This window comes from Hetaerina americana, unplaced genomic scaffold, assembly GCF_022747635.1.
Source record: "Hetaerina americana unplaced genomic scaffold, ioHetAmer1.1.p SCAF_38, whole genome shotgun sequence".
Classification (NCBI taxonomy): domain Eukaryota; kingdom Metazoa; phylum Arthropoda; class Insecta; order Odonata; family Calopterygidae; genus Hetaerina; species Hetaerina americana.
The window spans coordinates 146,683-218,771 of record NW_027286963.1 but is presented as its reverse complement, the minus strand read 5'-3'; the positions used below and the strand labels follow the sequence as shown (position 1 = coordinate 218,771).

At 36.1% G+C, this 72,089-nt stretch overlaps 4 protein-coding genes across 10 annotated transcripts in view; 3 read left to right on the top strand and 1 right to left on the bottom strand.

The window, feature by feature from the left end:
* The window catches only part of Pop2 (CCR4-NOT transcription complex subunit Pop2), an 18,316-nt gene extending 11,135 nt beyond the window's left edge, over positions 1-7,181 (top strand). For both annotated transcript variants that reach the window (XM_071589479.1, XM_071589478.1), the window contains 4 exons: positions 2,387-2,548; positions 4,041-4,155; positions 4,306-4,446; positions 6,410-7,181. In XM_071589479.1, the coding sequence (XP_071445580.1) occupies positions 2,387-2,548; positions 4,041-4,155; positions 4,306-4,446; positions 6,410-6,529 (538 nt within the window). In that variant the 3' untranslated portion in view covers positions 6,530-7,181. The remainder of the gene's footprint in view (positions 1-2,386; positions 2,549-4,040; positions 4,156-4,305; positions 4,447-6,409) is intronic.
* Positions 7,182-12,694: 5,513 nt separating this feature from the next.
* On the top strand, positions 12,695-36,450 carry LOC139691596 (platelet binding protein GspB-like). 4 transcript variants are annotated; one of them, XM_071589494.1, is made up of 8 exons: positions 12,695-13,215; positions 13,530-15,985; positions 16,938-17,983; positions 27,819-28,077; positions 29,399-30,216; positions 31,069-31,720; positions 34,983-35,132; positions 35,988-36,450. In XM_071589494.1, the coding sequence occupies exons 1-6, from the start codon at positions 12,771-12,773 to the stop codon at positions 31,238-31,240; spliced, it is 5,196 nt and encodes a 1,731-aa protein (XP_071445595.1). In that variant the 5' UTR covers positions 12,695-12,770; the 3' UTR covers positions 31,241-31,720; positions 34,983-35,132; positions 35,988-36,450. The 4 variants fall into 4 exon arrangements, with proteins under 4 accessions (XP_071445595.1, XP_071445597.1, XP_071445596.1 ...); XM_071589496.1 differs by having other exon boundaries at positions 12,695-13,179; positions 34,983-36,450; XM_071589495.1 differs by having other exon boundaries at positions 12,695-13,179; positions 13,515-15,985; positions 34,983-36,450.
* Positions 36,451-38,902: 2,452 nt separating this feature from the next.
* Positions 38,903-48,316, bottom strand: MCTS1 (malignant T-cell-amplified sequence 1 homolog). Its single transcript, XM_071589452.1, has 6 exons — positions 48,148-48,316; positions 47,785-47,937; positions 46,033-46,133; positions 44,785-44,918; positions 41,779-41,846; positions 38,903-39,075 (listed from the first exon to the last, which is right to left on the bottom strand). The coding sequence occupies exons 1-6, from the start codon at positions 48,156-48,158 to the stop codon at positions 38,994-38,996; spliced, it is 549 nt and encodes a 182-aa protein (XP_071445553.1). The 5' UTR covers positions 48,159-48,316; the 3' UTR covers positions 38,903-38,993.
* Positions 48,317-48,341: 25 nt separating this feature from the next.
* On the top strand, positions 48,342-70,789 carry LOC139691572 (WD repeat-containing protein 18-like). Of its 3 annotated transcripts, XM_071589451.1 has the most exons (7): positions 48,353-48,580; positions 54,206-54,293; positions 56,949-57,107; positions 57,217-57,519; positions 59,776-60,430; positions 62,640-62,787; positions 68,868-70,789. In XM_071589451.1, the coding sequence occupies exons 3-7, from the start codon at positions 56,959-56,961 to the stop codon at positions 68,960-68,962; spliced, it is 1,350 nt and encodes a 449-aa protein (XP_071445552.1). In that variant the 5' UTR covers positions 48,353-48,580; positions 54,206-54,293; positions 56,949-56,958; the 3' UTR covers positions 68,963-70,789. The 3 variants fall into 3 exon arrangements, with proteins under 3 accessions (XP_071445551.1, XP_071445552.1, XP_071445550.1); XM_071589450.1 differs by lacking the exons at positions 56,949-57,107; positions 57,217-57,519; positions 59,776-60,430; positions 62,640-62,787; positions 68,868-70,789 and having other exon boundaries at positions 48,342-48,418; positions 54,206-56,206; XM_071589449.1 differs by lacking the exons at positions 56,949-57,107; positions 57,217-57,519; positions 59,776-60,430; positions 62,640-62,787; positions 68,868-70,789 and having other exon boundaries at positions 54,206-56,206.
* The last annotated feature ends 1,300 nt before the right edge of the window (positions 70,790-72,089 follow it).

Here is a 72,089-nt window from a genome sequence, read left to right as displayed (position 1 = left end):
GCAGATGGTGTTTAACAATTTCATGAACAATTGTTCGAGAAACATTGGGAAAATGCTCACAGATGTCATCAATTGTGACGCGCCGATCGTTCCTCACGAATTCGTCAACTGAGCTCACCAGTTGGTCTGTAATGACAGACGGTCTCCCCGAACGCTCATCGTCGTGTGTGTTCCCCCTCCCCATGTTGAAGTTGCGACACCACCGCCGAACAGACGACTCGTCCATTACATTGTCTCCATACACCTCCTTTAATTGGCGATGAATATCACATGGGCGAACGTTTCTTGCATTGAGGAATTTAATCACTGCCCTCACTTCACAACTGGCGGCGTTCTCAATTTTTTTAAACATTGTAAACAATCACAGAAACAACACAGGCAATGCTAGCGTCACGCAACTTGGCTCAGAGAAGGCAGACAAGCCACTGAAGCTATCTGACCTCGTCCAGCGGCTACTCGCGTCGTCAGCACTTCATGCGGCACGAACGGGTACTACTTTCCGGATGACCCTCGTATCATGTAGTATAGGAGTCGTCAAATGCAAAGAAAAGTATAAAATATTGGCACATTTTGATGCAAGGAACATTCTTAAAAAAGGAGCATATATATTAAAGTGTATAATAAAAACGCAATGCATTGTAACTGCTTGTTGTTCAAAAATTCATTCAATGAATAGTAGCAATTCATCAGTAAGAGTTTACTGAGTTTCAATTTGAAATTGCATTATTTATCACTCATTTTCAAAGAGTGTGGTAATGTATTACAAATTCTTACACCCATTACGATCGGGCTTCTAAATAAAATTGCTTATTTATGATAACTTGTGTGGACGTTGTGATGATTTCTATTTGAATAAGAGTGAATATCAAAATGACTCTCCTCCATTAGATGCAGCCGTAGAGAAGTCATTGTTGCACACTTGATCCCATCATGGAAGAGAAAAATCCATTTAATTTTTTCTGCTATTCCTATTTTTAATGCTTCATAGCCGAGGAAAAGAAACTGCATACATATATGTCTAACCACTTTCTCGTTTCAAAACTAGTGTCATTTGTTTTCAATGGTTATTTCTTATGAGAGGAACTCTCATTGCCTGGACTATTACACTTCTGAACTCTATCTTGCTTCTTCCATTTCAAATGTTCTTGATCTTATAATAGCATAACTTTCTCCGCTTGTTGTGGTGTGTTTTTCCCACATCCTATGTGGAAATTATCTTCCTCACATATTTTGTTGACATTTCTTAATTTTTATTAATGTGTATCCTTATGTTACACTTGATTAAATTAAAAATCCTCTGATGAAATTTGTTGTCTCAGGCGTAACTTAATGGAATTTGCATAACATATTTAAATGTAATGAAATAATTGACTTTGTAATTCCACACACTTTATTTTTAAAAAACACGATTTTGACGTTGAACCAGGTTTTGACGTTGAACGTCATCATCAGGTGGTGATCTGATCATCATCACCACCTGATGATGGCATTCAACGTCAAAACCTGGGTCGTGTTTTTTAAAATAAAGTGTGTGGAATTACAAAGTCAATTATTTCATTACATTTCAATATCCTCTGATAAAGGTTAGGAAAAATTGTAGTTGCCTTGCATACATAAAATTGATAAAATTATGAATAAAATTTCTGTTAAATGGAGAAAAAAAGAATGTAAAAAAATGGGTACTGAATTTGAAGTGAATGTAATGCTTGCTATATATTTAAGTACACCAACTATGCAAGGGACTGCATTAGTTGGTACCGATGCAAACTGTAATGTTAGCATACATGTATTAAGTTATTAAGTGTAATGTCAAATCATGTACATCAGCATATCATGTTGTCTGTGCCCCTTCATTCCATCTGAATGATTCTTGATTGAAGTTACTACTTTTTAAATAAATTGTCTATTTATTAAATGAAGAAAGAAACTCTGAACTACTGATTGGAGATTTGATAATATCTTGAAATCGCTTAGGTTAAAAATGGAATTTCAATTGTGAACTGGTGCTTAACTCTCAGGACTCTTGTGAATCAGCCTGTTCATCGAGTATGTCTTGAAGCTGATCACCTTAACAACCAAATAATTATCAAAATAAGAAAACTTAAACGTAAATACCTGTTTAATGGCAGTTAAAATGAATTGAATAATTATAAAAATGTCATTTTCCCTCTCCTAACAAACCTTTTTGTTGCCCCTTTCAATTCTTTGGTATCATTTCTACTTCCATTGTATTCTCCAACTAAGTGTATCTTCAGTGAACAGTTCTTCTCTTATTTAAATTTTACCTGCTGAGTCAATGCTAATTTTCCAGCTTCATTTTGATACTGTGGACTTGTTTTTTTTTTTGACCAAAATACCTTACTATTTCTTTTTTCTGAATCCCTAGGGAAGACATGTATGCACAGGACAGCATTGACCTTCTTCAGAACTCGGGCATTCAGTTTAAGAAGCACGAAGAAGAAGGTATTGATCCCTTGGATTTTGCTGAACTGTTTATGACTTCCGGAATAGTGCTTGTGGATAACATCAAATGGCTATCATTCCACAGGTATGTGTCTTAAGGGCTTGGTGTTCAAAAATTGTGATCAATCTGCCTTAATGTATTCAAATATCTTTCGGACTGAGGGGAGTTGCAATTTATTGAAGGGCTTGGAGAACTTCTAAAGAACCTTATGTAGAGAGCTAGGTGTAGAGCATTGTAACGGTCAATTAGGATCAAGTAGGCAGGGTCTTAAATCTCAATAATTCAGTTATCTCAGTCCTCCGTAGTGTTCACTGTGTGAGTATGAATGATAGTATGCATTTCCATCTCCTTTCCTTCCCCTTCCTCCCAGTCTTGTCATCTTGTTACACCTGCCGTCGTTATTCATTATATCTACCTCATCTTGCAAGGATATTTCTTCAAGGTCTTATTAGTAATGCAAACAATTTAACAAGACAAATTTGTGACCATCAGCAGACTTGTGCACTTTTTGAGGCATAACAACCAGGTTATCGCAAGGAATATGATACCTGTAACAAAAAGTGTTACAATGCAACAAGTTCTGAGTGTAAAAATCATTTGCCTTGACTTATTCGAACCCGAATCCCTCGATGTCCAGCCTCGAGTGCTTTAGCCAGTTTAACAACTGAGGCATCCTCTTAATGCACATTTAGTGGATGAGTCAGTTGAAAGTTACTGTTGCGGCATCTCTCATGGTTTCTTGGAATTTGTTAAAAGTTATAAATTTAATTTTATGGTTTCCATTCAGGAATCTGATGCACTTGATGTAAGACACTTCCTCATACGTTATTTGTTTGAAGAAAGATTAACTTTGCAAATGCCATGAAAAATTTTTTGTTGTACACAACCATGGTTTCTTTTTAAGGCAATGTCATCTCCATGTTACTTGAGACAGTGTCTTACGTCAAGTCCACCAGCAATGCAACCAAGACCATTCTATACCAGAAATTTACTATCAAATACCATTTGGGAATTGTTGAGGCAACTTTTTTGGACAACCCAGTGCTCATCGAGAGCTGCATTAACTGCTAAGATTAGCTCCTGATGTGAAAACAATGATAACCTAGACTTTAATCTTCCCTATTTTTTATGCAACCATGGTGGCATTGATCTGGCAACTGCATGCTACTCTTAATATAGGCTGTAGGGTTGCTTCCGCTTGAGATTTCCACAGTATTATACAAAGGGTGTTGTGAATGAATGGTGGTTACCATCGCCGCATGTATCCAAAACAGAGTATACATGTATGGTATTGCTGAGTTTAATTAATATTCTTGGAACTGCACCCCCTTTTCCTAGCAGCAGAGTTGTCTGATTGGTTCTAAACATAGATGAAGCTCCAGTCCTAAAGATACTTATAAACCCTGGTCATATAATGTTCTCTCGCAGACATATACTCCCATTTCCCCCTTACTTTTAAATATTATATGACACCCAAAAAACGTCATGTAATGCATACTCTTACTCAGAAACCTACTGTTCACAGCACCGATGAATATCCTTAACAGTCCATTAAATATCGTTCTTTATTTTTCAGTGGTTATGATTTCTGCTATCTGTTGAAACTGCTGACGGACCAAAACTTACCACAAGAAGAAAGTGAGTTCTTTGAACTCCTAAAAATGTACTTTCCAACCGTATATGACGTCAAGGTATGTGGGATGCTTGATATTCTGAATTAGAAAATCTTAGTCTTGAATTTTTTGGAATCCATACATATTTTCTTTAGTACCACTCAATATGTAAGGTACACTCAAGTTGAAAACTGTATGAAATTTCTTCTTCTACTCCATCCCTCGTAGTACCTAATGAAGAGCTGTAAGAACTTGAAAGGGGGCCTTCAAGAAGTTGCAGACCAACTGGAGCTCGAGAGAGTGGGCCCACAGCACCAAGCCGGATCGGATTCACTTCTCACAGGAATGGCATTCTTCAAAATGAGAGAGGTATGGTATTCCGTATGAGAGAATTCGTTGGTAATTCATCCATGTTATGTAAAATGGATGTTTAAAGTTCTTGTTTCGCCGCTGGAGGGGTTGATTCAGAGGAATCTGAGATTGTATGTGCATATTACTCAATGGTAAGAAGATGAAACCTCAATTTTCATTGCATTTTTGATAGCACCGGTGGAAAATAATGTAAAATTTAGGTTTATATACTCCGCATGTTCAATGGTAGTTGGAGAAATTGAAAGAGGCATGGGAAGAACTGGATATAGGAATGAAAGTTGGTGGGGAATTCATAAAATCGTTTAGGTTTGCTAATGGCCAAGCTATAGTTAGTGAGTCAGCCAAGGGATTGCAAGCATTGCTGAGTACATTGGAAATTCAGTGCAAGAGATATGGGATGAGAATAAATGTAAATAAAACAAAGCTTATATGGTTTTCCTGAAGGAAAAGGCTAAGTTAAATATCAAAATAGGAGTCATAAACTTGTGAAAGTGGAACAGTTTACCTATCTCGGAAGTGTTTTGCACCAAAATGGTTAAAGTAGCAGGGACGTAGAGAGAAGAATTGTATTAGGCAAAGAAGATTTCACAAGGAGAAGAGAAACGATGATAGAACTTTTGGAAAGGATGTTAAGAAAAGGCTCGTCAGAATATTCGAATAGAGCATAGTTTTGTGTGGCATGGAAAGGTGCTCATTGAAGCAGGAAGATAGAAATAGATTGACGGCTTTTGAAATGTGGTTGTGGAGAAGGATGGATAAGTTGAAGTGGACAAAAATGAAAACAAATGAGGAAGTACTAGTAGTATGGTGGGTGAGGAGAGGGAATTGTTGGGAGAAATCAAAAAAGTAGGAAAGATGAATGAAAAGCAAATTGATTGGCAGTGAGGTGTTGAAGACTGTGATAAAGGGAAAATGTTATGCAAGCAGGGAAGGGGCAAGAATAGGATAGGGTTGTTGGATGGAACTATGGGAAAAAGGAATTGTGCAGAGTTAAAGAGGGGTTTAATGTTGAGTAGGATGCTGGGTTATGTTTTGTTGGGAGAGGCAAGAAAATTGTTACTTTGATTCTTAGGAATAAATTATTTAAGACTCGATAATTACTGTTAGCTAGGTCAAATCATATTTCTTTCATTTTTTATTACGTGGGAACTGGATATAACAAAAGTTCACAATTTTTAATTGAAAATCAATTCACTTGAGTTAACTTAGCAGCATTTAATTATTATGAAAATACTCAAGTCAACTTAAGCAAAAGATGTGTAAAAAAATGGAAATTGAAGGTAAAAATGTGGAGTTTAATTAAATAAATAAAATGGCTGTAGAAACCTGAATGAAGACTGTAGAAGTCACAGTTTTTAAATGGTATATGGGACAGCAAATGTGATGTTCAACCTCTCAGACAGTCACAAACTGAAAATGAGATGAAGGGAGATAATTAAACTAATATATATAAGGATTTTTATAATTATTATTCTCTTAATGTTTGCGATGGTGTCCATTGTATAAGAACTGAATAGGTTGGGCAAAGATTTCTTCATTTTGTGCTATTTAGTTGATGATTGATGTATGTTATCCTAACAAATGTACTGTTTTCAGTTTCACTTAATTTCTGTACTCATTTGTGTTCACTTGATATCATTGGCCACTAATCTATTATTTTGTAGAGGAAAAGGTAAACATGAAGCTCGAGTTTAATTCCTGTGAGGCCACATAGTGATAATGCCTTTATGAAAAATTTCATCTTGACATTATATAGACTGTTTTAAGCATATTTCAGTTAATTAGCCGATGGTATAAGAATATAGTAATGGATATTCAAAAGTTTGGGAATAGCGGATGCCTTTTACTCCAGCTATTGGTCATACTTATTATTATTTATCATACTTATTACTTTCTGTATGAAAATGTGTACATATTTAAATCTTTTTTGTACTCATGTCTCTGTATTTCAAATCTGCAGATGTTCTTTGAAGATAACATTGACGATGCCAAGTATTGTGGTCATCTTTACGGCTTGGGTACCTCATTTGTGGTGAATGGGAATAGCTACCATGACAACGGAGATAATAATTCATCATGATGGCTTGCAGTGTGTGCCAACTGGTGTTTTTTTTTAAAGTTATGGCTCTACCTGATTCCCCACTTTTTTATTTTAATGAGGAAAATATAAACAAATAGACATTGTTTCTGTGAAAGGTCTGAGTTCATTTTCTTGTGCTTGATGGATGCCCACAGGCCTCATGCATCTGTAAATAACCTCTTTTCCTTAATGAGGAGTTTGGGAACATTATCAGAAGGAGACTTTCATAATGGCTATGAAGGACATGGGCAGAACATCGTACTGTAAGTGTTTGGCTGATGATGGCTGAGGAATGAGGATTTTAGAGATGTGGACAGGGAGAGTGGTTTGAGAAAACTTCAAAAGTTGGCAATTCTGAGAGTGATCAAGTGAAGAGTTCTTGTGGTTCTTGGTAGTGCATGGGAAGTGTCTGTATTTATGGTGGTGAAATGGGATAAAGGATCCATGTGATACTGCTCTCCTAGCCTAAGCTCTTCTGCCCTTTTATCCCAACCCTACCCAACATTCCTTTTCCCTCGAAGATTAACTTCCCTTGAATCCTACCCCAAACCAGCATGTATGCCTTTGGCTCCAGGTTTAACATATTGTAATGATTGAGGCAGTTAGTGAAAATTAAAATGATCTGTTTTTATATATAGAGTATATAAAAATATGAATTCTTTGCACTGCCCGTCCCCTCCTATCCCTCTGTCACAACCAAAAATAAATTTTCTTTGCAACCATGTGTAGAGCTTTAATTTTTTTCTTAGATATATTTGTATCATCATCGTGACAAATTGTTATTTTTATATTACATATCAAATTTACCTGGGTTCGATTTTCTGTGTTATGCTGTAACATCGATGAAAATCGTGGTGTATTTCCTGTTTAACCCTAATAAGGATTAACCTTAGTAGTTTTATAAAACCTATCTAAATCAATGAGCTGTGGTGCTGAACTTCACATTTTTGAACTTGCCCAATTGATAAGTTATTTTTATGTGTAGGAACTTATTCAGTTTTGCTCCTTTATTTCATAAATGATGGAGAATGTTAGTTCAAAATACAAATACTTGGATGAGGTAAGGAAATTCATAATAAGACCAATTCTCCTTTCTTTAAAATGATTCTGGAGTTATAACTCATAGCAATATTTCCTAATAAGGCCTACATTTGATTTATCATTCCTCACCTATGACAAGATTAATAAACATCCCCCTGAAATTAACATTTGCTTCATAGAAATCAGATTAGAAAACGTAATTAATTAATTAAATTCTTTCCCTTGGTCAAATAGTTTACAAGTTCTGACTAACATGTTATATCTCAAATGTATCATATGTAAAAGACTTTTAAATCTTCTTTATTCATGAAGTTCCTTCTGCTTGTGCCATGTCATTAGCATGTTAATACTATTGCATATCACAGATACAGAAAAACCAAACCCATCTGGCAATGACAGATACATGCTTCATTATGATTAGTTAACTTTTTGGAGAAAATCATTTGGCCCTGAATAATGGATTAAATGACAACAGATGGAGATATATAATGACTTAATTATTTGGCAGGAACAAATATCATCCATAAGTGTATCAACAATGTGTAAAAGTCTAATGGTTCATCTAATGTCTGTTGATTTTTAATGGATTGTTGTGAATATTTGAGGTGTTTTCACAGAAATTCGGTTAACTTTCCCCCACTTTACCATATGACTTTTAGTCTTTTTGAGGTTGTGCATTTATTTGGGACACTCCTGCCCAGGCCAATTTATAAGATTCGTGAAATTTTGATTGGTTCTTATGTCAATACAACTACAATTCAGCTCAGCATCTGCCACTGCACATTCCTTAGAAGGAATTCATTTGTGCCTCAAGGTTATGTTACAAACTCTGGGTCAAAACTGCAATTCATCGACAATGTTTCCCCAAAAAAATGTTATTACCTTGAAATTTGACAAAGGAGGAATGATAAGGTAAGCTTGATTATGTTTACTCTTCATTTGGTTACAATGCCTTACATTGTTTACTTCAGTACTACTTGTTGTAGTGTCATATTTTTATGCATTATTATTTTTTATATGGGTAATTTTGTTTATTCGTATCAACCCATTATAAAAAAATTCATTTAGAACAGTTGGTTATGTGGCTCTTTGAACCTTCTCATGCTCTTAGAGGGAAATATTTTCCAATGCTATATTTTCATATTTGTACTTCCAAGTGAGAACTTTTTGAAAATAGTCGAATGAAAAAAATATTGTGTTAAAGGAAGCTATTTTTTGTTCATTTCATGGTGGTAGGCTCCATTAAATTATTCCCCACATAGGTGGGAGGCATCGACGTGAGCCAATATTATGCGTGAAATATCCATGGGAAGTATGATAATTTCTAATCACTTTGAAAGATTTTTCAAAGCATATTTGAGAACTGTCCATAATTTAGAAGAGGAAAAAATTTATTAATCCAAATGGCTTGAGTATAATCATAGGTTAGGTCGAAAATCATGAAATAAAGTATAATTCTATTAATGCATTTCGACTGAATTTCGTTTAACTTTTCATCAACTGAAGGGACACCTTTTGACAACTTGAATCATTTTGGCAGCTTATTATATAGTTTCATCACAATAGCATGAAAGATTTTGAACATATTTTTGTTAATTTACTTGGAGATCATTACCAACTTGGATGCCATGAATTTGATAAGCATTATTTTTGTCAAAATTTTTAATTTTTTGTCAAACATATAATAATTAATTGAAAATGTGGGCATACGTATGGTACAGTTAATACACCTAGTTTTTTTACTAATGAATTACAGTGATCTCTATACTTAGTTTTACACTTAAGCCTAATTATCTGTTTTCATTAAAAAGTATCACGCACTTTATTACCCCCTGTAGCTCAGTATTATATTTTACTCGTGTAAAATTGAGTATAGTATAACATTGGCTAAATTTTTGTGTCTACTTCATTCCTTAGTATGGAAAATAAGTACAACTGCTTATTGTCTTACAGATTTGATGCATGCCCCCCATTTGGACTGAAAATTTGTAATTATACCCAGTTATTTTAATTCATTTGTAAATTCAAAATTATTATCGTTAAATTTTAAGAAAATGTCGAGAGTATTATTAAACTAAGGTGTATCTTTTTTGACAATTCAATACCTGACATTTATCAGTACACCATGAGTGCATTTCCTGAGTTGTGTTAATACAATATTTATCCTTGGCTATAATTACATAATGAAAATTATTATCACCTGTATGCATAGCAGTTTTAATTATAGTATTGGGTAAACATGTATTTAAGTCATCTGCAAAGATTAAGAATAGAATCGAACTTGTGACTGAACCTGGGGAAGACACATTTGATACTCCTAAGTTTGCTTTCACAGCATCCTTAGCTATGGAAAAAACTTATTTACTGTTTCTGGTATAAGGATCTAGTGATATATAAGGAACACCTCTCATTCCAATTCTCCAGTATTTATTAATAAGTAGTAGATGGACAAATATGTTAAATGTCATAATAAAATCTAAGAATGCAAACTCCATGTTTTATTGAATGTAAGAATGAATATTTAAAAGAATGTAGACCCCATGCCTTTACAATTTTCATGTGATAAAATTTCAAAAGTTTTAGAAGAGCCTTTTCAAAAACCAAATTGTTGTTTGGACAAGATATATTTAGAAAATTTAGAGATGGCATAAAAGTTGAATTTCCAATGAGACCCATTATTAACTATTGGACATAAATGTGGATGTGTAAAATTCATTAAAACTATCATTAAATGATTTAGTATACAAAGCATTTTATCAACTATATGCCATGAGGAGTTCCCATAAATAGTGAACATTTTCCTTGGAAAAATGCTTCTATATGCAAGAGACTTATCATGCAAGGTCATAGGAACCGAAAAAATTATAATATTGTACAATGGTCAGGTATCATTGTATCAAACACACTTTTATCAACATCAACTGAATGAAAGTTTGTTACTGTGTAATTCTATAATGAATTGTCTATTTGGCACGTGAACCATGGAATATAATGAATAAGCTTAAAAAGTCACTTCCAATGTGTTTTGCTTTGGGCCCTCTGCAGGGTTATAATTAAAGTACTTATTTATAATTAGATACATCACTTCATTAGATGTTTGGATGTGGATTTTATGTGAAAAGTGTCATCAAATAGTTACTTTCCTTTGGTTTGCATGAAACGCTTTTCAATTAAGACGGCATACCATGTAGATACTTCACAAAAATAATGATATATAAGAAAGTTTTTTGTAGAAATCTTTTTGATTGTGTCTCCATGAGAATACTGCTCACATGTGTGGCACATTTAAAAATGCTACTACAGACGGGCTTGCCACTTAGTCTCGAGCATTACTACAATAAATTTTATGGTAGAAGCTATGAAAATAATCTAGTCCTGGAGACTCATAGGCCTTACTTGAAGCAATCATCTGTTTTAAGAGAATTGTAACTACTATCTTGAAGAGCTTCTCGAGTGATGTAGATGCCATTAGTAGCATCAACCCATCACTCAATAGTTCATGTTACCCAGGAAAACAAGCATTGTTTAATAGAAATTTCTAAATTAACTTCTCACTCAGCATTTCATATTTAACAATTTTATTTCTTAAGTTGTGATGTGGTCATATTGCATTCAATAATAAAGCAAACAATGTAAAACAAGAAGGCGATACATATTTATTTATTTATTTATTTATTTATTCAGTATGAGTCCGAAAACAGCACATTTTGGCCTTTACATCGAGCTATTAACAACAATAACAATAGTCACATTTACAAACACCCAAGCCCTAGGTGGAGGAAAACTCACCCAGGCGGGAATCGAACCCGCGACCCTTGGAATGGCAGACGAGGACGTTACCCCGCCGCCACCGGGGTCGGACAAATAGTCTATACAATAATAATATATTTAGTCAATAAGCCAAAATTAAATGTATTTAATGAAAGCATTTTATTTATTTCTATTAACTAAATGAAAACAGAATGTAATTAGTGTTTTATTAAACGTTAAAGTCAAGACCAACCTAAATAATTTTGAATGATTTAAAAAATTAAAATTTGTCACAGTTTAATGAAGGTTAGCCAATTGTTCGGAAGAATGGAAAATCTTCTCCAATGTTTGGAAAAGATTTTATTAAAAAATAAAACGCAATTTCTCCTCATGTGATAGTGATTTGTTTAATTTGAAGCACATAGAAAACCCTTATTCATTGATATTAGAAAATTTAGACCAAGAAATGAAAATATTGCACTTTTCCACTGCATGGAATGACACATTAAAATGTGGATTTTGACTGGGCCATCTTCACTTACAAGATTTCATGATGTCTCTCTGAGCTATAATAATCTTAATATAAAGTGGAGAAGTGAAATATGTAAAGGCTTTCATTTTTTCTTTATGGTTCCCTTCCACCACAATATGGCTAAAACTATGAACTTATTGCGAAATTTTATGTATTCATAATTAGCATTTTATTTTGTCAGCTGATTTGATAGTCCTAAGTTAGACATCTGTTCAATTGCAATTTTAGCAGATGGAAGTTTGATATTTTCACCTATATATTAATACTAAGATGTGAACAACATCTTCATTATCTATGAGAAACATTATCTGTGAGAGATTAGAATCAGCACCATTGAACAAAAACAATCAAAATGTAAACTTGACAGGTCAATGAAAAAGTATGCGAAAACTGACATCAACAGTCAACGTTTTTTGAATTTCCCTCTCTTCGACCTAATTTGAGTATAAAATGGGTTCATCGATACACATCGTAAAACATTCTACTATTTCGGAGGAATATGTGAAATTTCATTTTTTCGAAAAGAATTAGAGCAGTTGGCATTTTGCTCTGTATTTCTGATAAGTTGACTCTCTGGCTTATGCGATGAATATTGAAGATTTTGACAATAGTTTATTCCGAAACAACTGCAATAACATATCTGGAAAAAAGTTAAAGTAACCCTAAGAACTTTTATAATAAAACAGCTGAAAAAATGAATTTAATATTAAAATGCAAAATAAAGTTGCATAAATATCGTCCATCTTTCAATTATATCGATTAAAATGTGCATTTAATTGTTTAATTGACTAAATTAGTATCACAAAATTCCCAAAGTGCCTTACGAGTTGACAAATGAACATCTACACGGGTGATGCCTAGGGTTGTGCGTAATGGATTCTGTATTTTTATAACTATTTTCCGCATTGTTACTTTGGAATGGCTAAGGAAGTGATTGCGCGAGAAACTGTTGGAGCCATAGAAGATGATGGTCCTGAGGAAGGAGAAATCGAAGATGACACTTCGGAAGAAGACAGAACTGAAAAGAAATTTTCCTCTTCCAAATCAACCGACGTTCTTCCTTCTGTTGGAATGAAATACTATCAGCCTTCTAGCTCTTCCAAGAGTGAGTCACATACTGTTAAACCAAAGGTCTATCCCGAAGAGAAAAAACACTCTAACTGGAGAAATCCGAAACGGCGAATTTATTACTCTTACATTGATCACGACAAGCCATCGAGAGATACTTACAGCAGGTTAACTAAGTCGGATCTAAATAGTGATCATCGAGAGATAAATTTTCACGAACTTCTTAAAGACTATAGAACTTCGAAGCATGGCAACGAAGGTAAGCTTTCAGTTACACCAGACACCATATGCTACGGTAAGTAAACGCTTTTTTGTTAAATTTCACATCCTTTTGCCAAATTTCCGTGCGTTATATGAAATTTGATGCCGTAGATTTATTTTCAATCTTCCAACATTTCCAAATTTTCTGCTGCTTTTATCAGATCACTAGCTTGTTGAGTTTAAAGAGAAAATTGGAATTATATTTCATATAATTTTTTTCCTTTGAAATGATTAAATATTTTGCCTGTTTCATTAACAATACCATTTTAAGTTAACATTCTGAAGTTTGATTTTTATCTTGAATTATGCTACTTTATTCAGAACAGAAAATAGATTTTCACATTTCAGGTAATTCCCATGAAAAGGAAAACCGACACTATTCAAAAGAAGCTAGAACAGACCCCCCAAGGAATCGTGAAAGCGGAACAAATGAATCGCCAGAAGATAAATTGAAGAGGAATCGGAAGAGGAAACAACATAGATCTCCTTCTAATGAGCAAAATGACTCCGTTTCGAGTGACACGGAAGAGGTTAGGAAAAAAAGGGACCTGAGAAATGCTAGACAAAAGAAAAACAGAAAAGTTCAACCCCGGAATTGGAACATCAAAGAAAGTGCTGCATTGTTTGCGAAAATAAGGGCGTCGAAACTAAAAGCCGCAGCTGCTTCAGAGCAGCATATATCTCGAGTTGATGGTGTTCAAAGCGATAATGAAAAATCACCCGAAGTGAGCGTACTTGAACTTTCGGATTTGGGAAGTGTAGGATCTAAATCAACGGAAGGAAAATGTACCGAGTCACGGGGGTTCAGCAAAGAAGGACAGGACCAACAGAAAGGGACATGCAAGATCGAATCAAGCAAATCTGTGTGTAGTGCTAGTGATTCGCAAGCTGCTGACAAGAATGAAGACTCCGAATCAAAGGATGAAGAGGATGACGTTAACCAGTTAAGAATGATAGCTTTGCAGTCCGCGATTAGAGCGAAATATTTAGAGAGGAAACGTCGAGGAATCATCGTGAGAAGGCAAGCCAGAAGAATGTCTAACCATGTGCCATCAAAGAAAACCATTACCGATTCAAGTTTTAATTTGGATGACACTGCCGATCTGCTTGAAGCAGCTGTTGAAGAAGCCGTTTCTTCTTCAGCCAGTAAAGAAGCTCCTCCCTCTGCCACCGAAAATTGGCTTCCCACAATGTTTTCCTCACTTTCCGATGTCCCGCTGCCTCCCGATGATCCACCAATTCCATCCGCGGTGGAAGACCTTACACCGGTGGACATGGAGCTGGCGTTGACTGATGAGGAAGAAAATGCCAACCCATATGACAATGATGGAAACAGTTTGCAATCAGAAAACCTAGAATTATTGCATCCAAGAGTTAGATCAAATCGCTCACAGTCAAAAGTGAGAAGCATACCAGTGACTATAGGAAGTCGCGCACAGTCTTCCAAGTCAAGGAAAAGGATGATGAGCAGCACTTTACTTGAAGTGAGGACATGTACTGGTGAAGGGCAAGTTGAAGAGGATCTCAATTCCGGCTTTGTCAGCATGGCAGATGTAAATTTGGACTCCATGATCTTGCTAGATGAAGTGGGGATATGTTCATCTCCTGAGGTTGGTCCTAGGATCGAAGAAGAGCAGGTGCTATCCGAAGCATCTGAAGCAAAATCTGATTTGGTTCAATGTGATAGTAATCAAGCCTGTTTTTCGGGAAGTTTCGATGATGAAGATGAGGAAGTTCTCAGAGCAAAGTTGCTCATTGATATTTCAAGACGACATATCAGTGAAAACATAAATGCAAACACAATAGTGGCGGAAGAAATTAAAGGTAGTGATCTAGAAGTAGCTAATCCATCAGTCAATGAAGTTATCACATTAGATGATGCAACAGAAGAATTAGAAACTTTGATGAGACCTGGTGAGAGAGGTGTGGTTTCTCCTGCTACCAATCTCCAGGCAGGAAGAGGGGTTAAGTTATCCTTAAAGAGAAGTGCTGAGAGAAGTCGTAGAGGCCAGTTGCTAGCTAGGGTGCGTAACCGTCAAGTCGGTATGCCAAGCAATGTGCAATTATCTGTGACTCCGTACGCGAAATCATATCTGTCTAAAATTGCAAGTCGTGGGAAGTACCAGAGAATTAATCAAAACAGAATCGTTGGGGGAAAGAAAAGAATAGATGGTAATCTTCATGTGACTGTTGTAGGAACAGTCAGCAAAGCAAAAACAGTTAGTACAGTCCCCCAGAAACAGGACAGGATAGTAATATGCTTAGGAGATGATTCAGATGAAAGTGACGATGAAAGGCAAAATACATTATCGAAGAAATATTCTCCGGTGAAGAATCCACCTCTGCCTTCTGAGAAATCTTTGGTTAACCCAGTGGAAACATCAGAATTGCTTGCAATATGTAATGAGACCAATTCAGCAGAGCAACCCATATTGGAAAGCCAGTTTCCAGTGGTAGCTAATGTTTCAGCAGACTTTGAGAAGTCAGTGGATCGTTTTTTGAAAGAAGTCAGATCAGGTCAAGAGTCTAGATTGCAAGATGAACCCAGTTCACGAGGACAGCAATCGAAGATGGAGAATATAGCACAGAAGCAGATTAATCTCCCTGGGTCTGGAGTGAAATCTGGAATAAATGTGACTTCCTTGAGGCCGAGGGTGAATTCTAAAGCAAATGTAAAATCTGCTGTGCCTGCATTGAATTTTAAAGCAAGTATGACTCCTGTCACACCGAAAGTAGCTGGAAACATTGTCAAGACCAAACTAGAGAGACAGATTGTAAAAACTGTCAGTGGAGTTACCCCACAGGTAGGTTGTACCTTACAGTTTCTCATGGTTGATATTTTTGGGGGAGTAAATACGTAATGCATTAGTTGGTATGAATTTGAAAGATTTTCCTTTGAGCCATTTTTTATGTCCCAAGAACGCATTTTTTGTGGGAATAAATGATTAATGAAATTTTAAGGGATGACTCGGGAATAAATTGGTGAAGAATGGGGAAAAGGTGTAATACCCATGCAATTGGTCTCTCATGACACCACAAAGGGTACTTGTGGGGCTGCATTCATTATTCCACAGTTTTTACATATAACTCCTTAGTAAAACCTTGCAGGTTTTGTCACTGATGAGATCTAATTTGGCAGAGTGACTTGTGTTTGTTTATCTGGGGATGTCAAATGTTAATTTGATTCAGAATAATCTGTTCTACCTTAGATGAGGGTAAAAAAAAGAAGCTTCGAGCTTCCACATAAAGATATAATATTTCACGACCATGGTTTTGATGCTGCGAATCATCATCAGGTGGTGATGATGCACAGCATCGGAACCATGGTTGTGAAATATTAAATCTTTATTGTGGAAGTGCAAAGTTTCTTTATTTACCCTCATCATGAAGGAATTCCACAAAGTTAAGCCTTAAAAAAATGTTATGTAGCTCTACCTTTGCATACATTGTGCATAAAAAGTTAAGAATTTCATTTTTTTGAATTGTGGTAGTTTGACTGCCGGTAAGAATGCATATATTTGCATCTCTGTGCACTGTAAATACCCATGTCTTTCAATTTTATGCCACTTTTCCTGTGATGTAAGATATTCTCTTATTCATCTATTCGTAAAGTTGATTCAGTTATACGTTACATAATATTGGACATGTTTAAACATTTGACTGAAAGTTCTGCATTTGAATTTACCTTTTGATGATTTTTTATTGTAAGGATTGACATGTGTTACATTTCTAAAGAAAATTTCTTTTTCGTTGCAGGCTGTACGCCATCTTCCTCCCCCCCAACAAGAAGAATATCGCCGTTTAAAAATGCAAATATCTGTATTAGAAGAATTGCGCAAGAAGCGTAAGGCAGCTGCAGCATTAAATGCTGCCGCTAAGTGTGAAAAGGCCATTGAAGGGAAGAAGTGTGATTCAGTTGGTGTTAGTGATGCTCCAAAATTGGTTGTTCAGCAAAGTCAATTGCAGAAATCAAACCCTGCTAATGAGCTTTCTGCTAATGGAGATGCAGGAAAATCTCTAGATTCCAGGAAGGCAACCACACCTATGGCCTCTGCAACCAATACCATGTCAACCAACGATGATGATGACGTTGAAGAAGATGTCAATTTGTTAAGGGAGCAGTTGCTAAAGTCAAGGCTTCATAAAAAGATGAATGCGATGGCTGAGAAGTCAGCATTGAAATCTGATGTTTTACCTGGCACTAAGGAAACTATTGCATGTGGGCCAAGTGTTGCATTAAAAGATGCAGGTTTTAAGTTGCAGGCACAAGAAAATACTCCAACCAGTCTGAATTTCGTGAGCAAATTGTCTTCTGAGAGTGTTGACCAGATGCAGAAGAGTGTGTCAACTTTAAGTAAAGGAATTCCCTGTAGTGATAAGTTGCTGGAGACTGCTTCAAGTAGTGCACCTCATGTGGAGAGGTTGGATCCTCTCAAGAATGATTCCCCTAAGAATATTGCTAGTGTGTCCATGAAATGTAGTAAGGCAGAAGAATCTATTGGAGCGAAGGGCGATGCAGTAGTTCCATGTGCAAGCAAGGCAATGGAATGTCATACAGCGGACAAAGTTCCCTTGGGGGACACTGAAATCACTGCCGAAGTGGTAGGGAAAGTTTTTCCTTTGACGGCGGGTGGTGGGGAAAAAGTTGAAAATAATGGAGGCTTAGGGGGAGGGGGCATTTCTGAGGGGAAGATGGCTGCAACTCAGGCTTCATTTGTTTCCCCCAGGTACAATCTTTTGATGAGCGGTGACTCCAGAGTTACCGAATTGGCAGAATTGGAGCTCCAGTTGCTTTCAGAAAGGTGAGCCATGAAGTTCATTATCAGCATGAATGCATGCCATGTTTTCAGGTGCTTCGATGTGTGTGTATGGTTATCTGAGTAAGATTTGCAGTAGGCATCCATTCAATGGTAACCTTCTTATTTTTTGTAGTAACCAATAATTTTTGTGATAATGGTTCACAGAAATTTGTGTTAAATCCTTTAGTTCCAGAATATATAATTGCTTCTGTGAATGTATGTTTGATTGCTGTTTGTTTTACTTGTACTGTTGAAACTTGATTTGGAGAAAATGGTTAAAGAGGTATGGGAAGAATGGGAGGTGGGAATTAAAGTCAGTGTGGAATTTATTAAATCAATTAGGTTTGCAGGTGATCAAGCTTTAGTTAGCCAGTAAGCAAAGGGGCTACAATTGTAGCTGAGTGCATTTGGAAATCATTGTGATAGATATAGGATGAGAATAGAGGTGAACAAAACAATGGTTATGAGGTTTTTGAGTGGAAGAAAGGCTAAGTTAAACATTAAAATTTGAGGGCAAAAACTAATGTGAGTGGAATAGTTTAATGTCTTGGCAATGCCTTGGACTAAAATGGTCAAAGTATTAGGAACATAAGGGAAAGAGCTGGGTTAGGCAAAGAAGCTCTCTCAAGGAAGAGGGAATCATGGACAGGGATGTTGAGTAAGGATGTTAAGAAAAGACTAATTGACGCTAATGATATGGATTGTGATTTTGCCCTGCTTGGAAACTTGGTCGTTCAAGCAAGATGGTAGGCATGCATTGGCTGCTTTTGAGATGTTATGGAGAGTGGATGAAAAAAGGTAACAAATGAGAAACTGGTAGGCACAGTGAGAGAGGAGATTGTTGGGAGAAATCCTAAGGAGGCAGTAAATACAGATGAAGACCATCATAATTTGCAATGGGATGTTGAAAATTGTGATGCAGGGTAGAAGATTACGCATGTTAGGTAGGGGGAGGAATAGGATATGCATGTTGGACAGTATGAAGGAAGGTAAAACGTATGAATTGAAGAACAGCTTAATGTAGTGTGGGTGTCTGAGTGTCTCTTATTAGCTGAAGCTAAGAATTGTGGTGGTGATAAATTGGTGTCTATCCAATACCTGTCTGAAATGGGAGACTACCAAGAATAGTTGAAACAATTGTTAGAATTAATTAGGCATCCTATAGGGAGGGAGGAGGAGCTTAGACATATTGGTAAAATATGCTGGAGAAGTTATTTTACAAAATGGTTGGTATATTCTAATTTTATTTTTTTTTCTATGTCAGCATAACTCGAGAGAGGTTTATTTTCTAAACTGAGTTGTTAACTGAGCTGTAGATCCTCTTGTTTGTTAGTCAAAATCTAGGTGGGAAAATTAGAAGTACCCCGTATAATATATCTTGTTGAAATGTTTTTGATGGTCCCTCTATATTAAACTGCATAATGGTGGACCTTTAAATCTATATTCTCTGCATTATTTTCTCCTTCAATACATTCTCTGGCTCTATCCCAGTTTTATCTATCCAAAAGGCATTCCTGTATTAATTCATCCTAATGCCTAACATTCCCCTCAACTTTTTTGCGTGTATCACAACCTTCAACACTCCGATAATATCATCTTTCCGTATGACAGATATCAATTATTTTTCTTGCGGCCACTGCTTAGTGTGTGGTTCAGGACTTAACCTTCATTTCCTCTTTCCAAGGCCTTATCATATATGGCTAAACTTAAGTTATAAAACCTCATGGCGACTTTGGATTAGAAAAGCATATCACACAATTTATTCAAACATGTTATTACATATCATTGCATGGTTTGGACAGTGTTTTTTCTTCACATTTTCTTTATGAAGAGATGTGAATTTAAGTTTACTGTAATTGTTTTCATCCTTCTTGAGGATGTTGAAATGTTAAGTGGTAGTGGCAACTACCAATCAGGTAAAATCATGACCAATTGTAATAATTTTGAGTGCTTCATTTGTTATCATAAAATAAAAAAAGATTGTCGTATTCCAATGGATTAAAATCAAGGAAAGAGGTAAAAGCATCGATGTTTTAGACAGATTTAGGCTTGTTGGACATGGAAGGCCATCATGTTCTCCCAGGACAGTAAATCAATGTTACTAGAAACAGGCTTGTAGCCGAGCCCTGATGGATGGATTTGAATTCTAATAAGAAAGTGCCTCAGAGGTAAAGCTGTTCATCTCATACATTAAATTATGTTTGTTATATATGAATTTATATCAGTACAATATGTGAAATAGTGATTATAGTTACTTCTTTTACATGCTTCTTTCCTTGCACGGATAAGTTTTCTATTTTATCAATTTATAGATCCACGTAGTCGTTGAGGATTGATTATCATAAGAGAAGACATCGAGAATGGACAGGGAAAACAGTACCTGTCCTTGAGAAAAGTTTTTGCATTAGTACATGAATGTATCATGTATAAGATATGGCTGTACATTTTCTACCGTAAGACATTTCTGGAATGACAATAGCTTCAAATACCACATACGTCTGAATTCCTCCCCATAGAGGCATGATTCAAGCATTATTTAATCTGTGAGATTAAATTTTTGTCCTCCATTATAAATTTAATTAAGGAACATGGAATTGAAACCATTTATGGATTATATTAGCATCATCATAATTGTACCATTAAATTCAATGAATTTTTTCTGTTGTCATAAATGAGCCTAGAGTTAGGATATTACTCCATGGGAGGTGCAAAGTGAATTCAACTGTGAAGTGGCACTTGAATCTCTTGTGATGCAGCATAACCAAAAAAGTTTCAAAAACTGCAAAAAAAAAAGATTTAACCTCTTTAATTCCTTCTCAAATTCATTTATGTTTGGGACAATACTCTTTTACTTGAGATAAACTTGAAGATTGATTTTGTACAAGCCATGAGCTGTAACTTGTCCATGACCATTTAGTTGGCCCATGCCCATGTGGTATCTGTGTCCTGTTGAGTAGAAGTGGGCAGTGAGAGCTCATCCTAAGGCTGCCTTAAGTCAACCGGATGGATGAATGACTGTTGCCAATATATCAAGTCCGAAGGGTAGAGCTATTCCTGCAAAGTTGCGATAACAGGAGAGCAGTGTCATCACAGAATGGTATTTTCAGCCTCGCCTTTAAACTCTTGCCATGTTGTTACTTCTACCATTTGGAGATCCACAGTCCTTGATGAACTGCAGTGACTTGGTGTGGCAGTACTTACTGAATTTCATTCGTTTTTCAGTCGACCAAGCAAAAGACATGTGTTACTTTGGAAAAGAGGCTTCTGAGTTACAGAGTTAATGCAAAAATATGCATGTTAGACAGTATGAAGGAAGGTAAAATGTGTGAATTGAAGAACAGCTGAATATAGTGTGGGTGTCTGGGTTTCTCTTATGAGACGAAGCTAATGAATGTGGTTGTGATCAATCGTTGTCTATCCAATTCTTATCTGAAATGGTAGACCATCAAGAATAGTTGAAACAATACAAATTAACAAAAAAAATTAAAGCACCACATAAGAGATGTTCAGTTTACATACATGAGCAGGACAAAACGATTACTGAAGGAGGAGGTGGTACTAAGAAAATTAGGATAGACTAAGGGCACTAATTCCTATTATGTATATTATATTATTAATTATATATTTTTATCTCTCTTTTGCAAGACATCTAGGAAAGCTCTTTTTTATCGAACACCTCAAGAAGATAAAGCAAGAGTTAAAAAGAAAAGAGAGAATTATCTTCCCTGGAAGTTTTATCCGTGGCTTCTTTGAATGAAGTTACTCTAGAAAAGGATTTCCATATCTTACTCAAACACTCATGACAGGAAAATTCCACTACCTCAGAGTTATAGATCATAAAAGAAACTTTGCCATTCACACCATTGTCATTTCACATAAAAATTTACTTGCTCTTGCTAAGATCAAGGGAAGCGTGCACTTATTGCATCTCAAAGTTGAGAGAATTTCCTGTTGGGATGAGTACTTAGGTGACATGGACGTGCCATTGCTATGATTTGAAGTGAGGATGTAATATGTGTAGAAGTGAGATAATCATTTTGAGGTATTTTTGTAGATTTCAGTTAAACTGCTGAAGTAGCTTACAAGTTAAGCTAAGTGAAGTACTGTTCGTTAACTTATAAACTCTAGTGGTATTAGGTACGAAGCTGAAATTGAAATTTCAATCTTGCTGGTGAAATCGTTACCCTCAGCCAACATAATACTCAAGTCTACGCTTCGGTCACTGATGTTATGTTATTGCTGAACCCTTTCCATAGCTTTAATGAATATATTTGATGACATATTTCAATTCCACATGCCTGGCAGTAATTGGACTCCTGAATGCACAGCACAGTAGCAAGATGTAGATGAACTAACTATGGAGACTATTTTTGCCAATTTTGAAGACATTGTTGACCTTTATGCTGCCAATTTGGTCTATATTTATTTCGGCTTAATTTGGCATGACATTTGAGTGGTAGCTCCTTTGCTGGAACATCTTTTTGTTGCTCTAGAGTAGACCATCGTATTTTTTAATTGGTCTCATCAATTTCAAACAACAGCAAATGACTATTATAGTACTTAGCAAACTGTATTTGTGCATATTTATTTTATCATAACGTAAGGAATAGGCTTGTAAATGGTGTTGTTTTTTTTTCAAAAGTAAACATGTCTAAATATGCATGTGCATGATATAATTAGGTTTGTTTTACTGTCAATAAGTTTTAACTGGCCAAAGGGCCCTGATATAATTTGCCTTTTTTATCATCCCTTATGGATAAATTATGTTTTTAAAGCGAAACTATAAGTGATGACCTCGAATGTTACAATAAGTTTCTGTTAGAGCATTTCGTTTACTCCGATTAGTTGTCATAGTTAGTTTTCACATTCATCTACTGTTTTACAATTTTGCAATTATGTCATCTTTTTAGACTAGGACTGGTGTTAGAAAAAAATTGTTAATAATGCAAATTTATTGAGTGTAGGTGGTGAAGGGAGATTATAGAAATGTCATAGATTTCGCTGAACGTAGAAATTATTGAAGTGGTAATAAAATTACAGAATTTTAGGCATCAAAATAACATGTACTGAAATTTATATAATTAATACTTGCATTGTATTTTCCAGTTTTCTTAACATTCCTTGATGCTGGGGAACTTTTCTAATGCTTGAAAATAAGCTACCTGTCGTTCACTTATTAAAGCTGATATTTTGACAAAAATAAAAGGGATTTAATTTTGGACAAAATTGGTTTACACGAAACCAGATCTGCATTGGAGACATTAAAATTTGTGATTTAGTGATGAAAGCACTCCCAAGGTAGGCAAGTGGGTACTTAAAAGAAAACTCCCAATGTATATTTTTTAAGACTATAATTTCTACTGAACTGCAACTTAGTGTGTTAGCAGCTGAAAGTATTTTAAAGTAATTTGTATGTTTTGGACACATTGCCCATGTTCCATCAGGTTTTAATTTTTCATGGTTTATCCTTCATTTAAACTCTCCTGGTTGAAGTTTACATGATTGTAAATTTGTGTGTGTTGTTTGGTTTAATTAAAGTTTGAAAAAATATGTGGCTTAGTCTTCGAACATTTTTCTCCTAAGTGTGAAGGCACAAAGAGTGTGTGTGTGTGTGTAATATGCTTGTTTTTTGGTTTTACAATGTCATGTGGTAATGACAAGTCTCCCCTGTTGCAATTGAAGAAATTTGGAATTGGCCGAATTGAAAATAAATGAGTGCAACTCTCAGTTTTCAAGTATACATTATCATCTTCGTCAAAGAATCTCAGAAGAATGAAAAGAAATTGCAATTTTCCAGTTTTGTGCAGAGCAAGTACAACTGTTTTAACTTCAATAATGCATCAGTTGTACTTGCTCTGCACTCAACTCATGACAGTTGTAACTCAGCACAGACAAAGGACCTTTTATGGCTTAGCAATGGTGCTATGGTTCCTTTTATTAAGATGTTTTTGGAAGAAATCTGGAATTCCGAACTTAGCAAATCCATGTAAAATTTGCAAATCCGTAATGATCTGCATAAATACCCCACTAACTGCCAAAAACGTGTGTGGCAAGGGGTGCGAACACAAGGTGAGATTGGCAAGGGTGAGGAAGGGTATTTAAATTGCTAGGAAAAAGGAAAAAAAAACTGTAACTGAAATCCTGAAAAATGTGCAAATCCATATTCATGCTAGCAGAAAAATTAGTCCTAAGCAGCTGTTAATTTCACCCACTAAAAAAAGTTATTTAGTATTCAAGAAAGGTAGGAATAAAAATGAACCAACTACTTAATACAATAAACCTCCACCATACCAAGACAGGTCATGCAGAACTGGAAAGGCATGTCAAGGTATCTATTGCAGGTGGAATTTTAATATAGGTGGCATAACTCAAGGGAAGGCAATCTGTGGCTTAAAAACTTACAACATGATCTGTAGTTCATTCATGGTAATCCAAGGTAAAATAACATTTTCTTTTCATGTTATGAAGAAGAGTTGGCCGGTCAGCCATGGGGTTACAATCAATGCTGGGCGCATTTTTAAATCAGTGTGATAGGTATGGAATGATAATGTAAACAAAACAAAGGTGATGAGGTTTTCTTGAAGTAGGAAGGCTAAGTTATCCCATATGTATTGAACTGATGTATTAGTGAGCCTAATAATGCAACCCCTTAGCTGACCCCTTGTTGTATCCCCATTACTGTGACCATTTTGGTCCAAGACACTGCCGAGATAGTAAATTGTTCCACCTACTCTAGTTTTTCGCCTCCTGTTTTAACATTTAACTTATCCTTCTTCCTATTTGAAATTCTCATAAACTTTGTTTTGATTGATATGATTCACATCCCATATCTATGACACTGATTTTCTAATATGCTGTTGTTTATGTCTGTAACCCTTTAAGTTGACTGACTGACTTAAGGCTTGATCATCTGCTAACCTTGCCGATTATATGTTTTCCCCAAAGATTGCCATTTCTGTCGCCAGTTTTTCCCAAGCCTCTTTAACCATTTCCTCCACATATACATCGAACAGCACAGGTGATAATGCCGAACCCTGCCTTACTCCTCTTCCTAACATGACCCATCTGGATTCTCCGTCCCCCATTCACACCTGAGCAGTCTGAGACATGTACAGGTTGCAGATAAGTGTCCTATCCTTCCGATCAACTCCTATCTTTTTTAATATATCAATTAGTTCTACCCAATTTACTCTAATCAAAAGCCTCAGAATAGTGTCAGTATATTTAGTTGTTTCAAATGCATTGCTTTTGTGTTGACCAATTCCTTGAATTGCTGCCCTAGGTTGACTTCTTACGCGATGAAACTTTTTAATTTTGATCTTTAATGAAACTCACTAAAGAGATAACCAGAATAATCAACTTAGATTGGGATTTGGGAATGAAGGAATGGATGTACTTGTAAGGAAAACATTCCATCAAACAACATTCTGAGGAGAGTCCACTGTTCTTCAAAACAGTTAGTGAATTGTGTATTTTGGTTGGAATGGGAAATAATTTCAGTATGACATTCAAAACTAGCACAACATCACCCTTGAATTGGGTGAGAATCTTCACTTAGTGTACCTTACATTTCCTTTCTTCTAATAACCCACAATTCTCATTTTCACTATGAGTTGGAGCCATGGCCATGGGTCACTTTAGCAATTGCAGGGTGTTCCACCTAGTGGGCTGTCCTGATTTTTCTTTTATATTAGCATAGCAAGTGCAATGGAAGCCTTGATCAAGTTTTGACTGAGCATCTTCATGAGATTTGAACATCTCTCATACTCTTATCTTTTAATTCAGTCAATATCCATAATTTCCATTCATTTACACCTTAAAGTTCATGCCTGAGAATGTAGTTGTACCAGTGCTCTGTTTTTCTCAAGATAAAGGCCAATTTTTTGTTTTAAATTTCAATACCAAATCGTCTATACCCAATGTCTTTATATTTTTAGTTTTTCATAATCCAGTGACAACATTTTATTAGCCATGTTCTCATGAAGCCTTGTTCACTTGAATTATCTCACTCTCTGAACAAATTCATTGAAAGCAAAAAAGTTCACTTCAGGAGATGGATGAGCAAAACTGATGACAAGAGTAGTTTGCAGAAATGATATTCTTTGATGCTTCATATTTCATTACTACATGAAATAAGGGTTTAAGATTTCTAGTAGCACAGCTCATGGACCTTATAACTTGTCAAAACTGTGAAAAATGCATTAAAAGTTGGAAAACCTTCAAAATACTGAGCCCTGCTGAGAATGTGCCCTAGTATGTGGATGTTTTTAAGGCTTCAGCAGCTTTGTTGCCTTTGAGAAGAGCTTTAATACTGCTGTCTACAACTCTGATACTGAATGCGATTGAGTTAGAACTTAAATCAAAACATTTTTGTTTTTTGAAAGGAAGAAATCGTAAAATATTTGTTGTCAATGTGACACCCCATGATGGAATGAGCTAGTTTGGAAACAATTTTTTATTCATGTTTAATATTTTCTCTCTCAATATCATTTTGAGTCTGTTTTATCTTTGCAAAATTCTGTAAGTAATGACATTGTGTAAGTCTGCAATTCTGATGACTTGAATATACAAAGATCTAAGAGTAATTTCCTGTTTTATATTGATAAAGAGAAATGTCTCCCTTTTTCAATTAATATGAAAACCTAATACTGTCTTAGTCATTTCCAACGAACATTCCCTGAAATGTACCTAATTTCAAAATTTTCTTTTCATATTGCTTTGGCTTTAGAGGTGGAACTCTCTGACAAATAGACTCAGCTGTGAATTGGGGTTTTATTTTATAGTTGTGATGATGTTTGCCCCCAAGGATTGGAAAATATTATCTTTCAGGCAAAAAAACTAATTAAAGAATGAAAGAAGTAGTAAAAATGGCTGGAAATTGTTGTGCATATTTTTTCATTTTCTGCCGCTTATTCCATTTTACCCTTGAAAGAGAAATAACAATTTTTATGGAAAAGTCATTATTATAAAATGCAAATGGAGGTTTCAATTAACTTTGGAAAAATAGTTTAATATTACATTCATTAGTTATCACATTATATTCATGTTATTTGACCCGTGCTCATTTCAATTTCATCTTTCAATATGCCAAACCAGCTGCTTTCAAAAAGTTCTGTTTTCAGATGAGAGAAAAGAAACTCCTCTTCCTATAACAGGGTGGATGAATTATCTTACTGTATATCTATGAGTACCTAGCGATATAGAATTTTTAGTATTGGTCAAAGGTCACCCTTCAAACCAAGAGAATGTATTGACTAAAATCCCTGGTTTGAGCACTACTAAAAAGCAGGTAGTTGGTAAGGAAATTTAAAATGAAAATGGAGGGTTGCACAAAAATAAATGGATCATTGAATATAAATAAGCATGTAAGGCAGGCATATAAGTGTAACATAAAACTTGGCAACGAAGGATCTGGATAACCATTTGATCAGCTCCACCATTTGATTTTTATACTTTGAAATTTTTACATTGTAATTAACGCATAGCAGATGTCTTCATTGTAAGTTACTTTTGATGGCATCTCCCACAGTTTCTGGGAATTGTCTGCTTGAAAATGCAAGAACGAATTTGGGTTGTACAAGAATTTATATTGAAAGTAGCTAGAAGCCCTTTAATCTTCAATTTTCAGGCTGTGTATGAGGATGAACACAGGACATCATGAATTCAATCAACTTGATTTTGGAGAAATATTGACCAAGCTTGTTTTGCCGGTGAATGACTGTAACTTTTGTCTAGTGTGTTTGTGACATAATTTTTCAAACCATTGTGGTGGTGTGTGTCGATGCATGAGAGGTGCTTACCCATAATATCATTTTCCTCTTTGATTATCTCTTCCAAGACATGCGGCTCTTCAGTGCCTAGGTGAACTTTCCAATCTCTTGACCAAAATGGAAATCGAAGGGGCACAACTCAGGCAAAAGGAAATGGCTGCGCAGAAACTCAGGAAGGAACTGGCCAATGCTGAGATGGCAATAGCTGCGAAAAAAGGTTTCCTGAAGCAACTCGCTCTCACAATTTCGTCCACGCATGAGAGAGTGACATCCACTCGACAGAGGTGTTCTATGCTTTGTCAAGCATGCACAAAGCTTGGCAATAAGGTTTGTTCTTGGGCATTGCCATTCATCATTATGGTTTATGTCAGTAATCAAAATTTTTTAGGAAAATTTGTGCAATTCTCAAGAGAATTGAAATGTGGGAAGATTGTTACGGCGAAAATTGATATTGAAACTCTTTGAAATGAATCTTAATAATTTCTTACTCCAAAAAAATTATTCCTCAATAAAAACTTATGTATTAATGATTTTTTTGCCAAAAAAGTGAAATATACCTGTTTTTATCTGTCTCTGTAATTTTTCATATAGTTCCTTGGATAATTTGTAGCATTTTTTGTTGGAATCACTTCATTAGTGAATGTATGAAAACTCTAAGGACATTTTGATGCTGAGGTTGATGAAACAGATTAAAATGCAGCATCAACACTGCTATTCCGACAGTAAGAAATGGGTATTTTAGTCACAGTATTCACCTGAATTGCTATAGTTGTATATTGTAGGATCCAATTCAAAATGGCAATCCTGTTGAAATGCATTTCTTAATTTCAGAGTTTAAGAGGACGCCTCGGTAGCTTAAGTGGCTAAAGCACTCGACCGGATATTAAGGGATCTGGGTTCGAATCCCAGTCAAGGCGAATGATTTTTACACTCTGAAACTGTTGCATTGAAATGCACATTAGCGGATGACTCCGTTAAAAGTTACTGTTGCGGCATCTCCCGCAGTTTCTTTGGAATTAATTTAATTCTCTTCTCTCATCGGTAAAGGCTTCTCCTTATTGAATGCAGATGGCTTGGCTCATAGGTCATTGAGCAAAAAAGCAAAAGTTTATTTAGATTTACATAGTACAGTATTTTACCATCGATAACGCGCCTGTTATCTATACAAAAATGTTCAGATGATCAAAAACATGATGCGCGTTATGCAATGAAAATTGAAAAAATCCAAATATAGACATATTTTTACCCACACACATTCGATATAGACATATTTGTACACACACTATACATAATTTTTACGTGCATATATACATACAGAAGTGCAGCATCTATACATGTTCAAGATAACTATGAAGCCCTGGGCACATGGTATCTATATAAATTCATGAAAACTGCGAATTTCCGGGTGCGCGTTATTCATAAGGTGTGTGTTATAAAGGGAAATTATGATACTTTATAAATACATCCAAGATGTGGAATTTAATATTTAATGACATTCACTAAGCATTCCCTTTTTTGTTGCATTCAATTATGTTGTGCCCACCAAATAAATTGCATGGCATTTGCACATTTCAAGTCGCATGTAAAATACTAAAGTTGCTTGAATATATATTTCTAAATGATTTTCCACGCCTCTGGTTTGTTACAGCTGAAACAGGCTCAGGAGGCAGCTGGGGGAAAAGTTGTTGGTTATCAGGTGCCCTCAGGTGGTGCTGCTCTTGTGAAGAGCCAATTGTCAAGTGTGCTGTGGCAGACCAAACAGATGAAAAAAGCAGGTCTTCCGTTCCTAAGGGGTCAGAACTTTGTCCCGCCTAAGCATCCGATGCCAAAGAGGCCACCAAGACGGGTTGGCACTCCTGCAATACCATGGTCCAATCTCATAACAGACTCTATAGGACATTTAAGAGTTAGCCCCTCAAATACAAGTGGTCTGAAACCCCAGGGCTCCCATATCGGGAGCTCAGTGGCATTAGGGAACAATGTCTCAAGTGCTAATTGGCTAAACAATTCACCCGTGTTCAACCCGGCTTCAAAACTCAAGACTCAGGGCAATTCGACTGTATTTGTGCCAGGAAAGGCCACTGGCAGGAAAGTGCCGCTGAGTACCAAAAAGTTTGTGTTGGCCCCAGCGAAGCTCTTCGTTCCTTCCTCTTTCAGTGCGGCATCCAGCACTGCAGTTGCTTCCGGTGATAGTGCCAAAATCAAACTACCTGCTCTTTCAGAGAAAAGGACAGCATCGAATGAAAATGGGCTTGCAACTACATCGGCGAGTGTGGCTAAGGTGGTAACCCCACTTTCTCAGTCTACAAAATCTGGTGCCAGTGGTGCTGCTGTAAACAGTGACCCAGTTCCCAGCAAAGTTGTGTCTTCATTTTCTGGAGAGAAGACCGTCTCGATGCAGAGTGTGGCTGGGAATGGAGTCCAACTGAGAGATTACCATTCTCCCCTTGAACCAGTGACCAATAGGTAAGTACCCAAAACTATTTTCGTTTGGTGCTAAGTACAACATGCAGTTTCAAGTTAACAGTATGGTGTAGTTTGAAATAAAGTGTAGTGTACAGTTCAAAGTTCACGGCTGAAAATCAAGATGGGAGACACTTTTTTTCTATTGTTAGCATTATTTGTTTCGAGTTAAGATGGGGAAAAATAGAATAAATTTTTGTTTCAATACAACGCCAAGGTCTAAATGGAATGAAACATTGCTGCATTTGCTTCTTAGATGTACTTGCATGTGATTGCCTGAAATTAATCTGCTGAAACTTTAAATTTTCTTGAAAGTGTTCAAACAGCTGGGTTTGAGGCTGGAAAGAATTTGTTCCATGTCAGTCGTGTGTAATGCATAGCAACACTTAACAAGAGGTGCCTTGATCTTTGAGTACCTACTTTTATGTGTTGTGGATGTGCAAGTTTAATTTTTGTAAATAATATCATTGTTATAAGTGAAAGGATTCATCTGTCACTCATTCAGGAACTCCGGGAAAAGTTTTGGGAAACAATGAATTTCTTCAGAAATATTTTGAAAAAGTCAGGAATGTGATTTTCGAATCGGGAATTTAATGACAAGAGTTGTGTTCCTTTTAGTTGTAAGACCGTTCGGTGTTTGGGTTATTGCCATCATTATTATTATGGGTTATCTAGAAGGCTGACTCTCTTGAAATCAGTTTCCGAGCGTCGGGAGAAAAATTAAGTTGGGCTTGTTTGTCCAGGAAAAAGTTGAGGGATAAGAATATTATGATATTCTATGAATAAGATATGAAAATGAGTGATTAAACTGTTCAATTGCATTCATACGTACACAATTTTTTTTCGAATTCAAAGGACCCATGCAGAGAATACTTCTGCATCCTCAGGAAGTTCATTGCAGCTTGGGGAATCTGTGATGCTGGATCCAAACATTATTCTCTGTCCGTATGAGCTAATGGGCGAATGTCAAGATGAAGAGTGTCATTACCAGCACGAGAGGAGTAAAGGAGTGGTGAAAGGATCGTAATCAATGCTTAAGCCATAGCTAAGCTGTGGACAGTGGGATTTTGATAATTCCAAAGACATTTGTTTTTCCCCTCTCTTTAAAATTGATCCAAGTTTATCGAGGAAAAGATACATATAAATATATATATACAAATCTTAATTTTCCCTAATTTTTTTTGTTAAATATTTTGAACATATATTATTATTTAAAGAAGCTAAATTTTTTTAGATTGTGTATTAATGCACTAATGATCTGTAAATGATATTGTTTCATATGTAACTAGCAGATTCAAGTATTACTCTTTGTTTTTGTTGAAACCTGGAGTTGAAATTCATAAGCTACTAATTTTATTAGGTTCATTTATTTAAGTGCACAATGAATGTATATTGGATCAATGCCATATTGCTGTGATATTTCAAATGTGTTCAGATTTTTTCACAGATAATGCTGCTGTGTGTCTGGGGAGATGTAGCCAAAGCTGCTTGCTGTGTTTGTTCTCAGGTAATGTACTCTGTTAATCCTTCTCACTTGCATGTGCAATCCTCCCTTCTTTAATTAATTATTCGTTGCTAATATCCAATGTTGGTTTTTTATGGCAAAATTTGTGATGGTCAGTGTCCTCAATTTCAAATTTATTTGTTTTACTTTGTAAATATGTACTTTCATATAATCACCATATTTGCCTGACTACAAGTTTATTGAATCTACAGTTTTCTCTGTGTCCATACACACATTTTAAGTTCAGTTGTTCCAAATGTATATTGTCCTTATAACTTCTTTTTTTCTTTTTCAAAATCATGCATTCAACTAAGCAAGAAAGAAATTATGCATGTAATGACCTGATTGGTTGGTCTTTTGAATTGCAGATGTATTCTGATTATTTTTTTTTTAATCTGTTCACTCGCTGTATTTTTGAGATTGAAGTGAGTTGGAAAAAGTTGTTTAATAACATAATTTGCCTGGATCAAGAAAAATGATTAATTGCTTAGTGAAATTCTTGTTTTTGGATCACATCAGTGGATGATGTCGCGAAAGTAATTTGCTACATCTCACGCAGTTCTTTGAATTGTTTAGCATGTACAAGGTTAGACCTCTTTTGAGTGAGTAATCTTTAATATACTGGTTGATTTTCATGGTTGTATCCTTTGTTAGTCAAGCAAACATGGTGTGATGCTACAAGATTTTGATTTTCTTGTGTCAGATTGTTGAAAGGTTGTCTCACTTTGCTTGCATGTGTTTCATTCTTATTGCACACAATTTCTTCTGAGGTATCAGGCGGAGTTTGTAAAGGGATCTTAGATTTTATCTCGAGAGAGAGGATTGAATAAATTATATTCCAGCTTCCTTCCTGGATTTTATTAATGTATATTCAAAGTGTGTTTGCCAGATCTGAAAATTGTTCCATTTTGAGAAAGTAGAGTTAGGCAGGACATTTGTCATTTGCTTAAAAGTCTGTTGCAATTATTTGATTTAAGTTATATTGAATATAGAAAAATATAAATTGTGAGTGGGTCGCAGTAGTCCAGGGGATAGAGCATTGGACTACTGACCAGAGGGTCCCGAGTTCGATTCCCGGGACAGGCACTCTTTGCACCTGCAGCTCCACCCAAGCTATGTGATTTTATGGGTACCAGGTCCTCCTGGGAAACCATAACCGGCACAGGGAAAGGAACTGACCCCCCTACCCTGATGTGTGAATTTCACATGCCGTATAGGGCTTAGTAATGGGTGAACTCTACTATCACCTACCAAACCGACCTTCGGGTTGATTACTGTGTTTATGGTTTTTTTTATAAATTGTGAGCACTGTGTCAAAGCCATGCGAAAAACATTTTCCATGTGCCCAGCATTGAGAAGAGGTTTCAATTCGTTGGGCTAATCCTGTGAAATATATCAACCAGATAATTTTTTTCAATCTTGCCATGATCACAATTTATCCCTTTCAGTGCATGTATTGGCTCAGGAAGTCATTGAGAACAGACATATATGTCTAAGAACTAAATGAACTGATATCAATCTAGATCAAAGTATTAATTAAGTTTTAATACATAGAATTGACATAGATCTTGAATCAATGAACTATCGAGGAGAGTGAAAACAAAGTTGTTTTTGTAGTTTTGGTGCGAAAGATCTTGTCCCCTCAATGTTACTGTTTCGGATCACTAGTTACGGTTAAATTTTCAAGCACAGGTGATATTGCTGAGCTCCTGTTGGCATTATTGAAGCAAAACAATGGTCCAAGGTTTCATTTCTTACCATTTTAAAATATTCTTCATTACTCTTCAGGTTTCATAAGGGAGTCACTTGGGTAATTATGATGATAAGTTCTGTCGCTCTCAAATTTTTGTTGGCCAGTACAACCTTGTGATTATTATAGCCGGAATAAGTTTTTTTATGAAGAACTGATATAGTAGCATAATATAAGTATCTTATGTGTAGAATTTGAATAGTGGAACTCTTTTCACCAAATTTGGCAGATGTACATCGTGGGTATTCATAATCTTTGTGTTGGGTTATACCTTTACCAACTCCACTAGAAGTGTGCTTTCAATGTATAAAAGAAAGAAAAATGTTGGCCATCTCACTTTTTGTGCTTTTTTTGGTTTCCTTTTTTTTTGTGGAATCTTGGTGAGAATTTATTATTATTATTCATGGGTTTTGTGGTCATTAAACGTAATAGAGTTGAAAAGCATTGAGTCGGAAATCAAAGTTAAAAGAGGGTGTAAAAATAATTCAGTTGATCCTTTTAATGTGTTGTTTCATGCTGTGGATTTTAGGTACAAAATTGGTTGATTAAAATGATGGAATCTTAAGTCATCAAGTTCTAAACTAATTGCAACTCCAGTCGTTTATTCTGTAAATTAGCAACATGTCAGTATGAAATGCTGTATTCACGTTGGATGAAATCTTATGCTTTAAAGCAGAACTCAAAATTTTTGAACCGTTAACATGCAATGACTCGTGTGTTTTATAATGGTTCTCACTGCAAAAAATGGATTAATTTTGTTTTCATTTGTTAATCTTGCCGTTAACTTGCATGTTTTCAAGTTTTTGTTTGGACACTTCTAAGTCATGTGTGTTTGCTTTAGTGGTGTTGAAAGTAACCTTGGATCTAACAATGGTATAGTTTTAGATAACTTTTTTTATTAGGTGTGTTGTTGATTACAGGGTGGCTACAGAAATTCAAATTAATTAAACGACCAATGACTTATCTCACTTTCCTTGCTTAGCAATGTTTGATTCTTAATGTCACTGTTTCCTCATGTTTGACCAGAATATTTTCATCTCTTACAGTGTGTGTACGGTAAAAAAATGATCTTCAGGGTTTCCTGTTTGTAATGCATCAAATAATTATTCTTTCCTTGAATTCAAATTCGGGAAGATAAGATTTAATTTGTTCTGTGAAATATTAGAATCTCCTCAAAATACAAAATTATTGCCCTTCCAAACCCCTTGTTATAAGGCTGAATTATTATGAAATTCCCCGAACTTTTTACCTATCAGAATCACCTTATACCAACTTGATGATTTACTAAAGTGTAGCCACCCTGAATGATATGAATTCATATGCATACCTAATTTGTTGACTAAATAGAAATTGCAATGTATGCTCCACATATTTCCCTGGATATTGTACATAACTGGAGTTCATGAATTTGCCTATAGAGCAATATTTAAGTGGTTGTACACTGGATGAATCCAGAGATTTGACGAGACTCTTGACTCAGGAGGTAACAAACAGCATTGTGGGCATGTTTTCCAGGTTAAATTGTTGGCGATCCAGGCCTCTCACCCAGAGAGGATATTCTCTTGCCAGGACATGTTTCCCCCACAATACAAATAAGACAGTGCGAGAGGAAATTTTACTATAGCTGGATATGTAAAGGCACCTGGATCGTCATTCCTCTGATAGGTAGGTTCAAAAATTTCCTTCCTGTGTACAGAGTGTGAACTGGACATCAATCCTCTCTCTAACCTGCTTCACCCATGCGAGGGATTTAGGAAGCTCGAAAGAAATACATTCCGATCTTGCTGCATCAGAACGTTTTGAAAAACTCTTCCTCTTTCGTTCCAGAAATACCAAGCTTTCCCATGTCCCCATTTTAACGTTGTTAGTTTTGATTAGTGTGTGTGATTCTTTGACTGTAATTTGTAACACCTCTTGATATTTTTGTTTCATCATTTTTTTGTTTTTTTTTGGATTTGTAATTGAATTGGGTAAGTAATGTTTCCAGTGGACTACGTTCGAAATTTGTGCCTCTTCTCATGGAGTGAGATAAAATTGTAAAATGAAACCACTTGCTGTACAGCTATTGTCATTTCTCTGTGGGAAGGAAGCTTGTGTTCTCTCATCTATTCTTCCATACAGTGTTTTTGTAATGAAAAAAAAAGAAGAAATTTGTATGACTTGAGGGAAAGGTTAGGGCACATTTGAGAAAGTACTTAGGAAAATCTTGTTGCTCAGCATAAATTCATGTTTGCAGTGCTAAATGAAGACATTTCAGGGTCATGAGTTCAAACCTTTTTGAATTTAAATGTTAAAGCAGGATCATTTTATTTATTATTGGATTCGATAATTCAGATTTAAAGAAAAAATATGGGATTAGTTTCAAAGTTTTGTAGTTAATGCTTATGCTTCTTATTTTTCTATTGTTGGATTATTTCCACTTTTCTTTGGCTCTCTTGTAAGTTTTCGATGTAGTGGTATCGTGGAACTCAAGTTGATCATCATTAATACAAAATTGAGATTTTATTACTTTACTTGCAGGATGGTAACCCATTAGGTATGTTGGTGATGATTACGTTAAGCCAGCCTTATCATTAGCTAGTTTTGTTCTATTTTTTAGCAATTTTGTATGCTGGAACTGAGTGGAATATGAGGTTTGACGCTTATTTTACTCAAATGATATATCTTATTTTACCTGCAATGCTAGTGATTGCAGTAAAGAAGATATGTCAGTGTGATGATGACTTGTCATTTAGGCATTGCAATTGGAATGTCATCATAAGCTAAAAAAAGAAAGGCATACAAAACCAAACACAGTGGATTAGCAGCAAATGAAAAAAAATTAATGGGAACAAGGAAGAAAGTGACAATGTTGGTACAGTCTCACGGTTGACATGAATCAGTTTAATTCATGTGTGGTCGCCATTGAAAATGTGAGTTGAGATGTGCTCAAGGAAATCAAAGGTGCAAGAAGAAAGATTATTATAATAAGAGAGCATCAAGATGTGTATATTTTACATTGAAAAAATATAAACATTATTTGAAAAATAAAAAGGACTTACGAGTTTCATTTATGATCCACAGCCCCAGCATAAGGTATCTTCCTTTGAGACTACGAAAGATTCTCTCTCTCTCTATATGTCAATTACTTTTAATGCAGTTGACTCCTGACATGAAAAATAATCCAATTACGTGATATAATGGATGCAAATCAAATGAGAGTTGTTGTTGAATTTTTTTTGACCCTAACAATATATGTGAAAATTTTTACCAATTTTTCAGGTTGTGTTGAAATGGTGAAAAGTTCAAAATTTCAATTCACAGACAATTTTCTCAGCAACAAGATAATAGAACACTTTGTAATTTTTGTACTTGGCAGTTTTTTCTTACAAGCTTGAAAATGCCAAAGAATTGAGTTCTAGGCTTGGTACTTAAATAGAATGACATTAAAAAATTGAACTTGGTCATTTTTACCTTCATTAATGACATCTCAATAAAAGTTGCTTACACAAGTGCTTTCTATACAGTGTTTATCCTTGGAAGAAACATAGTCACCATTGTGGTTTCCATCTTGAAAGAGTGCAGTTAGCACTGGTACTACTGTAGTTAATTTAAATGAAGACTTTTAAGATATGATATTTAGTCCTCTTATACCATGATTAGCGTAAATTAAGTTGGTTTGAATAACTGGTTGGATTCCACTTGCATATCTGGTCGTTCTAGGTAATCTGTTTGTGCCACAATTATAATTTAAATTTCTTAGTGAGAATTGATCCTTAATTTCCTTCCAGTCTTGATGAACATTTAATTAATTGAGCCTAGCATTTGGTATTAGTTTCATATGTATAAGAGAATCAATGGTGAAGTTTTATAGTTTCACTGTCTTTCCAATGAAACAATGTATAGGGATCAACGATTAGTTCAAGATTCAAATTTTCAGGAAAGCCTTTATGTAAATTGTGTGGTAAGACTATCAGCATAATTATGGGTGAAATTACTGATTTCCATATCAGGTCCATGTCATTGCAAGAAATTTAGGCATATGGTATTTTTCCCCAAGGCATTCATTAAAAAAGACAGAATGTCAGAAATTAGGACTTATTTGGTTGACTGCCTAACCTGCCATTTATATTCAATTACTTCCAGGCAATTTGTCTGAACACTGCATAATGAGGGATGTTTGCATAACAAGCTTATAGTAGATTTCCAGGTGTTCCTGGCCTTTTTGTTTGAATATAAGCGTAGCTCATAGCTAATTTTTTTAAACATCTACTGTTTATTAATATTAATGCCAAGGTCAGTAGCAATGAGCTGAGTCTGACGTTATACTAAGGCTGCAGTTTCTTATTTCTAGCTATCTCTACTTTCTTGAATAATGGAGGGCAACAAAATTTGTCCCTTAGTTGCATACATGCATGTTTATTCAACTTCGGACATTTGCTCAAGGTGGAAAATATAAGCGATTGGCCATTCTCTCGCTGCCTTCAAGCAACATAGATGCTGTAGTACGGATGACTTATCAGTTTAGACTTGGAGATTGCACTACTATGCTTAGAAATGAGTACATACTGTATTTAAGTGATGACAATGGAATTGAAATGTCTATATAATCCCCGCAAGCTGCCACAAGGGCATTTGGTAGGGGGTGTTTGGTGACCACCTAATAAAAGAGAATAAAACCACATGCAAAACCAACGTATTCATGAAAATCTACACCCACAAAGGTGTATACATTCATACGAAAACCTCGGCCCTCACTGCTGCAAATACATATACCATCAACCGTATACAGATGCCCACCCATATTTAGTAAAAATCTACAATAACGTGGAAATTAAGAATTGGAAAGCAAGGAGGGGAAACTCTAACGGCCTCTGCTCCCAAAGGGAAGGGTAGGGAATGTGACACTGCATCAGGCAGGCAGCGGAGGCGTGCCCCCCACAGAGAGAGGAGGGATGGAAGGAGAAACTTGATAACAAACAAAGCAGGGCAAGCAATACTGTAACCAGCACTACATTCTTTAATGGTAGTCCCGTGTGGGAAGGGTTTTGGCAACAAAACACAAGATAAGTGAAAGTGCATGCATTTAAGTAAAACTATTCCCTATACGCTGTGGGATTTTTGCTATCTATAACTGTGAAGTTACTCTCCTGTGGGAAGAAAGATTCCTTCAGTCTGCTAGTTCTGGCATCTACTTCGCAAATTTCATATTCATGATCCAAGCGACCGATGTATGTTAGAGTGCGAATAATTTTTGAGACCTCTGTACCGAAACATTCAGCTTTTAATTTATTTAGTAATCTATAGTGATTGTAACACCTAGGTATTTTACCATATGAACCACTTCATATAAATATATTCTACAATTTCTCTTAATTCAGCTACTTAAATACCACTTTTCTCTCTTCCAGTAGCAGGAACATTAAAGTGATTAAGAAGAAAAAAAAAGGAAGCAATTACCAACCAATCTTTATTATGGACTTTAACATAAATAACGAGTTGATAACACACATTTAGTTACATTTAAAAAGCATTTCACAAGCCGGTTCACTTGATGGGTTTCATCTGCCACAAACCATCATTTAAGTAATGACAGTTCTCAATTCCAATGCCTTTATTCACAGATGCTCTGCAAAACAATGATAATGGATTATTAACAACATGCACCAATTCAAAATCTACGACGCCTAGGCTTGATTCAACCTGCTGAGTGTTGGGACAATTTACCCATGGATTCAAAATACAACACACTGCTGTGGTGGTTGTGATAAGCGAATCATGGGGGAAATTAACCCCTCAACACTTGATAGTAAAACTCAGGAAAATTATGAGGCCAACCTCCCAACATTGGCCAGGACTCAAAAGTAATGACTTAAGTACCCTATTACTGGGATTAGATTCATGGGTGTTATGACATCCATAATGTCTCTTCTACCCTGCTCACCCTTTATATTCTGTCTTCTAACATCATACAGTCATATTTTGACATTTCCTATATTTTAACATTTTAAAATGACACTAAATAAAAAATAAATTAACTAAACAATTTTTAATGCATGGGATACACCTATGAATTGAAAACTTAATGCAGTACCCTGAATATGACTACAATAATGACCTAACAATTGTTAAAATGGCAGGGGTGATGACGGAAAGATTTTTTGGAAAATATTTACATGTTTCTAGGCCTAGCCTTCTCTATCTACTTTGACTTTAAAGAATCCCATTCACCACTGTCTGCTGCACTATTCTGCACCATGATACATTGAAAGAGGAAGAGCAAGAAATATTTTGGAAAGGTAAGCACCAAGACCTTTATGAGGAGATCGATTGAATACCGTTCACATTTTCTATTATAAAAATTTACCTTTGGAATTGAGAATAATGACATCCTTGTACTTAGGCATGAGTCAATTATATCTAGTTGTAATTTGAGAAAATGCATTCTATATTTAAACAATGTATATCCATTGATGTGCATGAGTTAATTAAACTCTTTAAGCTTTAAAGCAATGACATTTTTCACAAGTAATTACAGTTTTGGTATCCACATTATTTTCCACTTGAGAGCCATTCCAAACATTTATGTTAATAAGTATTCTTTTAATTGCCCAATCGAAAGTGACGCGTTATTTAAAACAAAGGGGCAGGAAAATTTTACTTTACTTTTAAATTAGTTGCCCTAACTTAAGCAAGGGTATTAGAGGGGGAATTGGGATGGACAGTGATTGACTGGAATGATACCAATAATTACTGCGGTAACTTGTCAAAAATGATACTGAGGAATTGTTATGGGGGACATGAGAGGATACAAGGGCAGGGAATAGAATAGTGCTGTGAAACAATTTAAGGTAGAGAAGCTAGCAGATAAGTAATAGTGAGACAGCCATAGGACAGCAATTAATATCGAATGCTTCACAGAAGCAATGGAGATTTATGGGATAAGGATTAGCCAATTGAAAAAAATCCTCAGAAATGGGAAAGCTAAGGAAAATATTACAAGAGGGTGTACACTAGAATGTGGAATAATTCATGTATTGGCAGAATTTAGGAGAAAAATGGGCATAATAGTTGGCACATAATGAAAATTGCATTAGTGAAAGAGGCACTTGCAAAAAGAGCATTGATAAGTGCACCAAGTAAGTATTGAAGAAAAAACAGTAACGATATTAACATGGAGCATAGCACTTCAGGGATGGTGTGGTGGAGAATGGAGAGAAAATTGTTGATGAGAGAACACAAAAACAAAGTTTTGAAATAAGTTGGGCAGAGAGTATGTTACTGGGGGAAATCCAAAAAAGGCAGAGAAAGTGGATCATGGAGGAAATACTGTAAGGTAAAGTGGTAAGAGGATGCGGCAATGGTATATAAGGGAGAGCAGAGTGGGTTTTTAGGTAGTAGTTACAAAGTAATAAAGGAAGAAATAATATAGGACAATGAACAATGAAATTCTCACAATACTTAGAAGTAAACAGTCATTACATACTATCCAAAACCTATCTTTAAATAGGTAGAATACCTATGAATGAACAGAAAATAACACATTGCATTGTTTTCAGAATGAGTTGGTGGAATTTGAACACAGTAATGGGAGCACTTTTTCACTGGATATTGCTTTAATCCACAACCGGTTTCAATGTGCTACATCACCTTCAGGATTGACTTCACCTTAAGATTTTGTAGCACAATGAAAACAGTCATGGATTTAATCAATACCTCATGAAAAGGGTCACCATTTGTTCATTAATTGTAAAATACACTCATGCTTGCTTTGACTAAGTATTTTGAAACTACAAACCTAAGATGCTGTTACACACCAGCACTCATATTCAGAATTAACAGAAATATGCATGCTCCAAAAAATGTTTCCTATAGTGAAGGAATAAAACGCATTGATTTAAGTTTTACCTGACCGTTTTTGATATTTAAACAATGAAAAACTAGCATACATTTTAAGAAATTATGCATTGAAAAGTTGCCACAACAGCATTTAATTCCTTAAATCGCAAGTGAAATCTTCCTTTGCAAAATAATTTTACTGAGCCCTTGTTTTTAATGCTCTTTAACAATTCACTCCTGTTGATAGTTAAACTAAGTACTGTAGCTCTAGCAATATCAGCTTTGTAGTTTATCATATTTAATTTTTCACAAGCATGGAAATTTATGCAGAACACATTTGAAGTACATTTAACTGGAACAGAAATTAAATGTGACTTCATCTAAAAATGATACCAAAGAGCACACTGGTCAGGAATGTAAATACATTCCTGACCACCCAAGACAATTTCCTTTGTTTTATTCAACTGACCCAATATAATGGCGTGCAACTTACATTTCCATAGTCGATAGAGCAGTCACTCCCACAGCAAGGGCATGCTGCTTTCCTTCAGCCATCACAGCCTGATTTTGAGTTAAGCCAATAGCAACAAATAAGTTGAATAACAAGCACTCCCAATTTAATGAAACTTAGAAATTTCATTACTGCATAGACATGAATTTATGTGGCTATGAATTGGTATAATGGACTAGTGAATAACCCTTAAAACTTATTTCAGAACATGAGTGCATTGCAAGATTTAACAAATTGCCTTAATTCTTAGCAAAATCCAAGCTATGCCATTTGGCATTCTGTTTTCTCCACACACACAACTGTGGAGCCTAGATTAGCTACATGTAGCATCATGAGAACCCCTACCTCAGTCTACAGCAGGGGTTGCCAGGACTAATGGAAAGAATGTGATTATAGGGATAGGGTTTTACAGGATTGAACTTTGAAAGAGGAAATATCAAGTTTTTGCAATCCATTAATGCCTTACAAAACAATAGTTCATACTATCTATGCATCTATTGGTTCTGGGGTCAATACAATTACACATATATGCTTATATTTATGCTCTGACATACAAGTCTGATTGATTTTCAGGAATGAATTCCCCCACTCTTTCCTTCAAACAAAATCAATAGATTTTACAACCTAGCACACAAATCATCATTTTATTTAATTATGAGAAATTTCAATGAATCCAGGTCTTCTAAATGGATCTTCTCAATGTTACAAAAGAAACTTCTAAAGAATACGCTCTTTGATTATTATAAGATAAAGATGACATAAAAATGCTCCATTTGTTCTCCTTCAATATAAATAAAAAAATGGGAATGCCATTAATTATTTTTTAAAGGAACTATAACATTCATTATCATTTTATAAACATTACTTATGAAGTCATTTGGAGAAAACTTTGATGCAAGGTATTTGTGAAGTTAAATAGCCTGTAGCTAATTAAACTAGCGAATGCATTCTTAGGTACTTGGAGTTTCATATGACAAATCCCACTATGCATAAAAATTTCACTTTCATCATTGAGCAAGATACATTTGATACATTTCTCACACAGATTTTAATGGTTTACCTATTACGTCTTCGAAACATTCCATGACTAGCAAAAAAAGCACAGGCAGGCATTTTCATTAGTTCACCAAAAATAAATGAGATTTGGTTAATTGTATCCATAGTAACTTTGTGGAATTGCTTCATATCAAAATGAAATACACTATGTTATCCCACAGAAGAGCTTTATTGTACGACCCGGGTTTCGTCGAAGATCGACATCATCAGGTACAGAATATTCCCAGTCTGGGTTTAAATACATTTTTCAAACTGTGAGAGGGGGGGCTGGAGGGGGTGAGGGAGGTTTGCAAAAATCGTTAGGAGGTGATTGGGATGAGAGGGAGAAAGGGTTAGGGTGTGGAGATGAGTGTCCAACTTGGGAAGGTACGGCGGTTGACGGAGAGGGGAGGGGAGGCACCACAGGTGGTAAAGCACCTAGGTACTTACCTAAGTTAAGGAGGGGGGAATGGGAAGAGTCTATAACATCGTTAAGGAGAATATTTGACCCGGACACATTTCTTAATATTTCAAATTTCTCTAAACAGTCGAGCTTGAGTCCCTTATTTTCCAAGTGTAAAATTTTTGGTCTAAAATCACTCTGATGTTCCTGTTCAAGGAGGTGTTTCGCGAACAAGGAGGCGGGGTTCTTTTTGCGTAAACACGCTTCATGTTCCTTGATCCTTTCCTTGAATTTACGCCCTGTTTGGCCAATGTATATGGCAGAGCACTCGTCACAGTGTAACCTGTAGACCCCACTTTTTTCCATGATATCCACCCTATCTTTGGTATGGCAAATCATGTTTTTCAGATTGGACCGGTTGTAGAAGGCGAATTTATATCCGGGCATGAGTTTCATGACTTGGTGGCTAATGTCTCCTAAATAGTTAAGTTTTTGCCATTTATTATCCCTCTCCCTTGTCTCCCCATAGATATTATTGATGGCTTGCCTACGTAACTTTTTCTTGTGAAGGTTGTCTATAAGACTAGAAGAGTACCCATTGCTAATGGCTATTTTAAAATCGTTAGGAGGTGATTGGGATGAGAGGGAGAAAGGGTTAGAGAGGGGAATAGCCATTAGCAATGGGTACTCTTCTAGTCTTATAGACAACCTTCACAAGAAAAAGTTACGTAGGCAAGCCATCAATAATATCTATGGGGAGACAAGGGAGAGGGATAATAAATGGCAAAAACTTAACTATTTAGGAGACATTAGCCACCAAGTCATGAAACTCATGCCCGGATATAAATTCGCCTTCTACAACCGGTCCAATCTGAAAAACATGATTTGCCATACCAAAGATAGGGTGGATATCATGGAAAAAAGTGGGGTCTACAGGTTACACTGTGACGAGTGCTCTGCCATATACATTGGCCAAACAGGGCGTAAATTCAAGGAAAGGATCAAGGAACATGAAGCGTGTTTACGCAAAAAGAACCCCGCCTCCTTGTTCGCGAAACACCTCCTTGAACAGGAACATCAGAGTGATTTTAGACCAAAAATTTTACACTTGGAAAATAAGGGACTCAAGCTCGACTGTTTAGAGAAATTTGAAATATTAAGAAATGTGTCCGGGTCAAATATTCTCCTTAACGATGTTATAGACTCTTCCCATTCCCCCCTCCTTAACTTAGGTAAGTACCTAGGTGCTTTACCACCTGTGGTGCCTCCCCTCCCCTCTCCGTTAACCGCCGTACCTTCCCAAGTTGGACACTCATCTCCACACCCTAACCCTTTCTCCCTCTCATCCCAATCACCTCCTAACGATTTTTGCAAACCTCCCTCACCCCCTCCAGCCCCCCCTCTCACAGTTTGAAAAATGTATTTAAACCCAGACTGGGAATATTCTGTACCTGATGATGTCGATCTTCGACGAAACCCGGGTCGTACAATAAAGCTCTTCTGTGGGATAACATAGTGTATTTCATTTTAAATGAGATTTGAAAGGATACAACAACAGTCCCCTTTTCAACAGGGGTCATCTTGGCCCCAGGTGAGGTCAACCCCGGGCACATAATGTTTGCACCACTCAGGACAAATCTGATGGCACCTCGGTCAACCTGCTCCCATGGTAAGAAGAATGGGTCTGAAGGAAAAATGAACAAATCATTTAGGTAAAAACCAAGTTACTTTTTCACCATTTTATTTACACGATGACTGACTTAACTGATGGACCAGTCAAAAGGCAAGTGGGCAAAAGATACCCCAACACCAAAGTTCTTGACGGCCATGGAATTATGGTTTCAAAAAATTGCGAATAAAATAGAAAAAAGTCTACAGAGAGAATTCATGGTGAAATTTACTGATCCAATGTACTGGTAAGTAGTAGGCCAGAAAGAAATTAGGAGACCTTAGGACTTGAATGCAAGCTATATTAACATAGTTGTCACTGAATGGTTATGGTTATTATTGAGTACACAAGAGAAAAATATATGGACAAAAACTTAAATTTGAATTTCACAAAGAATTTCGTAAAAAAAGACTAAGTATACATTTACCATCCACCAGGGAGAATAAGTTAAAATAATACCAGAGAAGAAAATACTTTGTTCATCCACATATACTTTATTATTCACGACCTAGGTTTCGATTTACAAAGCCATTATCAAGTAAGTCGAAATCTAGACCGTGAATAATAAAATACAGGTGGAAGCAAAAGGTATTATCTTCTCCGATAAGAATCGCTTGCACAAAGTGATGCCTCAATTCATTCTACTTAAAACAATACCACCATTGAGAGTAATAATGCAACACAATTAAATGTCACAAAAATAATGCAGAATAAGGATTATAAATATTTTCCATCACATTACACTCAATCCATAGACACGTCAGAGCCATCAAATGTTTCTTTTTAAAACAGAACAGACTTGCCACCATGAATAATGGTGGCAAGCTTGTTTGTCCATAAAATATAGTGTGAGGTCGAAGGTTGACATGTAAGTGTTATGGAGAGATCTCATATTCATTTTGCAAAGGAAACTGTTAACTGAAATTGATCAATTGTAAATTTTACTTTTTAATATATCATGCAATATTATTATTATTATTTGGGATACATTGCTGTTAGGCGATAAGCCGGGTGGCAATGACATGATATAACAAACAGTAGTCATTCTTAAAACATATTACAGTGTCATTAAATAGTCGTATAGTAGACTTACAAAATAAAAAAAAGAGAAAAAACAATATATATTCACATTTGTGCAAAAGACGAAGTGTTGGTATCCAGTTTCCTTCTCTCTGCCGAAAGAAAAGAAGTTCTCCACTTCCATTGACTATGATTTCAATGTGGTCATGGCTGAAAATCAAAAATTTAAGTTAAATGAAAATTTAGTTTGATTGGTTCAGTAATAAGGTTACCCATTAGCACTTTCAGGAGTCATGTATTTTGTCATCAACCCGGAAGTGGCAAGTGGAAAGAATTCTCTTTTAACATACATGTCAGATGGTAAAAATAGTTTACCTTAAATAAATCTAGAATGGTTACAATCAAAGCATTTGAACATTTCAATTATGATGCAAACAAGCATGTCGTTGTCAACAGCATTTTAACAAGTGATTGATCTTATCTTTTTTACAGGCATTAAATCTAATTAAAATATTAGTAATGCCTTCAAATCATTAAATAAACCTATAATATTTTTGACGTAAACCCATTCATGAAGCCGTTGACATCTTGCTCAAATAATTTGGCTGAAATTTAAAATACTGTACTCACAAGACATAAAACATGAGCAGATTTAGGCATATAAAATGTCCTAAGTTCCTTTTATTCATTTGATGGTAAGACAATTGCAACTTGCAAATCTGGATAGACGCAATATTAATCAAAGTAACATCCTAAAATTTATTTCACTTTTCTACATATTCACCCGGACACTTCTCCCAGCTCTTTAAAAGCCCTAGACAGCCGGCCGCAAAGAAGTATTTTGCTTGCTGTTGCAACCAATGAGTAACCTCTTGGGCTACATCCACTCTCCTATGTTAATCTTGTGACTGTTTAAGACTAATTTATTGACTTAACCCTCTTACTTTATGATTGCTATTGAGCGATACCGTGCAGAATCATATGCTGAGTATGTTTTCTGTGCCTGTTTAAAGTAAGAGTTGTTTTACATGCAGTAATGATTGCCAATTTGATGAGAATTAAAATATATGAATAATGAAGTAATTGAGAGCAATTCCTTGGAACCACCCCACCATTATTAAGTTCTCTACACTTTTTTATTTTCAGATTTAGACATTACCTTACATAACAAAGGCATGTGAAAGGCCAATGTAAATCATAATAACATGTTTACATACGAAAAACAAGCTGTTACTTCGATTTATTTATTACTAATCCGGGGATATATTGATCGATTTTCCATAAATTAGCTCAGTTATGAACAAAATTTAGCACTTTATTTCGTTAGGACCATTACCCTGAGTCATTATCTACTTCTTAATAAATTTATACTGCACTGCAGCAAAATAATATGAAGTATTAGCTCAATAAGTAGACATATGTTGAAAAGGATTGACAATTAAAATGATTCGAATAATGCAATTTCGACCAGATTTATTGATTTTATCGCTTGTTTATCACAGTATATTTAGGCCACTTGGCAGGAAAATCACTGGCAGCACTAAAATAACGTGGGAAAGGGTGTCACTACCTCGGCATCTTATTCTTATGCTAAGAGAAAACCGTTTCAAAAACGTCAAAATTCGTAGGGTAAATTTACAATTTAAGACTCGTGCGTGTATTTTCCCTCTGATGTGACTAACAAGATGCAAGGGGTGGGAATTAAAGGATGCCATCATTTATTAAAAAGAATTTAGAGCTGGTATTTGGTTTGATCGACCTTTAAAGGATTATTGATTCGAAATTGAAAGTGGATAATCAAAACTTAAATATATACTTTCGAACTAAAGTGACAAACCATTAATGTTGTCAAGCAACAAACCATTTCACAATTCTAAATGTATCCTTCTTCGGAAGAATTGTGTCTATATAACCATCCAGGTGAGGAAACTGCTCCTGAAGCTTAGTTCGGATACCTTTCTGAACGGAGGATTTTAACTGCTGCACGCCGGATATACTTTCTTTTTCATCGAATCTGAGGGTAAACAATGGGCATAAAAAACTAAATGACGGTATGTGCAAATAACATTTTCGGGGAATATTAATGTTAGAATTCGATTACCAAAAATAAATGAGGTTAATATTATCCTAAATTTGAACTTAAGTACAGGAAAGAACTATATGAAATTTAATTCTATCATGGTACCCTCAACAAAAATTCGATTTTGCTAAAAACTAAAATTACCTTTTAAACATCCTAATAGCACCAAAAACACAGTGAGAGTTAGTATTTTACAGAATTCCTGAATAAACTGTGTAAATAAGGTATAAAAAAATTCACTACGCCAAATTATTCTGCTTGTAGTATACAACAGGATAAATCGTGCGACCGGTGCTCACTGGTGCTCACTTGAAACAGATGAAACAGCTTTCGGCGAGGGGGGCGCGTGGTCATGGTGTGAGCTGACGGCCCCTGGTGAAAATTGTATGCAGTACGTCGCCATTATAACCACGAGGTAGTGAAGTTTGTTTTCTAGTAGTGCCACTGATATATTTTTGAGTATCAATACTTGATCTGGGCAAATTTGCGTGTGAAAATGATCCAGTTAGAATTTTAGAGGGTTCAAGTTTCGCCATTTGGCTGTGCGAGGCTTACTTAAATGACATCGCCCTGACAGGTAATTTTGAGGAGCTAAGAAATAAGCGAGATTTTATTGCAAATTTCGTGCCATTAAAGCATCTGAATCTGCCAAATTCATATGTAGTTCTAGTATGGTAAACTCAGCTTTCCGTAACCAGTCCATCGCAATATGTTGCCACCTCAGTTCCTTCTCTTTGTTCCTAATTTTGTTATTTATGGTTGTTAATGATATTTTGACTCACTCCCTTGTACGTTATCACTTAATTTAGCCAAATTATTTAATAGGTATATTAGTCATAGTTTTTACCATGTGTTCCTTTCAATCCTTCCAGGGCGTTCATCACTAATTTGCTAAGCGATAGTAGACTCTTCATTAAAAAAATGTCATTACCTGAAGTTCATATAATTTTCGTTTTGAAATGTGCTGGGTGCACGTGAAAAAATTATTTCATGGTTACCTATTATCGCTTCTGAGAAGAAACGTCCCTGCATTATGGCATGGCCATGCCAAGCAGGTGTTAGCGGTTAGCCAAGGGTTACAATTGAGTATTGCGTGGAGTATTATATTGCTGTACGATTTTATAAGTTTCATATTTTCAATGATGCATAGTATCTATTAGTATCTTTTATGCCCGTTTCCCGTCAATGTTTGTGTTGGACATTATGTAGATACTTAATGAACTGCTCACAGAATACCATTATGCCGCGTTGACTTTTTTCAGTATGATCAGGGGCCGTTAAATTTTTACGGGATTCAGGGCCACTGTTTAAAATTGAAATAACGCAATGTAGAGGTTATGAACACGAGCCACCATTGCAGTGTTCATAAATACTCGACGTTGAATTTGGCTGTAATTTCCTTTAGGCGTTGACGTTACCATTTTAGGGCAACAGGATCAGGCAGAAGCCTTATTAAGACGAATATTTTTGTACTCAGTAACTACTACTTATCGTCTCCATCGAGTATGATGTGCGTTAATGACGAAAATTGATTTCTATGCGAAATAAGTTTTACCCCATTGATAATTCGCTGCGTGATGTAGGTGACGTAATGTGAAGCCAATATCACGGTGTGATACAATAAAATCACGCCCTCTAATTTTATGTACTACATTTGGATTTTGACTATTGTATGGTTTAGTATTTTGAACTTCACCCATCGAAACAATTTTTGTTCGTTAGATTTGGTTTCCAACTGAAGTCGCTGATCACTGCTGTGTGTTATGGAGTCGCTATAGATAGGCAGAAGAAGCGACACTAGTATCAATTTTACCCCAAGAAAGACGTTTTATTGTAATTATTATCAGACGCACTAAATAATGATGTATCATTAGGCAGAAATCCAGTTTCAAATGCACGATTAAAATGCTTAAGTACGCAACTCAAGAGAAAATGCTGGAAAAAATTGTTTTTGGGAAAATTATTTTGCATATTAGATATATATTAAACTGATTGTTCGCATTTCAAATGGATGGAATTATGGAGATACGTGGAAGGCAACGGGAAACCACCACATTATTCTCCCCAGGATATACAGCCTTTCATTCAAAGAGAGTAGAACGTAGTAGCCGTAGTAAACCAAGCCTAGGATTGAAATACTGATGATGATGTGCAATAAGTGGTGACACATCCCAAGTATTGTCATTCTAGCTATCTGAAGAAATCAATTTGAGGCCACAGGGTTTTTTTGTGAACTAAAAGATGGCATTCTTTTGACAAGGTTGGTTGAAAATTCCACATTGGCCATGAATATTGTCACACCATTCAGGCTTATTACATCGACATTACTATTTTACCAATGACTAATGGGCATATTCGTCATCCATTGGTGAAATCAGAATATGATTACTGTGTGGAAGGAACTGATAAGAGCAAACAAAAATATAATTATATTGGAATGGGGAAAGAAGGAAAAAGTGATGTAGTAAAATTATGTGCTTTTGCAAACGTGCCCAATATAAGTCCAATGTGCATCCTTCATAGTAGGGCGAAGAAAGTACAATTCAATTAAAAATATCATCACGTCATAGTTCATCTGATCAGATAGAGAAATCTTCTGTGTAAGAAGCCATTTTTGTCTAAGACCTACAGTGTACTAGCCTGAGTATGTAACTCAATTTGCCCGTATGGTATTGACCATTCGGTACAGGAATTCAGTTAATGCCACTGTGCTGGTGAATTCTGTTGAAGTACCTTTCAAGTACAAGAGAGCATGCCTGATATGACAAGTGTGTACAATGTTTTGCCAACTATCAAAGAGATTTCCTCATTTTTTGTTGCTCTCATTTGTTTAACTTTATTTTTTAATTCTTACATGACCTTAAATCTTAACTTAATGAATAAAATTGTCCAAGATGTTATTCTGTTTTCAATAATAAGCCTCTTACGGATAAAATATTTAGTTTTGCCTAAAATCCAAGGTAAATATACGAGGATGACATTGATATGAGAACCACCAATATGGACGTGTACCTTTATTAGAAAACATATTCATATATTTGAGTGAAATTTTAAATACAATGTTCCTGAATCTTATGGGTCAATTCTAGATGAAAAAAACTCTGGCATTCAAGGGTTAATGAATTTTCAGAATTCATGGTACTACATTAGCATTTTTTCAAAAAAGTGATTGATCAATATGTGAGAGTTATTAGGAAATTAAGTTATCAGCTCATTCCAGAGGAGAAATTTTATCTTGTTTATAAATTCAGGTTTTGGTTTTTTAAATGTGATTTCTTGGTCATTTAGAAGGTTTAATCCTCAATTCATCAGAGGCAAGTGAATAAAGTGGAAGGTGTGTACATTTCATAAAATTGTGCATAATATAGAGAAAATGTAGGTGACCGTTACTGCAGACAAATTCATATGAACACTATAAGGAGCACTATTTAGATGCCACCTGTAGATTGGCCAAAACTTGTAAATACCATTCCAGTCTTTGTGTTTAGATTGATATATTGCCGTGTTCTTCCTTAAAATATTACTTGATTAAGTTTTAAATGTGTTTTCTACATGGGTCGCGGTAGTCCAGTGGGTAGAGCGTTGGACTGCTGACCGGAGGGTCCTGGGTTCGATTCCCGGGCAAGGCACTCTGGGCACCTGCAGCTCTACCCAAGCTAAAGTGATTTTTTGGGTACCAGGTCTTGCTGGGAAACCATAACCGCCACAGGGAAAGGAACTGGCCCCCCTACCCTGATGTGTGAATTTCACATGCCATATAGGGCTTAGTACTGGGTGATCTCTCTGCCATCACCTACTAAACTGACCTTCGGGTTGATTACTGTGTTTATGGTTTTTTATGGTCCTAGAGGTACCAGGCCAGGATGGTGGCAGTTTTATGACAAATATCACTGTATTAGAAAGTATGCCTATAAAGAATATGTTTCAAGATTGAAGAGGCTTTGTTTAGTATTTGTTTGGCAGCCATCAATAGGAACGTTTTCAATAAAGTTGTGAAAATGAAGGAAATTGGTCATTTGATTTTTTGTGGCGTTAAGTTGGTACTTTGTCTCTCACTTATTCCAAAAAGTTCGGCCATTTTGATTGTCTTCGATTTTTGCCTGTTCCAAAAAAATGGATCCTGGAATCTGCATCAAATTTTGTGTGAAAAACAAAATTAAGTGTACGGACCCTTTCCGAATGTTGACTGCGGCATATGGAGAAGCTAACTTGGATCAAAGCAACGTTTATCGATGGTACAAAATGTTCTCAGAGGACCGAGAAGATGTGAAGGACGAAGAGCGTGCCGGACACCGGAGCACGTCAACGACAGACGACAACATTGATGAAGTGAAGAAAATAGTATTGGCCAATCGTCGAATCACCATTAGAGAAGTTGCTGAGGACCTAAACATATTGATTGGCTCGTGCCATTCGATTTTTACCAATCATTAGGGCATGACAAGGGTTGCCGTGAAATTCATACCAAAATTGCTGAATCTTGACCAAAAACAGCAGCGCTGTAACATTGCTAATGAGGTGTTGTACTCGGTCTGCCAAATTTACTCCAGAGGATCATATCATAATCATGGGCTTATGGTTATGACGTGGAAACTAAAGCCCCAACCTCTCAATGGAAGCTGCAACAAGAGCCAAGACCGATAAAAGTGCGCCAGGTTTGGTTGAATGTAAAAGTTTTGCTTACAGTTTTCTTCAATTGCAGGGGCGTGGTGCATCATGAGTCCTAGCCGCAGGGTAGAACGGTAAATGAGGAATGTTACCTGCAAGTTATGTGCAATTTGCATGAAGCAATCTGCCTCAAACGCCCGGATTTGTGGAAGAATGAAAATTGGCTTTTTCACCTTGACAACGCCTCTGCAGCCAACCTATTCCCTTGAACCGGCCCCCGGTGACTTTTCTTGTTCCCAAAACTGAAGAGGCCCATGATGCTATGCTATGATTGATGAGATAAAGACTGCATCGAAGGAGGAGCTGAACGAGATCACAAAAAATTATTTTTTGAAGTGCTTTGAGATTGGAAAAAACATTGGCGTACGTATAATATCAAATGGGAATTACTCTGAAGGGGACAGAATATATATTCCTGAAAAAATAATATTTGAATAAAAAACAAAAGTTGCAATACTTTTTGAAGAGACCTCATATTAACTGAAAATTTGGGCATGAAAAAGCTGGATAGCAAAGTAAGATAGGTGTTGCTTTTGCTTACACTCGACCAACATCAGTGTTTTGGAGATGTTACAATTGGGTGTTTAGCGAAGTTTCACAGGAACAAAGCAGAATTTTCACACCGTTTCATAACAATGGATGAAACATTGGTTCATTACTTCACACCCGAGGCAAAAGAGCAATCAAAACAGTGGATTTCATAAGGAAGGTGAAGACCATTTCATCTGCAAGTAAGGTCATGGTGTCGGTTTTTTGGAATGCACGTGGGATAACTTTCATCGACTATCTTGAAAAACGAAAGCCATCAATGGCAAGTATTATGTGAACTTATTGCAACATTTGAACAAAGAAATCAAGCAAAAGTGGCCGCATTTGGCTAAGAAGAAAGTGTTGTTTCATTAAGACAATGCACCTGCTCACAAATCCGTTATTGCAATGGGCAAAATTCATCTACTCTAGTTTTAATTGCTACCTCAGCATCCTATTCGCCAGACTTAGCCCTGTCGGATTGTTTTCCGTTCACAAATTTGAAAAAATAGCTCAGTGGTCAAAGGTTTTTCAATTGTGAAGAAGTTGATGTCGGCAGTTAATGGCTATTTTGATGACCAAGACAGTTCTAATTATAAAAAGGGTACCGAACTTATTGAACATTGGGGTTGTTTATTGGGAAAAGTGTATTGAGCTGAAAGGAGATTACGTTGAAAAAAATACAATTTTTTGCCAAAATTTTTGTTTTTTTGTTTTTGGGTCGGGTATTTCTGGGATTACCCTCATATTCCATATTAAAGTGTTAATTAAATAAAGAATACAATGTATCTTTCCACTGTCACATGTTACATTTTATTCTTCATTTAATAAACATGAATTCCCACAAAGTTAAGCCGGGAACAATTGAATATGTTAAAGTATTTCTTGTCAAGCAAGTGAAGTTATTTCATGTGGTTCTGAATAGCTGATGGCATCCACTTACCAGTGGAGTGTCATTACAAAAATCAAAGTAATGTTTTACTAATGTACTTAACTTCAATTTCAGTGTCTCCCTTACCTTGAAACTGTCGAATGCCTTGAGCCTGGAAGAGAAAAAGTGTCTGTCGAAGAGAATATTGAGAAAATTTCATCAAGTGAGTCCAAATGTCAGATCTAAGAGAAGTAGCTATAACAAGTGATTGTACTGGGCAATTATGGAGTGCGTGTGTGTGGGATCCTCACGTTGGTACAACCTTAATGACGTACAAGGGAGGTATATCTAGTCCCCATGGCTTGTCGTTTGTCGGTTGTGATTACCTCATATCTGCCGATCAAGCGAAACCTCTTCTACATGTATGGGCTCTGAATAGGCAGGAACAACTCCAGATTCGGATGGTGTTGCCAGGGAAAGTTTCTGCCTTGGCTGTAAGCCCAGATGGGAATTATTGTGTATGTGGCATTGGGGAAAAAGTTCATGTGTGGCATGTATCTTCTGGGAGGCTATTGGCGGTGCTCTCTAAGAATTTTCAGCGGATAACTTGTGTGAAGTTTACGGATGACACCTCTCACTTTGCAACGGCCGCAGAAGATGGACTAGTAATGGTATGGCCATTAGGCAGAGTAGTTGCGCTGACGCAGGACCTCTTCCGTGGGGTTTCAAATTTAGCCGAACCGCGTTATGCCTATGATGATCATTCGTTGCCAGTTACCGACATTCATATTGGTAAAGGGGGCATAAGAGCGAGGCTGTTGACAGCTTCATTAGATGGAACCACGAAAATTTACGATCTTGCATCTGGAGCTATGCTTTTGTCTCTGGTATTTGGGGATCCATTGACAAGTGTGACAATGTCCAATGCAGAAACGCATGTTTTTGTGGGGGCAACAAATGGTAAAATTTTTCAGTATTCCCTGAACAGTCCCCCAAGGTGTTTAGATTATCACGTCTCGGAGAATGAGAAAGAGAAAGTTTTTTCAGAGCACACCAAAGCTATTACTTCCTTGTCAGTATCTCTGGATGGAATTTTACTCATGTCTGGTTCACTGGACGAGCAAGTGATTATATGGGATGTACTTAGTATGCAGTGTCTTCGTAAACTTCAACACAAAGGGCCCATTACCAATGCTTTCTTTACAATTGTCCCATCAAATATATTTTCAAACGATTTAAAACCATCTATGGTTCTTAGCAGCTTTAGGAAGGAAAGCAGTTCGGATGCTGAGGAAAAGTTTAATGTCTATCTTCTGAATGGTGAAAATTTGTCACCAGCATTTAAATCTGTTGAATCCCATTGTATTTCCATACAACATAGTACTGTTATGAACAACTTGAAAGAAAAGGAGGAAGTCCAAAGGCTCAAAAAAGTTAATAAACAGCTATATGGATTCATAGTGAAAAATTTACTCGGGGAAGAAGAGAAAAGCCAGCCAGAGGTGTGTGACAAAAGTGAACCCACCAAAAAACCAACGGGAAAAAAAAGAAAGGGCAGGCATTCACCTACATCCCATGGTTTCGTAGTAACCGATGCTAATTGACTTTGGACATTGCTCAAGTACGCTTTATTCAATCTGCAAATTTGATTGCCGTATTGATTAATCAGTGAATAATTTTCTAAGATGGTCTCAAATGGTCTCAAGAGTTCTATTCATTTGGGAAACAAGTTTCCTTATATTACTCGTGTGATCCACATTTAATATGTTGTTCCGTTTTTATCCACTACTTGTCTTTGTTTTTTTTTTGAAAATTCCATTGTATGATATAGTTTGGGGCATTGAAGGTCAGTGACATTGAATGTGTTGTTTTGTGGAATAAATTTGTTTATTGTTTATTCTTGTCCAAGGAAATTTATTTTTGTTCCTTGTCGAACCTTGGCCCCAATATGTCAGTCATTTCAGTAGCATCTTTTGCCAATAGTCATAGATGATGCAATACAAACTTGAACAGTTTTTTGCGTTTTTCACTTCCTCCCCATAACCTCTGCTCTTGAGGCATGTACATATTTGTGTGGTTGATTATTTGATTATACCTTGAAAATTACACAGTAAAAGAAGTTCCATAATATGATGAATAAATTGCATGGAAAATGAGTTATTTGGTTATTTTTTTGTCATGTTTCCACAATGTCAGTCCTGAATCACTTCTTCATGAGAAAATAAGATAATAAATAATATTCAATGATGGAGGGCCATGGTAATCCAGGGGGTAGCATGTTGGACTATGGACCGGAGGGCTCAGGTTCTATTCCCGGGCAAACGCCTCTGGGTACCCTCAGCTCCACTCTTACTCTATGATGTTTTGAGTACCTTCCTTGAGAAAGGAACTGGCCCCCTTACCCTGATGTGTGAATTTCACATGCCATAGAGGGCTTAGTACTGGGTGAACTCAACAATCACCTGCCAAACCAACCTAATGGTTGATTACTGTGTTTATGGTTTTTTTTATTAAATAATATTTAGTTTGACCCAAAATATTTCTATTCCTACAACACATGGTACAAACAAAATTCATTCAGCACCTTGGTAATAAATTATTGAAAACCTTTCATGTCTAAAGTGAAATACTGAAAACCTAGGAGGATAGCTTTTAGCAGGAAGTGATTTTCATTTCTTCAAATTTGGTGTTTCATAAGCCATTATCATTTCATGCCTGGGATTTTTTTATGTATTGACAGAAATGTAACAAAAAACTTTGGAAATGTATTCGAAAAGTTTAAATTGAGTTCATACATAATGAAATTACTCTTGCATATGTAACATTGCTTGCAGATTGTCTTTTTCTTTAATGTTTTTAAAGTTTGTCTTTCTATTAGTTGCACAAATATGGCTCACATTCATTTCTCGCGAGGGAAATCCTATGAATTGGCCATAAATGGAGATGAAAACCCTACCGAATATTTGGAATCTGAAGGTGAACGTCTCATTAAGGAGATGGTTCAGAAGCAGCTGAATAAGCAAGTGTCTTTGAAAGAGTAAGTTTGCTTGTGCTTGAAGCATGTCATTCCTAATGCAGAGTTAGTATAAGTATTTGTACAAATGAGTTTCTCTTCATATAACAACATAAATGTCGATTTATTTCAGGCAGTTGCAAGAAGGAAAAGTTTTTGAGACCTGTGCAGAATTTGTCCCTCTCACTAAATTAACATCGGGTCAAATTTCCTTCACCAACTTCAAAGAACTTGCAGAGAAGGTGTCCCATGTTGAAGATTTGAAGTCAAAGGGACTAACTGAAAAAGAAATCGATTTCCTTAATGATTATGAGAAGGGAGAAAGTTATTTTGAAGAGAAATATAAGAAGGTGGAACTTTCAGCTCTGAAAACTAATTTGGAGGAGATACAGAAGAAGATCGAGAAGCGATCCAAAGGTGTACCGGATGAAAAAAGGTATTGTTATTTCATTGCATCTGATGGTGAAAGATTTCTTTTTGTGTAGATATGTGCATTTATCATTTCACATAACTTTGGATGCAATATTATTATAGATTTGGTAATGGTCTGTAGTTTGCACTCTTGGGCATTTGCACCACTTCTTACCTAATTTTGTGTCCATCTATTTATACCTGATTGAAAATATCCTCTCTAAAAACTGTCGGTATCACTATCATGGCATATAAAAATAATTGGACATTCACATGCCGAACTTAACATGTCTATACTAAAGTGTCAAAAATTTGCCTTGTTGAAGATGCCTTGGTAGTCCATGCAGACAACTCAGGAAGTTTAAATCTTTAGTGTTGTAAAGGAAAAAAACCTCTTTCTGCACTTATGAAGTTGTTGCTATGAATAATTACAAAATTAAGGAGAGAAGTGAAACAGAGAAATAGAAATAATGTTCAAAAGAATGTTTGTGTGTAACTTTAAAAATATTAATAATGTACATGCAGACAGAATATTGAGTTGTGAATTATCCAAAAAGTGGTATTTTACTTAAGATTTTTTTGAATGAATCAGTTTTTACAAGAAGTAACATTTACCAAGAAACTGAAGGAGATGCCACAACAGTAACTTTTAACGGAGTCTTCTGCTAATATACATTTCAATGCCACAATTTCAGAGTGTAAAAATCATTCGCCTTGACCGGGATTTGAACCCGGATCCCTTGATGTCTGGTCAAGTGCTTCAGCCAGTTAAGCTATCGAGGCATCCTCTTAAACTTAAAAGTTTGAGAGGACGCTTTGATTGCTTAACTGGCTAAAGCACTCAGTTGGATATTGAGGGATCCGGGTTCAAATCCTGGTCAAGGCGAATGATTTTTACACTCTGAAATTGATGCATTGAAGTAACATTTACTTCTAAATGGGGATTATAAAAAAAATCCTCAGTTGAAAGGAGGGGTAACTACCAACACTAAGAAGAATGTACATCAACTTTGTAAAAGTTTTGTATTTTATTTTAAGAAAATGAGTAGTTAGGGTATATGAGTATTAGAGTAATATGAACTTATGTTTTAATGGTGTTAATGATTAATATTGGTGAATTTGGGGAGGAGCTGTTTCTTCATTAAGCATTCTTCCTTATTGGGTTTGTTCAATGATAATAATTTCTGAGTGCAGTTTATCCTCTAGCGTGGATTAATATTGTAAAGCAAGGATGTGCTGTATTTTGGTCTGTGTTTGAATAATTACAGTGTCATCTCAGATTAATAATCTGGGGATTGGCTTGTTGCAGATACCCGAACAATCTCCTGTCTCAGTTTACTGACTAATTCCCCCCTCACAGTACTTGGGAGTCAACAGTTTTCATCACATGCTCCTCACAGGCCATCCTTATCCTTCCCGCATAATTATTCCCCTGGGTCTCCTTCAATTTAAGTCATCAGTATTCTATTGTGCCTCAGGATATGTCCAATCAGTTTCCCTCAGCTTCTTGTAACTGTTCTCCTTAGGCTTATCCTTCACCCAGTCTTCAATATAATTCCTCATTTGTTTCAAGGTTTTAACCATTTCGTTTTCTTTTATTCTTTTCTAACACCACTTTTCCATTGCCTTAATTCTTATCTCTGCACTAATTATTGAAGTATATGAATTCACATGTGGAGAAACTGTAATAAGAATTAGTAAGATATTTTATATGCGAATTTGCATTAATTTTTGTGTTAACTTAGAGCTATGTGTGTAAATGTGTATTTTTGATGTTGTGTTCTGCTTTCTTCCTCAATCTTCTTGTTTTAACTATTAATCTATGAGTAAGAATCAGGTTGGTGTGGTGTCTGGTGTAATACATTTTCACACCAAGGGTCTGGGTTCAAATCCGTTGGGTGGCTGAATTTTTTAGGAGTATTCTGATCCATGATTGGGTGACGTAGAAAGTTCTGAACATGGGAGTATGCTGTCTGTTATATGGGGCGTTTAGTCTTGTGACTTGTGACCTCTTTGCAGTTTTGGTTAATACAGCAGGCTAATATTGTTGTGGAGATTTCTGTCTCCGCCCTTCCTTCTTCTGTTCCCTGAAAATCCTAGCCCTATGAAACTATTCCCCTGTCCAAAATGACCTTTTAGGCTTCTCCATTAACCTTGCAATAAATATTATGTATTACTACTAATTTATGAGGTAATGTTTGTCTTGACTTCATGCGTTCAAGTCATCCTCAAGCTATTTAAGGTAGGGTGGAATTTAAATTTATCTAATTTTCCTCCTTAGCAGTGGTGGAAAGGATAGCGGTGTGAGCAGGCATGAGTTAGAGTTGAGCCTTTGTGTGAAACCGCAGAGTGAACACACCAAACTCCTTCAGTTTGCTCTGTCATGCCAGCAATCGTCTTCTACTGCTGTCGACAGCCGTCCCCTGAATCATCCCATCAACAGCCTTAAGGAGATTGAGAGCGAATTATTTGGTCACCTCAAGCCACCGTTGCCAAAGAGGAGGAAGAAAAGGCCGAGGGATCACTGGGAAGGTGTGGGCCAAGTCTCCATCGTAGGCTCAGATGAAGCTTCCCCTTCGTCTTCCTTGTGGGACAAAAGAAGTGCTCCGCAGCGGGTGAAAAGGCCAGCGAAAAGGGCTGATGGAGAAAGTAGAGTGTATGAATGTGCCACCAAGAGGGTGTTCACTATTAGGGATGGGGAGATTGTGCCCCTGGATGGGAGGACAAGAGAGGTGATGGGTAAAGGTTGTGCTTCACCATCTGACTCGTCGACTGAAGGTCATCCCTTTGTGTTTGCTGATGCTTGTGGTGAATCGTCGACCTCGTCGCTTCAACTTGTGCCCCTGGAGATGATACAAAATAACAAGATGACAGAGGAAGAGATGTCGGAGAATCCTCACTTCAATAAGAGTTACAGCAGGGGGGAACCATCGCAGGTAAATTTTCAACTGGTGAAAATTATTATTCTGCTCAAACTACAATTGCTTGTCCAGTGATCGGGGGTCATTACTCGCCACTGTTCATACTCTAGTTGACCGTCAGTTTGGATGAAAATCACAGAACCTGTTGGCGTTTTTGAAAAATAACATAAAATAATTGGATGAATTTTGCAAAAATTGAATTATCTGGGTAGGGATGGCTATTTTTTGAAATTGCTGGTTTAAAAAAACACTGATATTTTACGCCCTTATTTTTCAGTGGTAATGGTAATTCACTTTTTATGTGACTTGACAACTAAGGTCATTTGCACCTTACTGTGTCTGTGTAAGTAAATGAAAGAAATGAAAAAATGCAGTTTAAGCTGGTTCCTTTAATGATGTTTCATGTACATTAATATTTTACAACTATGGTAAAAAGCATTAAATTAGTGGGATTAGTTTCTCTCCGGTGAAGACATAGGCATTAGTGAGGGCACAGTGCCCTATTCTCAGGCATGTGGTAATGACCACCTATTACCTGCATCTCCTGATGGAAGATATTAGTGTAGTCGGCATAAAAAGACATTTATAATGACTTGTTTCAATTTAAACTTAAGAAGAAATATAATTGTAGTTACTAAAATTCGTTTAATTATTTTTTAAACATTTTCATTCAAAGTTTTTAATGTTTTTAATGTTTACGTTTCTTTAAATTAAGGCTCCCTTAGTAGTGATTAGGTGGAAGAAGAGAATCTCTAGTCTCAATCTTGCCCCAAAAAAATTCATTTTATTATTATTGTTCAATATAATTTAGCTAATTGAAAAAAAATGCATTTTAATGAAATATGCTTCATATGAAATTTTTGGAAGTGATTTTCCCTTTAAGAAAGAACAAAATTTTCAAAGAAAAAATAACACTGATAATATATCTTTTTCTAATAGAGTAGCCTGCCTTTTTTCTTGTTAAATATGAGGTTTCTTTTAAATGACAAGTTTCATGATTTTTTTCTATTTTAACCTTCTGCTCTCAACACTTAGCGGTGAACTCCTTCCTGTGGAAAATGGAATGCCTAGCAAAAAGAATTAGAGCAAGGGGGGAAATCTGGAATTTCTCCAGAAATTTATACAAAAATCAGTTTTTTCTCTCTGAAATGGAAAAAATACTTAAAAATTTTTTGAAATTAGGATTATGAGATGTAATACCAAAAGTTTAAGCAAAATCAAAGTTTGCATCAAAGTGGCATTGAAAAACATAATTTTAACAATAAAATTACTATAAACAAAAGATTGTATAAAAACTTAAAAGGGAAAAATTAAATTTGGCATTATATTTGATTTGGAATAGAGCCAAAACTAGTCTGTTTACACTGATTTGACTGCGTCTGTTCAATTAAAGCGCATCTACAAGAGACTCATTGATGCGCTTGAAGAATTAGAGGTTAGCAGCCATGCACACACTCTGGGGACTCCCCGAGTTAATGAGCAGTTGTATCCTTCTCACTCCCCCCCTCCTATGTTTCCCCACTAGCCCATTCATCTCCCTCGACCACTAAGTTTGCTGAAGCACATGGAAGCTGCCCATCAACCCTTCTCACCCCTCACTCCTACCCTTCACCCAAAAAACCTTTCGGAGAAGTTGGGGGATGGTTTCGCTTATTCGGCAAGGAAACGTGTGTGTGTGTCTGGATTTTTGCACCACACCCTGTGCACCTTGTCTTACAATGTATCTTCACCTAATGAAGAATGCTGTGGTGCTACAACGGTCATCAATGAATTTTAATTGTCGAATGGTTGTGTTGTGTTTCTGTAATGTGTACTGAGGATGCCTAGTTTATCTGTTCAAAGCACTGAGCTGGATAATTGAGGCACCTGGTTTTGAATCGTGGTCTTGGCAAATTATTTTTACGTTTTGAATTTCCTACATTGTTTACCTTTGTATCTCATCTCTGATTCTTCACTTTTTTGTCTGCTTCTACTAATTTTGTGGCAGGAAATTTATTGGTTGATGATTTGTGTGAGAAAGGTGATGATGTTGGTCGATCTGTTGGTGTTATTGGGCCCATGTAATTTTAACTTATTTCATTGTGAAGGATTAAGTTTTTGCGCATTTTGCTCAAGATTAGCATGCCTTCTTAGACCTTAAAATATCAATTCTTATTTTTTTATGCGCTTTTGTAATGATTTCCTTTTTGCACCCCATCTTAAATGATACTTCTATTTTTTGTAGGTTTTATACATTAAAAATATCTCACCTGCTGTTAAAGAGGATGATTTGGTGCGCCTCTTCGGACATTTTGAAACCCCTGGTGAAAACAAAATTGCATACCGTTTGATGACTGGACGAATGAAGGGACAAGCATTTATCACTTTTCCGAGTAAGTCATCCTTTTTTATCTTGTTTGGAGGTTGTAATCATATTTCATGTTCATAACAGAGTGTTATCAGTTTCTCCCAATATGCATGTCTTGATGGACTATTGAATGAAAATCATACATGTTTTTGGCCTTCCACATTCGATGCATTCCATCAGGATTTCTCACAGTGCCATGCTGTCTCAAGGTCAAACTCCTTTCCATCAGTATCTACTTCTGTATATGAGGTTTTGACTACGGAATACCTATAAACATGATTTAATGTTCTGCTTAATTTTATGAATTAATGTAAACAAAGCAAGGGTTATTAAATTTTGTAGGAAGAGTTAGACCAAGTTAAATGTTAAAATTTGAGGACATAAACTGGAGCAGGTTAGCAGTTTTTATTTATTTTGGAATTGTTTTGTACCAAAATGGTCTAAGTAATGGGTAGAATGGTTTCAGGCATCACTTCATGGAAGCGATTCATTTTTGGTTATTCCACGCATATTTTTTATTAAACCCAACCTGGGTTTCGACTTCATCCTGATGATGATGACTTTATAAGTCAAAACCCGGGTCGTGTTTAATAAAAAATATATATGTGGAATAACCAAGTATGTATTTTCTGAAAAGTAGTGGGTATATAAAGAAGAATTATATTTTACCATTGTAAAATAACAAGATGAAGTTATAAATGAAAAAAATAGGGGCTTTCACAAAGAGGGAGTTGGACATTGATAATGATGTTAAGAAAAAATTAGTGGAAACCAGTATGGGACATGGCTTTATGCAGTGTAGATACATTCATTCATAGTCTTTTTAAAGATGTGGGTGTAGAGGAGAATGGAATAGGTACAAGTTGCATTCCAAAAGTAATGCAATTGAATTTCCTGAGCCGCTCCTATTGGTCGGAGTGGAAACGAACCACTTGGAGTTGGTGGGGAGGGCGCTAAGCTTTGCTGCAAAACCGGTCACAGTGCTCTCTAAGTTGTGGAAGTGGCAGGACGTCAGTTATTGTAAACCTCTGCGTGCCGACTCACAGAAAAAATGGAATTGACGATCGATCAACGTTACGCGATTAAGTTTTGTGCTAAACTGAAAAAATCTCTTGAGGAGACTAACAAAATGATTAGTGAGGCTTAAAGGGACTGTGCTCTGTCCTACTCTAAGTTTCGGGGTGGTTAAAGGCCTTTTAGGAGGGCTGGGAAGAGGTTCACGACCAGCAATGGTGTGGGTGGGTATATAGGGGAGAATATTACAACGTCTGTTCAAAAAGTTCCCTAACTTATTTTACTATAAAAAATTACTTCAGTAACATAATTATTGGTCCGGGAACCCTTCAAAGTAGTCTCTTCCCCAGCATATACACTAATCCCAATGGTTTTTCCACTTTTTGAAACAGTCCTGAAATGCTTCTTCTGGAATGCTGGTATACTCCTCCGTTGATTTTTCCTCTATATCTCTGGTGTGGTGCAAATTTTTTTCCTTTGAGCTTGGTTTTTAGTTTAGGGAACCGTAAAAATTCACATTGGGCCAGATCTGGTGATTACGGTGGCTTGGAAGCACAGTGGTCTTGTTTTTGGCTAAAATCTGAAGAGTTTTGAGAGATGAAAGAGCTGGTATGTTGTGGTGGTGAAAAAAACCACTTGCCACTCCACCAAAGTTTTGGCCATTTTCGCCATTTTTGATTCTTTCTCTCAGGTGTATCATAACCCCCAGGTAGAATTCAGTGTTGGCTGTCTGGCCTTTGGGTAGGTATTCATGATGCACAGCCCCTTGGCATTGGAAAAAACCTCACCTTAATATTCGAGATAACTTGTCAAGCTTTTTTGGGGTGGGAGGATGTTTCACCTATCCATTGTGAAGATTGCATTTTCGTTTTGATGTCATATCCATAAACTCATATGACTCATCTCCTGTCAAGATCTTGGAGAAGAATGTTTCATCCTCTTCAGCTCAATCAAACAGTTCCTGACAGACATGAACTCCATGTTGTTTCTGGTTTGTTGTCATTAGGCAAGGCATGAATTTGGTGGCAACTTGATGTATATTTAATTTTTCATTCAGAATTTCATAGCAAAAACCAATTGAGATGTCACACTCTTCTGCAAGTTCCATGACAGCAAAATGCCATTTGGCACAAACAAGATAATTCATTTTCATGATGTGGATGTCATCAGTCAAAGTTGATAGTCTTCCAGAATGCTCATTGTCTTCCACTGATTGCGCGGCCCCTTTGTGAACTGGGTAAACCACTCGTAACATGTTGTACGTTTCATAGCATCCTTACCATAAGCATTGGTAATCAACTCAAAAGTTTCTGTGAATGATTTGCAGTTTCATGCAGAATTTCACAGAACAATGCTGCTCATTTCCATGGGTCCATTTTTTTGCTGCACCCCATGAACACCCCCTCACATAAATGATTTAAATTGATCAACCAAGTGGTTGAAGGTGGTTATGTGGGAAGTTTCCATGGGCATGCCATCTCCAAGCAAATTAAAAAAATTAACATTTGGAGGGGTGCTGTAAAAAAGTCCAGGAACTTTATTTATGAACAGACCTCGTCTGTAGAAACAAAACATGCAGTCTTTTTTAATGTTTCAGAAGCGTCAGTAGATATATAATCTACCAAAATTGGAAGTTAATCCATTTTTAAAGAGATCGCTTGACTCTGTTATTGATTTGGCAACATGGTGGAGTATCACACCATTTTTTTAAATTTCAATTACATAGTCAGAGTGGTTTTTTGCTGATGTTTAGTATAATATTTATGTACTTAGCAGAATGTATATGCATTTTTAAAAGGTAGAGCAGTAACTCCAAATGTGAGGTGAATTCTTTGTTGAATGTGGTCTCGTCGCAGATAGATCATCTGAATTTGATACTTGGTGGTGGGTACTGAAAAGAAGGAAAATACGATGCACATGCGGTTTCATTAGGAAATCCTTGTAATTGTTTCACTTTGGTTTGTTTATTCATGTGTTGGCAACTTGTGTTGGGTGGAATACAGTTTAGGTTTGCTGCTTGTAATTTTATCTTGTGCTCATCCGCCCACTTTTGCCTTATATTAATTTCAATTTAATGATATGAGTGACTGTAAGGTTATGAAAGAAATGTATAGATGTAGTGGAAGAGTCGAACTTCTTGAACAGGAAAAGTTAAGATTATGTCTGGAAGAAGAAGAGCCATGGATATAAGATGCAGGTTGGATAAAATAAAATGTCTGAGGTGACATATTTGCAATACTTTTGGAAATGCCCCTTACATTAGACTGATTTTGATTTCTGTGAATGATTTTGATGATTTTCCAGTGAATTAATTTCATTAATTCTTTTTTATCTATTCAAGTAAAATGTATTCAACGTGAAAAACTCCTACCTCATGTTTAAAAAGCAGTTAAAATGTGCAAGCTTCCAAGACTGAATAATGTAGTTGTCAAACAGTCATTGGTAATAGAGACTGATTAATGTCAGGGAATATTTGCAAGTCAAGTTGTTGGCAGTTTTAAGTCCTAAATATAAACTTTCCAATCAACAAGGCAGTTATGAACAATGGAAAATTGGGTGGCTGATTGGAATAATTTATATTTAATTAGTTAATATCAACTGACTTGTTAAATTGTCAATCTAAATATTAGTTGGATCAGTTGTGCGCTGAGTAACTGAGAATAATCCTTAATATTCTCTGACTGTTGTTTTGTGATTTTAGTTTGTTTAATGCTGAAGTTGAATTTTTAAGTATGTTCTCCATTTTCGAGGTGGTTTACTGAAACTATGATACATACTTGTTACATGATTATCATTTGATCAAGAGTTTTGTACAGTGAGAACAACTTTGTTGTGGAATGGAATTGTGACTTTTTGTTACCCTGAATGACTGAAATGAATATAATATATTGCAGGTAACATATTATTTGATAATGTAAGTGATTAAATTTGGAAGGCAATTACAACTTAAATCATAATTCTGTCTTATCCAATCTTGTTGGTCCAGTTGTTGAATTTCTTATGCACTAGACATCTTTTCCCTTGATGTACTTGACTATTTTGACTGCACCATCTTCGTGTAATCCTTTTTTTCCCCGGTGACCATTTATGAACACACTCTTTATGTATTGAGGAACATACTTCATATTATCAACTTGCTATTTAACGTGTTTGCCCACGCTGAAATCTAAATTTTCGCTTGGGAAATTGTAGATTACTTATATCTCTTGTAAGACATTTGGCCAATCAGAATTCATGCTTTAAATATTAAATGTTTTCCAATTAGCTTCATGCATACTTATCTTTTTCCCAACTATGCTCAATATGGCAAAAACTACACTTATATATGTTATCGTACATGTAAAAAGTATACCTAGGGTGCTTGGCACACCTCTGGTATGTACCGCTTTGTTAAAATTTTAATTTCTTTGAGCTGTCTTTGAAACAATATGGAAATTATACCTCACTTGCTTGCATGCTACAAGTAATTGCACATTAATTGACCCAGACTAACATATTGCTGTGAACCATCAACATACAAAAACATGACATGAAACTCTTTTTAGTTATTTTGATAAACAGGTTTAAGGTTACTTTTTCAAGGCTTTTGCCAATTGTTCTGCGATGGTTTTTGAGCCTTACTTAAAATAAAATTAACAATAATTAGCGTAAAACCATTCACCATGTATAACTGTATTTATTTTTCAACATAAATCTCCTTTCAGCTCTATACACTTTTCCCAGTGATGTTCAATAAGTTTGATACCCTTTTTGTAATAAGAAGTCTTGCTCCTCAAAATGGCCATTAACTGCCGACATCACTTCTTCACGGTTAGATAATCTTTAACCACCGAGCCATTTTTTCAAGTTTGCGAATGGAAAATAATCTGAGGAGGTGAATTCTGGCGAATAGGATGAATAAGGTAGCAATTCAAATTTTAATTCATGAATTTTGGCCATTGCAATAACGGATTTGTGAGCTGTTGCATTGTCTTGATGAAACAAGACTTTCTTCTTAGCCAAATGCAGCCGCTTTTGCTTGATTTCCTTGCTAAAATGTTGCAATCAGTTCGCATAATACTCACTTCCCTTTTTCAAAATAGTCAATGAAAATTATCCCATGCGAATCCGAAAAAACCGACGCCATGACCTTGCCTTCAGATAAAATGGTCTTCGCCTTCTTTGGAGACTGTTCTCCCTGTTGAATCCATTGTTTTGATTGTTCTTTAGTCTCGGGTGTGAAGTAATGGACCCATTTTTCATCCATGGTTATGAAACGGTGCAAAAATTGTGCTTTGTTGCTGTGAAACTTTGCTAAACACTCAATTGATACATCTTCACGACACTGATTTTGCTTGAGTGTGAACAAACGCGGCACCCATCTTGCACACAGCTTTCTTATGTCGCAATTTTACGTAAATATGTGTTGCACTGCATCGCAAAAGTGTACCGCATGCAATGCACTTTTCGAAATACCTACTATGTCTGCTAGCTCGCGCACTTTCAGTCGACGATCATCCAGTATCAATTTGTGGATTTTCTTCCCCGTGTCTTGAGTCGTCACCGTATTTGGTCGACCAATGTGATGCTCATCTTGACAGCTTGCATGACCTCGTTTAAACTCTGCTACCCTATAGTCTACTGTTGTAAACAAAGGAGCTGACTCACCCAGAGTAGAATCCAGTTTAGCTTTTATATTGGTTGGACTGAGGCCCTTCAAATAAAAGTATTGCATCACATAACGATAACCAATTTTCTCCATTTTCACAAATTCACTCAAAACATTCACTATTGATGGCTGCCAGACTAATACTAAACAAAGTGGCATCTTCAAACTAGAAATATGCTTTGTAGTTTGCGTACCTTCTAATACAGTGATATTTTTCATACAACTGCCGCCATCTCTAGGTGAGGCTGGATACTTTGGGGACCACCCTCTTAAAGAATGTGACATAAAGAAGTTGAGGAATTGTCAATCTTAAAATGTGCAAACACAATTCGCCTTAATGGAGCAGAAATAATTTTATAACATTGTGTTGTGTTATATTTTTTTTAGTATGACACATTAAAATTATTCAGAGATTTAAAATTGTTTTGTTTACTTATTTTCAGCAATTGAGAAAGCATCGCAAGCTCTAGAAGCAATCAATGGATATTATTGCAAGGGAAAACCATTGGTCTTGCAGTTTGGAAAATCAAAGAAGTGATCGCATTGATGGTGAAGAACTAATGCAGCAATGATTGATTATCCTTTGGTTTTACCTTCTTCCATTGAAGCAATGAAGCTTAATGGATTTCTTGGAAGGAAGTTGTTTCTGTAAAAGGGAAGTTGAATGATCGCTGTCGTTAGGGCATCCAAATTTGAGTCATCCTTGAGAATTCTCGCTGACGTGAGATGGAACTTCCTGGCTGGTAATGAGAGAACAATCCTGAAAATTGGGCCAACTTGTAGCAATGGTTTGAACTTTCCCAGAACAGATTAGGATATAAATATTTCTTTGCTAAGAGGAAATTATATGCAATTTGTAAAAGCTTCACATTGTCATTAGTTGGAGAATCATTTGGGAACCTGTTTATTTGTTATCTATAAACTTTTGAATGTTATTTACCTACATGTATATATGCCCTGAGTTGTGAATTATTTGCCATTGTGTCCAAGTAATTTCTTTGATTAGGCCGCCTTTGTCGTAAGTTAATTTCACCTTTAAAGGCTGTTAAAATTTTCTTTCAATTCTTTAATTGTATTTTCATTGGTATTGTAAACAGCTGAACTAGCAGGAAGAATTTCCTTTAAATCATTTATGTAACTGTTGATTGATGTGAATTTGTGTATATATCTAGCAATAAGTCAAGAATTCAACATTGAATTTACATGCAAGACTGCATTCTGCCCCAAACCAACTAAAAAAAGTTTCAGTTGTGGAATTTATTTTGCTATATATGGAGTGGGGCCAGCAAAGAAAATAAATGATCTTAGTGGTTGGAAAGCCTTATGTGTATGGCATGTTGCTCATACCATGACGACATTTCATCTTGTTTGGAGCAATTATGTCATCATGTTGACATGTCATCATTTTAAGCCCTGAAGAGCTTTTTAAGAGCTCAATGTGAATTGTTATGACTGGCACTATGACCTCATCCGTCATCTAAATTCGCAATGAATCAGGACTTAAAATTATTGTAGATTAACTGAATAGTGAATGATGTCCACAATAGTGCTTAAGTGTGTGAAACCAAATCCATGTCCACTAATGTTATTTTGACTTATTTTGGATGTGTTACCATATTCTAGCACCATTCATACTTTATTCATATTGCTTTCGATTGTAATTTTCGTCAACGACTGCTATGGCACCACAGATATTACATTCCACTACACATTCTTGGGCATTTCGAATAATTTCATGTACGAGACAAATTTTTGTACCACTGGCTGCCGTTTTGTTTCTGAAGTACCCAAAATGTGATTGCTGTGTCTTAGTCAAAACTATCACTGAAGATCTGATGTACATGTTTGTTACTAGACCCTCTTGTACAATTGCTGTTGTGTAATTGGTGTGGAAGACTGGCCTCTGGAAGAGAGAGGATGATAAAAAGAAGGAAGTTATTATAAGGGTGGATAATATTGGTTGGGATTTGTGGATTGGGAAATGAAGACTACATACTTGCAGTTACACCTTAACTGCTCTGCAATCCTTGAATAAGATTCGTTAGCATAAACCAATAAAGCCTTAGTAGAGCTGAGATGAAGGGAGAAAAGAGGGAAATGTCTCTGATTTTCCCAAGCTTAAGATCTCAAGGTATGGCTAAATTTCTTGTAGTAATAAAATCTGAGTGTACTTCCCATTATTTCTCCTGTGCATGGATTTGTGGATGTGTAGCTTCCATGGAAGTGCCATGCGAGTCATTTCACCTTTTTCAGTTTTATCAAAGATGTATGTTTATCTACGATAAATTGTAATGTGTCCCAATTGTCTGTAAAATACCTTAAGGCTGCTGCAGAAGAGCCAGATATTCTTATTACTGTGTATAGTTGGATCTAGAATTCACACATTTAATCTTAAAACCTCTCAGTAGGATTGCCTAAATAATATCATTCAGGGAAGTACTAGATGAGTAAACAATGCAGTAATGTGTATTTAGCAGTCCAGCTATTGCATACTTTTGCATAGGTTTTTAAAATGTATCCATACTGTCTTGAACTAGTTAATTTTCAGCATTGGCTTACCACTGCAGACAAAGATAACACTATCAAAGTATCCCTGCTTGTCTTAAGGATCGATTAAAGGGATGGGGTGCATCCCCAAGAATAGGAATATTGGGAGTACCATTTGGAAAGTGTTACAAGATGCCATCTTGGTGATTCAACTATAATTACCTTATTTGGGAACTCATTTGAATAAAACATGGTTTAGCCTCATTGTTCCTCAGCTGGCTGGACAATCATCTGAGATCCCAGGAAAACAATTGGATTTTCATCATCTTGGTTATTACCATTTTATTTTCATCCAGAATATAAAATATTAGCTTCTATTAGTCAGTTGAAAGTGTACAAATTCCATGGGAAGGTTATTGGGTGACAGCAAGGTTTGAACCTTTTTCAACAATTGGGCTGAGTAGCAAAATATTATTCATTAAGTAAGGGTTTCCTCTAACATCTTGATGACTGGTTGAATCCAGCTTCAGGATGGTGTAGAGTGAGACTACGAGAGAATGATGAGTGGGGTCATGGATAGTAATGTGAGACACTTGCCAAGTGGTCATAGGGAGGTAGTATGGTCCGAGAAGGATGGTTGGCCAGATTCTGGTCCAAGGGAATGTACCTCCAGGTTACATTGTGTGACAGTTCCTTTGTTAATTCTATAAATAAGTACGTCTTCGCATTGGAATATTACACCTTTTCCCCTGTTTAGGGAGGCAAACTGCCCGATTATCACAAAATGTGACAATATTGGTGTCCGGATTGGCCACGCTTGTTGCGTGGTGCGCCGCCATTAGTGCCCCCAGGGTCTCTGTCTGCATAGTTGACCGCTCCTGCTCCAGGGCCCAGATTTCCGTGGTCGAAGGCATGGGGATCACCCAGGCCACCTGGAAAGAAGTGGCGTCCGAATACACATCCAGGATATATCTGAAATTAGAAAATGTGCGTGGGGCTGCCCACACTCCGTCGTTCCACAATCGTTGGAGCCATTTAGTCTCTCGGCGTGCCGTGTCTTGGATAAGGAATAGCGGGTGACATAATATATGTTATCCAAGTTTTATACCCGGCTGCTTTGGGAATGTCCTTGGTCCTTATTTTATTCACTATCTCAATGATATATTTAATAAGTTTTA

Coding starts and splice junctions, on each gene's coding strand:
- LOC139691596 (XM_071589494.1), top strand. CDS start 12,771: ATGGCTAAGGAAGTGATTGCGCGAGAAACTGTTGGAGCCATAGAAGAT. Junction 17,984..27,818: donor CTCCAGTTGCTTTCAGAAAG/GTGAGCCATGAA, acceptor ATCTCTTCCAAG/ACATGCGGCTCTTCAGTGCC. Junction 30,217..31,068: donor CTTGAACCAGTGACCAATAG/GTAAGTACCCAA, acceptor TCGAATTCAAAG/GACCCATGCAGAGAATACTT.
- MCTS1 (XM_071589452.1), bottom strand. Junction 44,919..46,032: donor ACTTCGTCTTTTGCACAAAT/GTGAATATATAT, acceptor TTTTTCCTTCAG/ACCCATTCTTCTTACCATGG. Junction 41,847..44,784: donor TTGAAAAGGGGACTGTTGTT/GTATCCTTTCAA, acceptor ACTCAAAATCAG/GCTGTGATGGCTGAAGGAAA.
- LOC139691572 (XM_071589450.1), top strand. CDS start 54,304: ATGTCAGATCTAAGAGAAGTAGCTATAACAAGTGATTGTACTGGGCAA.